Raw genomic sequence first — 72,089 nt, forward strand, 5'->3', positions numbered from 1 at the left:
TCGTATGTAACGTTGTATATTTCTTTTGCACGTTTATTATTACAGTTTTTCTCAGTCGCTTTGGTGCTATTCTCACATCACTATTAACATTTGCACAGCAGTTAGTGCATTTCTCAAAACAATTAGTGCAAACTGTAAAACCTAGTGGATGGCCTGCAAAAGCACGTCACTTGCTCAAAATGGATAGTCCATTCCTCAAAAGCAGGTATTCATGTCAATGAAACTGTCAGTGTCATCAAAATGAGAAGTCTTGACACCATCGTTTATGAACAAGATAGTCAAATGGCTTTGTCATGTTTTCATTATGACAGTTCTCTCAGTGTTTTCAAATGCAAAAAAAAAGGTCAGAACTCGGTGACACTACCTGAACATGCTCAAGACAGCACTATACAGTACTTGTACAGCCATTTGAAAACTACAGTAAAGTTACACATTGCTGTAGTTAGGGGAGTAAGTGAGTACAAGACACTGAATACGTACATTTTTACTGTATGCTCTTTGCAATTCCACAGCATTGTGACAGAATTTGATAACTAGTTCAACAATTTTGTATGTAATGACTCAAGCAATGAAATGAAGACTATTAGTTTTATTGGGAACGACTATTCAGCATTCATAGGTATAGTTCATTTTGACTGACATGACATAAGCAAATGATAATGTTAAAAAACAGCAGAGAATTGTATGAAAGCAACTGATACATGTCCAAAAGCATTTGCAATTTGTTCAGACGAAGGAGAAATTGCTACTATGATGTGCACAAATGACTAAATGTTGTGGAGGTTGAACTAATAGTTATGAGAATTTTCATTCTGATCTGAAAAAAGCACCAAAGCGACTGAGAAAAACTGTATTTATAGTAATATATTATTATCTATTGCAAGTATTTCATCCATCAGGAGTCATAGATAATAACTGAGCATTTCAGTTTACTACCAGATGCACCTGAATAACTTTCCAATAAATAAAAATTAGGTCATGAAGTACAGTCTTGTCTACAGAAGAACACAGGTGTGCTCTAGCCACTGGCATCAAAACCTGGCTGTGCGGAATAAACAATAAATTATAAGACCTTTGCTTGTGCGTACTTCTACCATAAATAATGGCTTGACGAATCACCTGGCAGATATCCTAAAACAAATTTGGGTCACCAATTACAGGTTGTGGTTGTCGTCACAGTGCTGTGACAGTCTGGAGAACGCCCTGATCGAGGTGCTTTGGGTCACCACTCCTGGACCCGATCTGGACCAGGTCCAACGTGAGTCCGATCACCAGATCGTTTCCAGATGCTACCCCTGCTGCTACCTGGTCTGGTAAGACGCTAGGCAATTTAATAGAGTGAGCGTCATGACTGACTGACATACGATGACAGTCTCAGAATGTTTACAAGGACTAGGAGCTCCAGAGCTGTTAATCTCCGGCAGCGGTTGCCAGGTTCACGGGAGGGGGGGGGCTGCTACAGAACTCGCTCGAAGCACCGTTACAGTTTCTGCCAGAGATGCTCCCACTGTTGTTTATAATTCGCCTCTATTTGTTGATTCTCTCGGCAAATGATTGGCACAAAGTGTGCTGATTGCTTTGTTGACAGAAGCTGTTGGCTTTGTGAAATCTAGTCAGACGCGCCAATGTCAATATCCATGTACCACTAAGGGATAAGTCATGCAGTTCATGCTCATATGTCCATATTTGAGTATCTGTGTGTGTATGACTGTTTACCCCTCTTACACTGTCAACACTAAACTCACAACAATTAACAAATCAAATGCAACAAACTGCGACTGCAAAAAAAGCAACACTCCATCAAGCTTAATTGATTCCTCTTCAAAGCCATGTTGGAATCAATAAAAGGCAGGCGGGACACAAATCCATTAGGCCAGTAACATGCATGGTCCAGGGGAGGTAGGTGTGTGTGTGTGTGTGTGTGTGTGTGTGTGTGTGTGTGTGTGTGTGTGTGTGTGTGTGTGTTGAGAGGGGAGTCAATAAACTAGGAGGGACAGTTTTACAGTCATGTGGCCGTGAAGAAGACACTTGCAGAATTCCTTATGCTATGCATTCAGGGAAGGAAGAAAATATGACACAGACGTAAACAGGGGTCAGTCGGTCGGACGTAAACAGGGGTCAGTCGGTTAAAAGAATGGGAAGGGAGGGAAAAGTAGGTTACCGCCCGCTGTCATTTCTCGCATGTGAGCACCCGGTGGCTGGTTTGCTTACTTGCACATGCTCGTCCGAGCCACGCATTTAGACACCCCCTAGCCCCGTGTTTCGATACACTATCCTCTGATGAGCCAGCAGCCGCTGCTGCTAATCTTTTTCCTAACCACCCCCCACCCGAGGGGCCTTGACCTTCCCCAACACCACCCGCCCCGCCCCGCCCCACTCACCCCACTCCTGTCAGCCCCTCACCATACTAACCCAGTTTCTCACCACTGAGCTAATGATTCCAGCATATACGGGCACATAATGTCCTCAGGCCCTGGTTTAGGTGTGTATGTGTGTGTGTGTGTGTGTGCACAGTTGTAATTACAGGGGATTTTGGGGGGGTCTGACCCCCCTGATTAGGACCTGGACCCCCCAAAAGAGATAAAACAACAGTCTGGGGGGTGTGCATTTCTGCACCACCGAAACTGTGTTAAAATGGTGTGTTTGTTTAGCAGCCAGAATGTCAAGATTTCAGTGTAACTGCCTACTGTAGGCTATTCATCCTCTGTTGATGTACGTGCATAGCTGACTGTGTGTTGATGTAGCTTACCTTAGTTACTAGAATCATGGGTGTTGGCTACATATATATTTGAGTTGAAAAGAAGAAATTGCCTTTTAATATGCACAGTCTGTGTGTGTGTATGTGTGTGGGGGGGTGACATCCTCTGCACCCGTATAAATGGAGGCCCATTATGACTCAGTCAATCAAAGAATACAGAATTTCATTGAAGGATGTATAAATGAGACGTATTGTAACATACTGATACTGTATTACTGGACTTGGAGAAAATACAGATTAAACATTGATTGGTGTTAAAGGTGTGTAGAGAGAGTGTATCCAGTGTGAGGAAATGAAAAAGGTAAAAGGCACTCACTGAATTGTTGCCTCCCCAAAAATATTTCATGTTCAATGTTCAGACCATTCCGGTGTTCATCTGTTTTCAGGGCATAAACATTGCAAACATAGCATTTTACTTGTATCATAGCATCTTTTCTAGTTTAATGTCCCCCTTATCCATCACCTGGTCCCAAGTGTTAACCTCTCCCATTCACACAGGGATTATCTCAGGGTACTGGGCAAGCGAGAGAGAGGCTGTAGATCTTCCTTCATAAAAAGCCCAATCCCCCAGCCAACGCATGTCTGGCAGTCTGGCGTGATCGTCTGATGACTTACAGCCTCTCAGAGACAGTCAACAGGACTAACGTCTGTGTGTGTGTGTGTGTGTGTGTGTGTGTGTGTGTGTGTGTGTGTGTGTGTGTGTGTGTCTACACGCGCACACTAAATGTCTGCTCATAGAACAGAGGTGAGGAGCACTGATAAATCACATTCAGACCTTTTCCTTGTGCTTGTGTGAGTGTGTGATGACAGTAACCCCATGAAGATGTGTGTTTGGGCTTGTGTGTGGGTGTGTGTGTGTGTGTGTGTATGCATGGGCACGTACGTAGGTTGTATCTGTACGAGTGTCAGTGTTTTAACAAGGACACTGGAGGTTGTTTGGGACATTAGCCCAACTGTCAGGTTCTTTGCTGTGTGTTTCTATGTATGCTCTCACACACACACACACACACACACACACACACACACACACACAAACAAATACACACACACACAGGACTGGTGATCCATCACATGGGGCATGTGTGGAATATTGATGTTATCTCCCGGCCACACAATGGCTGTTGTTTTTCTGCTTCCCATCCTGATGAACAATGGTGATCAGAACATGGAGCACACTGTGGAAATGCCTGCCATTCTGCAGACTGGCACGGCTCATTTCAGTCTCAATGTAACTACACTGGCACGATACCTCTCCCGTCTCACAGTTTCAAAGACTTGAGCATGTTACTTAGTGACCATGTGTATGTATGTGTGTGTGAAAAGAGAGAGAGAGAGAGAGAGAGAGAGAGAGAGAGAGAGAGAGAGAGAGAGAGAGAGAGAGAGAGTGTATAATGATTAACACAAAGGGCATGTGCATATTATGCATATATGTTGCTGAGAATGCAGGAGGAGAGATCATTTCTTGGATTATATGCATGCAAGTCTGTGTATGCAGTGGGTGTCCGTGTGTGTGCATATGTGTGTGTGTGTGTGTGTGTGCTTTAAGTGTTGTCTGTGTGTGTGGTGTGTGTGAGAGTAAGAGTCAGTGAGTGTTAGAGAGAGAGGTAGAGTAAGTCAGTGAGTTGTGTGAGTGTGTTGTGTATGTTAGAGAGAGTTAGAGAGTACATGTTTGTGTGTCGTGAGAGTGAGTGAAATCAACACCTTGTCTCCCTCTCAACTAATCTTGCACTAATCGCTTGGAAATCGAGATGGAAACGCTACCCACCTCTCCTCTCCGAAAGGACAGAGCTATTGGCGGGCTACCAGTAAATACATGCCTGCACGCAGACAATTAGACAACGTACACAAAAGCAGATTTCTCTATTGATGTTGTCAAGAGAGATTGAGAGAGAAAGAGAGAGAGTGTGTGTGTTAGAAAGGGACCACAATACCACTCTAATCTTGAAATCTGGCACAATCACACAAGCACTAGAGCTAAACAGTTCACACAAATCTACACACACACACACTCACACAAACACAACACACACACACACACACACACACACACACACACACACACACACACACACACACACACACACACACTATTTAGGTCTTATTGAAGATGTTACTTATGAAGGTCTGAAAGGCCAATGGTCAGGGACACCATACTCACAAATTTAGAATTATGCTGTGTCAGGAGGTCCTCAACGTTCAGATACACACACACACACACACAACACACACACACGCAGACACACAATCACACACACACACACACACACACACACCCTCCCCCTTCTCCAGACCAAACTAAAGCCACTCTTTCCTCCAGAAGGCCAGGCTTCTATAAATAGAGGCGGTTCCACTCGACTGACTTAGCAGTTCCTGCGAATCGCACCGTCCCCCTAATCTCGCTTTCGCACAGTCCTAATATGGCACACCAGATTGGCCAATCCCGAGGCTCCTCCACCCTTGTGCAGTGTTAATTATCCTGTCAGCACACCAAAGCTCAACGGCTGGATTGATAGCACTGGCATTCACTGGGTCCACAGGAATATTTTTAAATTAATAACTGTCCTTTGAGGTATTAACTCTTGAAATTGATACAGCTAAGATCATTTACATTAAAACTAAAACTGGCACTCATTTACAATAAGCGAAAAGAGCTTGTAAATCACATCCAATTAGTTTTATTATATTATGTCATATTATTATGACCGCCCAAGAGCTTAAGCGGGCGGTCATATAGGTTTAGTCAGATTTTTTTTTTTTTTTTTTTCTTTTCGCGATGCCCAAATTTCCGTCAATGATTCCCCGGGACACTGAAAGACCGGGGTACTAAACTTGGTGGACATGTAACCCACATGGATAGCATGGAACCATCGTTTTTTCGTTTTGATCTGTAGCTCCCCCGCTGAATTGGACCCCCGAAAGGAGGGTAGGGCAGACACAGTTTTCTGTGAATCTTTTATGGTATGTTGGTCTCAAGGGCCCACATCAACCTGGCTCATAATCACTCATTTGTGATTTGCCCCCGGTAAAAAATGAAAATCAGTAGGATTAAAAGAAAGCCAAAATAAATATTCATCATCATCATCATGGCTGCATTTTCAGTATTGGCGAAGTAGTCGTTTGTCCACTAGATGGCGCATCGTTGCAGTGAGGCGTAATTTTGTTTTGAATTTAAAAGTGGGTTGGAAAAAAAAAACAATGGACGCTTCATACAAGGACTGTAATTTACCGCAGCTTAACATCTAATAAGGATAGGACGATGTTCACATGAAGTGTAATTCCCATTTCTTCTTGAAGCGAAATAAATCTGAGGATGTTTATCGGACATGCTTGGTTTTACTGCAGGTACGTTAATCTTGTAATATCAATAAGGACCTAGGTAATGTTACCGTTAGCGTTGGTTGAGTGATGGAGGCATTTGATTTATTGCATTTGTAGAAAACTATAAATGCGGTTATACCAAGCAAATGTATAGCAGCACTGTTTGTATCTTTCGACTGTCATTTATTGCGTGCTACAAAAATCATTCTGTGCAATGGAAGATTTACCAACGTTACACGGTCTGATACAGTTTTGCCTATACATGCGTGAGACTGAGGCGAGCCTGTTTATTTTGTTTTAAGTGCGTGCAGGGTGTGAGAGGGGAATCGATGTGCTTTGATTGCAGCTTGGTAGTTGTAGTCTGTGAAATTAAAAAGCACGTGTGTGTGAAGTATCCAAACAATGACACCTTCATTTCATTATGGCTGCTTTAGCAAAACACCTTAAGTTACTGTGTAGTGGGTCCCATTTAGAAGTGGCTACTTCATTGGCTTTCCTTGACTCATGGAGCTGCGTGAATGTTATTACAACTTTTCGCCACGATATGACAGTTTAAGTCCGCTTGATACTGTAAGGTAAGCCATTGGTTTTCAAAGGAGATTTTATTTTGTGTCGCCAGCATAGCCTATTGACAATTTATGTTGTAAATAGGCCTACCTTATAATCCTACCTGTAGTTTAGGGAAGCTAACAGCTTTCTATTAGGATCTAGTTTGCTAGTTACCGTTTTGTCATAACTCCCTGATGCATTTTTGCATTTAGAATAGCCAGAGCGTGTATATCTCAATCGGAAAATTAAACAATATCGGGTGCCTATGGACTAGGCTGGGTGAACCCAGCCTGATCTGCCCGCTATTTATTTTTGATTTCTTAAAAGATTGAGCTTGGTCTGATGAAAGCCAGACTAGCCATGGACCTCAGTTAAACAATGCAAGGGAACATGAATCAGCCTATATTTGCACTAACAATACCGGACAAAAGCTCTTCAACTTTGGCCCGTTAAAATGTGTATGAACAGTCTAGCGACGCATTTCATCAAGGCCCATTTGGACATGTCAGTTATTTGCACCACTGGTTAGATGTAAAACAGCATTTCGTTTCAGACTAGGCTACTGTTACTTAATTTGTGCATTAACAATAACGTTTCAGACTACTGTTACTTAATTTGTGCATTGACAATAAAGTATTACATGAACTAAAGATTACTAAAATCTTATGTAGAAGAAGAAACATTCACAAAAAAATCCATCCATCCAAAAATGACCTTTGTTTTGATAGCTGTTGAAAATGGCATGGAACTGACAGAGATGTTTTTGTTTAAAAAAATACAAAAAAATAAATAAATAAATAAATAAATAAATAACATTATGCTGATACCTTTTGCTTTTCCCAAATACAATGTAGCCTACAGGTGTAAGTGACCTTTCATCAATCCAGTTGCAATGGATGAACTGTGATGAACTGCCCTACTTGTGATTGTTTAGAGATTTTAAAGGTTTTATAACAATTCTACATCTTCTTTGGCTATTCTACAATCTATTCACCTTTTCAGCACCAGTAGGGTACTTTCTGTGCAGCCGCACACACACACTCAGGCATGCCAAACAAGCATACACAAAAGTTTCAAGAGTGGGGGATGGAGTAAAATATGGAGACAAATTGAAGTGTGATTTATTTTCGCGGAACGGATGTACAGGACTGAGCGGCGGTCATATTTTGTACCGCTATGCGGTACATCTAGTATTATATTATATTAAGGCCTATATTACATTATATTTTTAAAAAAACATTTTAGAACTCCATGTCGCCATTAGCTTCATCATAATGGGGTTGAAATCCAAACAGAGCAAAGTGGTGACATTCTGTGGAACTGAGAGCAGCAGAATGGGAACTCTGGTCCTTAGCAACACTTTGTTGTGCCAAACATGAGAGAGGAAGTAAGTGAACCCATGGGAGTGCCAATGATGCCTTTGGTTCAATATTTGATTGTAAATGATGAGTTGTGCACTGACTGGCATCCAGAACAGTTAGCGTCATCAAGGTTCCATGCAAAATGGTAAATGGTAGTTTCATACACAGTGAATGTGATGTAAAGCAAATGTTTATCCTTTTAAAAGCTACAATGCAGGTCCACTTGCGGCTCCTCCAGTACTGGCCTCAGGTCCTACCACGTGTGCAGACTCTCAGCATCTGCATATCTCCTGCAAATGGATGTTATTCACACAAGCCAGATCGTCGTCAGAGCAGTGCGATTCGTGTGTGTGAGCCGACTGTCCAACAGGCACGTACGATACAACGCAAAACACTCATTGGGAATGACTGTGCGTAATTCTGCACGGCGGCACGCGGTAACACTAACCCATCTGAAAGCCACCCAACTGGTAAATCCAGAGCCAGACAATTTGTGTCGTAAAACTTTAGATGTAGTCGAGGGGCACTCACATTGTATGCCATGTGCACTTTCTCATGCAGTCATTTTACAAAACGTAGATGGTATGGTGTCATGCACTTACGTTTGGAATAAATGAATTTCTTGCCCACTCGGCCTGGCTTGAACTTCACATTTTTGGAGCTTTGGTATGGTTGTTTTGGTTCCTAGTAACTGATTACCACATTTATACCTACAGTGATGTGCCCTGCACCATGATTGATTAGTCATTGATTGATTAGTCATTGATTAGTCACTGATTATTGTTTGTTGCCTTTGTTAAAGGTGCTCTAAGCGATGCCACACATTTTTTAGGCTAAAACATTTTGTGTCACTTACTGCAAACATCACCTAACCAACCGCTAGCTGTCTGTGTCCTGAATACACTGTAAAAAAACGCGATCTCTGTGGACAGCCCAGGCTCCAAAAACGGCAACAAAAACAACCTGGGCAAACCTAGCCCATAAAAACATAAAACATGTTCTGTTCCAGCAAATCACAGAAGAGATGTGCGTTCAGCAGAGTTTCAATTGCACGGGAGCAGCACGGGAGGGAGGGGTAGGAAGTAGCGAGCTAGCTCTCTGTTTTGTTTGAAAGTCAACAGAAGTGACGTTACCCAGGTTTCTGGCGAATAGTTGCTGCAAATTTGCAGCAAGGTCATATTTTCACATGCAAATTATGTTTCTGACAAACAGTTGTGGTTAGCTTTTTGCACTGTTGCAGCAAATTTGCAGCAACGTAATATGTAAATTAGGTTTGTCACCAGAAGTTCACTGGAAGTGTGGTGGCAAATCACTGGGAACACATTTTCCACTAGTGGCAAACTTCTCATTGTTGCTAGAACTTTGCTGGAAGTTTGCCTCTAGTGGCCAACATTGGCAAACTTCTGGCACTATTTTCTAGTGAACTCATTTGTTTCCCACAAATCACCCACAAGTTTGCTGCAAATCTGCCGCAAACATTTCATTTTTGTAAGGGTAATTGATGGTCTTTTAGGCCCCCACCGTTGACTTCAAGGCAGCGCTGCCACCATCGACTTCAAGGCACCTAACCCTAACCTTAACCCTAGTGGCTTCCAGGCAGCGCTGCCTTGAAGTTGATAGTGGGGGCCAGAAAGACCATATCGGGGAATTATCACATACGTGACGATTGTAATAATGTATACTTTTTCACATCTTCAAGCATGATTATTTACATGAAAATGTAATTAAAAACACTCAAGCTCACTTAATTGCCCTTAAAAGTAGAGTGTACTCAGTTGATTAGTTCTACATGACATTGCAATATAAGTGACATTCCAGCTACTCAAGGGTTAGAGGTTTGACTTGTATCAGTATGCTCTCATTTGTTGAATATGTCAAACTACAACCTTTAATTGATTAAGATCTCAGGTACACTGCACCTAGGAATACCTGGTATAATGTGAGAACTTAATGGTCAACCTTTAGGATTCTGCAAAGAAGCTGACCGTAAACTGGTGTTCTGTTGAACTGATACAACACTATTTTGGCACAGGTCAGACCATCCTGTTCAGTCATGATGCACCTTGAACACCTGGTCATATGCCTGGCCAGCCCCCAACCATGTGCCAAGGGAAGGACGGGGCGCCTGTGCCAGCGGCCATGAGCTGTGGGTTTATGGGTATTTACGGCGAAGCGCCCGGGGCCAACACAGCTGCGTCGCTCAGTCTCACAGTCGTTCCACTTCGGCTTACATAATATCTGAGGTGTCAAAAACAAAAACACAATTTCACACTTCAGTTCCCACAGACAAACTCACTTCACAGACAATGTCCCGAAGAGGTTGGTCTAGTTCTGTCACTGAACCTCTATTTTAAGGTACAATGGAACAACAATTTAATTTTTACATACTTTCTGTATGAGTCGGAATGGTAAGCTACCTCCATCAATGCACATTTATAAATTTAGTAGATACTTTCATACAAATAGGATTACGATTAGGGCCTGCGTACAGTGCAGGGCCCCTTGAGAATCAAACCTATGACTCTCGGTGCTGTTGGCTCTCCCAGCAGATCTACAGAGACTTTACAGATGGTTTGTTGAAAGTTTCAGCAAATAGTTTGTTTATAATCTGAGCATCTGTCTGTAATCTACGGGAGTATATTTAAGTAAAGTGTGATTGTACAGGAGTAATTCCACATCTGGTGAAACTGATGTGGGTACATCATTACTGCCCATGCAAATCGCTCCACCACAGACTGGCCCACTCTGAAGATCCACGTTAGCTGTGGGCAGCAGTTGTATGAGATGGAGCAGTATTTGCGTTGGAGGAGGGGACGGACGGCATCATGTTTTAGGGCTCTCCCTTCATGTGGTTCGTGTCCCCCAGACTCCCTGGAAAGCTGTGAAAGTCTGAAATAGGAGAAGGGGAGGGGTGCTGCTTTGGCCTGGCTTCATAGAGGCACAGAGTGTACCCTCACCTGTGGACATAAGGGGGGGCATGCGTTGAGTGAGGCATTTATGAACATGGTAGGCACACAGAAGCCACACATTAACGTGGAGCTGTCACATGGCCACTGATGAGCTTGGTCACCAGGCAGAAAACGGGTCAGATGGTTTCAGGTTTTGAGGCCCTTTCCACTAAGTGTACTGGTGAGTGCAAACCTCGAGTTGAGTTTTTCCATCAGCATGGTTTACTCAGTCAACAACAACTACTCAGTCTACAGGGGGCGGAGACAACCAAAAATGACCTTCTGGAAAATCTAGTTCCATATGGTAACTGACATTGCTGATTGATGCTGGTGAGAGTGAGCAGTGAGCACGGTCACACAACAGGGATGTCTTGTTTTAAAATTATAGAGAACACTGAGGAAAGCTTCTTAACTATTAATTCAATGCCAAACCATTCTGGGGTGTGTGTGTGTGTGTGTGTGTGTATGTGCGTGTGCACTAAGACCTACAAGTCCGCCAACTTGTATCTCTCTTTCTCAAGCTTCAGCATGCCCACAGACACATGTACACACCTTAGAGCCCATGCTGAGATGTTGATGATATGGCCTTGGCACAGACAGTCCGTCCATTGATTATAAATAGCCCCCCGCTGTCCCATAGACTCTATCCCTTCCCCAACGGATAACAAGGCTATCCATTTCTCTCTCTCTCTCTCTCTCTCTCTCTCTATCACTCCAGCATATTCTCCCACATTTGTCACTTGCCTCTTCTCCTGGCCAGGCAGCTCGTCTGATCGATGGAGGTTTCAGCCTTTCAGTTTCTCGTCTAAGTTTCGGTTCTACCGTTTAAGGCCACAAACACGGCTGAGGTCACGTTCCAGGGCTTCCGCTTTGAGTCTGATCCATTTGCACCCAGTCCAAACACATGGTATACAGTACATATATACAGCTCTGAAAAAAATAAGAGGCCACAGCACTTTTTTCTGATGTCATCCTATGGTTGCTGAGTGGCATTCAAATGAGTTGACGGTCAATTCAAAATGAAGAGACCACTGCAAATTTGAATATGACCATCAACTCATTCGAATGTCACTCAGCAACGGTAGGATGACATCAGAAAAATGTGCAGTGGTCTCTTATTTTATTCCACAGCTGTACACAACAAGAAGAGTTACTGTATAACCTGTGGTTTGTAATTGTAAAAGTGTGGTTTCCATACACTGATCAATCCTAGTGACCAATGCTGCCTGTGATCACATGCTATATACCCCAAGTGACAGATGACTGGTCTTTACTGCCCTTGAGGGCAATGAAGCACATGGCAATTCATCATTGCTCCAACTACCCCACCACAACCACAACCACCCCAGACCTAAACAGGATCCCATCTACAAGAGCAAGCAGTCAGCTCATGTTCATACAAACCACAAGTCAACAGCCAAATGAAACTGGACCAAAACAGCCTTGGGCTTTCACTGTCCACCATTTATAAACAATGGCCCACAATAAATAGCCAAATCAACAAAGAAATGAACAGTTTGAGTGTTATTTAAAGAGTTTGAGTGTTTTTTAAAGAGTTTAAAGCAATGAGTAATAAATCATGTGAGGTATCACAGCAATTGTTTCAAGGCTAGTCATATTTGGGAAAAACAAATAAAACATTTAAATATGTAGTTAAATATTCCAATTTAAAAAGCTGTTCCCGTAATGATTCCTTTTAACAGAAAATGGCTTGGTTCAGCACTTATAAGCTTCTTATATGCTTCAAGTAAAAATAGAGAGAAATTCTTGAATTTCCCCTTGGGGATCAATAAAGTATCTATCTATCTATCTATCTATCTAGAGACCGACTGGAGCATCTTCCGTCTGGCACCCAAGCAGTGGAAAACTGAGCAATGGCATATTAGCTTTATAGACTCACGTGACTAAAATGCTGTGACAACTGGAAAATACAGAGAGAAAGAAAGGGAGGGGGAGAGAAAGGGAGGGGGAGAGAGAGAAAGATAGCATGGCGCGCATAAGAGAAAGAACAATGACTCACGCGTGTAAGTGGAGATTAACCCAAATGGGCCGGGAGGGACAGGCGCATCCCTATAACGACAGCAATTCAATGTCCCAATCACCCAAGCACTCTCTCAGGACTCTGTCAGCACTCTCTCACAAGGAACAGGCCATCAGCTGCATGGGCTCATCGCCTCGTCGTTCCCTCCACCATCATCAGCGCAGCTCCGTCTTCATGGATTACAGTTGCAGGTCGGGGGTCACCCTTGATTACAGTGGCAGGTCGGGGGGCAGCCGTGGCCTACTGGTTAGCGCTTCGGACTTGTAACCGGAGGGTTGTCGGTTCGAACCCTGACCAGTAGGCACGGCTGAAGTGCCCTTGAGCAAGGCACCTAACCCCTCACTCCTCCCTGAGCGCCGCTGTAGCAGGCAGCTCATTGCGTCTGGATTAGTGTGAGTTTCTCTAATTCACGGATTGGGATAAATGCAGAGACTAAATTTCCTTCACAGGATCAAAAAATTATATATACTTATACTTACCTACCTCCATACCTGATTTATTACATCAGCTCATTAATAATGCAGTGTGTCAATAGGACAATGTGTCACTGGTGTCACAGTTGATGGGTGATATCAACATGGCTATAGGGGCAACAGATTATGCTGCCTTAGACAATCAGGGAATAAATGGGACTGTGAAGATGAAATCAGCCTAGTTGTGAAAGAGCTCAAGTTACAATTCAACAAATCTAGTAGTGTTTTACCTCGGTAGTTTGTTATAGTTAGTTATAGTTTTGTAATACATTGAGCGTCAGCGTCAGTTCTGGCAGGCCAAGTAGTCAAGGCGCTGCTAACCGCTATGGGCGTCAGCTGATCAGCTGTCAACTCCTTCGCTCCCCTTCTAAATGGCTACATCCAAACAGGGCTTTATTTAAAGCTGCTTTAGTTATTCCTAACTGCTTGCTGCTCTGATTTATGCAACCCACCTCCTCCCCTGCTCCACCCTGTCGTGTATAACATGGCATAGGCTTTATGTCATAGTTGCCTGCTCTGTTCATATGGGGGAATAGTTTAGCTCGCTCAGTGTTAAACTGTGTGAGTCCCCCCTAATGCTGCTGCTGTCCCCAGACTCACTGCTCTTTCATGGTGCTCATGAAAGGTCTGGGGACCCCTCTGAACAGAGCCATACCGCCAAATTTAATTTGTAATATATTCAATAAAATTTCCTAAAGAATGTATTGCCTGTGTTGTTCTTGACTTAATGGACCTGACAGAAATATAGTTATAGTTTTGTAATACATATAGTTTTTTTTGTAGCGGTATGTTTATTTAACACAAATGTGTGTTGACAGAGAAAACAGGATCAGAAGCAGGACATCATCATCAGCCATGCGTGTGCGGCCGGAGCACCATCCTCCATCTTTCTGACAGAGCCACGGTCGGGGATCCTGCTCCTCCTCCGCTCCATTTGTAAGTATGTAATTAGCCCTGGCTCTTGGAGATCCAGTGTGTGATTCCATCACGGAACCCTCTGAAGTGTGACTCCATCGGGAACCCAGAGGAGCTGTCTGACTGGCACGCAGATTGGGTGAATGAAACACCATGGGCGTGCAGTTTGGGCGAATGAGACACCATGGGCACGCAGATTGGGTGAATGAGACGCCATGGGCACGCAGATTGGGTGAATGAGACGCCATGGGCACGCAGATTGGGTGAATGAGACGACATGGGCACGCAGAGTTGGGTGAATGAGACGCCATGGGCACGCAGATTGGGTGAATGAGACGCCATGGGCACGCAGATTGGGTGAATGAGACGCCATGGGCACGCAGATTGGGTGAATGAGACGCCATGGGCACGCAGATTGGGTGAATGAGACGCCATGGGCACGCAGATTGGGTGAATGAGACGCCATGGGCACGCAGATTGGGTGAATGAGACGCCATGGGCACGCAGATTGGGTGAATGAGACGCCATGGGCACGCAGATTGGGTGAATGAGACGCCATGGGCACGCAGATTGGGTGAATGAGACGCCATGGGCACGCAGATTGGGTGAATGAGACGCCATGGGCACGCAGATTGGGTGAATGAGACGCCATGGGCACGCAGATTGGGTGAATGAGACGCCATGGGCACGCAGATTGGGTGAATGAGACGCCATGGGCACGCAGATTGGGTGAATGAGACGCCATGGGCACGCAGATTGGGTGAATGAGACGCCATGGGCACGCAGATTGGGTGAATGAGACGCCATGGGCACGCAGATTGGGTGAATGAGACGCCATGGGCACGCAGATTGGGTGAATGAGACGCCATGGGCACGCAGATTGGGTGAATGAGACGCCATGGGCACGCAGATTGGGTGAATGAGACGCCATGGGCACGCAGATTGGGTGAATGAGACGCCATGGGCACGCAGATTGGGTGAATGAGACGCCATGGGCACGCAGATTGGGTGAATGAGACGCCATGGGCACGCAGATTGGGTGAATGAGACGCCATGGGCACGCAGATTGGGTGAATGAGACGCCATGGGCACGCAGATTGGGTGAATGAGACGCCATGGGCACGCAGATTGGGTGAATGAGACGCCATGGGCACGCAGATTGGGTGAATGAGACGCCATGGGCACGCAGATTGGGTGAATGAGACGCCATGGGCACGCAGATTGGGTGAATGAGACGCCATGGGCACGCAGATTGGGTGAATGAGACGCCATGGGCACGCAGATTGGGTGAATGAGACGCCATGGGCACGCAGATTGGGTGAATGAGACGCCATGGGCACGCAGATTGGGTGAATGAGACGCCATGGGCACGCAGATTGGGTGAATGAGACGCCATGGGCACGCAGATTGGGTGAATGAGACGCCATGGGCACGCAGATTGGGTGAATGAGACGCCATGGGCACGCAGATTGGGTGAATGAGACGCCATGGGCACGCAGATTGGGTGAATGAGACGCCATGGGCACGCAGATTGGGTGAATGAGACGCCATGGGCACGCAGATTGGGTGAATGAGACGCCATGGGCACGCAGATTGGGTGAATGAGACGCCATGGGCACGCAGATTGGGTGAATGAGACGCCATGGGCACGCAGATTGGGTGAATGAGACGCCATGGGCACGCAGATTGGGTGAATGAGACGCCATGGGCACGCAGATTGGGTGAATGAGACGCCATGGGCACGCAGATTGGGTGAATGAGACGCCATGGGCACGCAGATTGGGTGAATGACCTCTGTAAATCATTTTTTTTTTTCTTCACTGTTCTCATGCGACTGAACAAATGCTACTCTAGACATGTTCCACATTTAGACATATTCTAGTGGTTGGAGTAGTGATTAAAGTGTCTGATTCTTATCCCTTTTCCACTGAGATATTATATGGGAAGAGTTTGTATTTATGTGAGACTGTTTTAAAAAAGTGACACCTCAGTTAAATCTCACAAAATGATTTCTAAAGTCATGAATTTAAACAAAGTATTTCCTTGATAGCTAGCGCTCTCTGGCTGAAGCTTGTGTGCTAATAAGCTATATATGTAAAGGGGCTATATATGTAAAGGAGCTAACTATGGATCTGGAACAGTAGTTAGTGCACTGTTGCTATGAAAAGTTTGTACATTCTGTTGAAAGGTTTTTGGACACACTGCTCTGCACAGACACCTCCAGTGACTAGCGCTCCTGTGCTAGCATCCTCCATGACGAGAGTTTGTCAGTGAAGCCCATAGTTCAGTACATAAATTTAACTGAAGTTAAAGGTGAAGCTTTTGTCCAAGGTGTACATTAACACCAACTGCCCTAATAGCAAAAATATCATTTTATTTGCCCACGCTGAACACTTCTGATTATGTTAGTAGGCTACTTCAACATTCTATGAAGTTTATGAATTTATTTTGGTCGTCCATGTTAGGTGGTCAATAACTAGGCTACTTCAACAGTCCTCTGTTCCTATAAGTACTTTGTCCTTAAACAAATTGACCTAAACCTTCGCTTACGTAAAACTGTGTCTTTAAATAGACTAAAGTGAAGAGTCTGAAAATCTGTGCTTCCTATTCATTTTGATACTGTTTGAAAGTGTTCATATATTTTTTCTCAGTAGCCTACAAAAATGCAATGGGTCTGAAGCAGGATTTAGAGTTGTAGGTTTAGAATGTCAAATACAATACTTTTTTAGAATGTAGAAACTATTACTTGTAAGAAGACTTCTGACTTCTGGAATTTGTTTAATACCCTTGTATTATGTGAGCATTACTTTTAAAGCAGCCGTTTGCATCTAATGACTGCTTCTTCATTGGGAAAGGACTTTAAGCCACATCTAACTATAAGCCAAGAACATCACAAATGGCAGCAGATACTCTACCTTCACATCAGTTAATCCCTTGGAACTTTCCCCAAGATTTTACATTCAAGGACATTTTTGCCTTCATGTCAGTGTCTTCTGCCTGTCAAGAACATCAATAAACATTGTATTGGAGCTACCAGTCTGCCTCAAGGCAAGGGGAGGTTGACTTCAAGGAGAGGCAAGGAGAGTTCGCCCACGACCTGGAATTCTTTAAAGGTGGCCTGAGTCATTTGTGTCGTGAGAAACTTTTCAGACCTGCCAGATTGATGTCATTCTGGTGGAAATGTTTTCACATTCAGGCAACATACATCTTGATTCTTTGTTTAGGCGTCATAGTGTGCTTTTGTTTGCATTTAGTCAGGACAGAGCACATACAATGCACATGATTATTATATTGTATTTCTATGAAGCCTTCAGAGTGTAATACTAAACAATAGCTACATGCAGTTTCTCTAAAAAAAATCCTTGTTTGACAGGCTATATCAGTTTTGTAGGTCATTGGCTGAATGAAGAAGTCAAATCCATTCTGATCCAATGGGACCCTGGGGAGTTCTAATCACACCTGATAGCTGATGCCCTCAGAAAGAAAAAAGGCCGCACTTTGCATATATATGTGTTTTAATGCACAGACGCGTTTTATTGCACTTAGCGCCTTCCTCAGTGTGCTCGTCTGTGCAATAAAACACGTATATGCAAAGTGCAGCCTTTTTTCTTTCTGAGTTAACATTTAAGTTTGGCCAAGCACTCTAAAAAGTAACATAAGAGACTGAGTGAAGCCTGCTCCTACCATATACTTTAGCTGATGCCCTCAAACAGTTGGTACAGTCTCATTTCTCTCTCCCACATCCTCCTATCGGTTAGGACCCAGCAACTATCAGCTCTGCCAAATAAACTGGCATTGTATGACATAGATATTCATGGGTTTCATCAGGTCCCTTTCCACAGGTGTATTAATCAAGCGCCATGCAGTCTGCATTGATAATCAATATGCTTGATTGATTTTATACACCTGTGGAAAGGGACCTGATGAAACCCATGAATAGCATTGTGAGTGAGCATGCAGACATGTTGACATTTATTACAGTGCATGAAAATGCACTGTTCTGTTATCCGAAGTCTTCTTCTTCTTCTTCCCACCAAATTTCTGCGTCTAATTCAGCTTTAACCGTTTAACGTAGAAACTTCGTTCAAACTGTAACATAGGTCTTGAAAAGGACACCTGGGGAATGTATTTTTCACTTTTGTAAACTTTATACTTTTTGAGATATTAATAAAAAACAAGCTAATTTTTTCCCATAGACTTAACATTGGGCTGATGACATCACAATAGGCTAATTAACTTGATTTGCACCTGTATCAACTTCCAGCTGCTCAACTAGGACCCATCAAAGGGCCAGTTAAACTGATTGCACATGTATTTTGCTCAACTAACTCTCCAACTGCCAACTTTCTCTGTGTCTCTCCATTCTGCAAGGATATAAGGCACATTCCATCCAACTTTCTATCCATTCATCCTCTTCAAACCATTCACTCATCCACCCATTAAACTATCCACCAACATCCATTAAACAATCTGCCTATCAACATCCATTCAACTTTTATGTCTATCAACATCCATTACACTATCTACATTCAACTTTTAAACTATATACTCTGTCTCAGGCTTTAAGCATACAATCTGGCTCTCTTAAGACTACAGATTCTGTTCAACTATTTCCTCTGCTCACAACTGTTTCAAAATAAATGTCCTCACTACAATAATTCACTATTAAATAATTTAACTATTTAAACTACTCAACTATTTAACTGATCAGACATTTCAACTGTCAGTTGTCAACCATGTCAGTCAACTATGACTCCTGCCAACTGTTTCCAAATAAAAGTTTGTTTAGCATTTTATGTTAATATACAGTATGTTTATAATTTCATGCACTGGTAATTTCATCGAAATTACATTTTCTAGTTTTACATTTGCTTTTGTCAATGGATGTCACCGTTTGGGGTATGTCTTGTTTTGTGTTTTGGCTCCTGTCCTGCATTTGGGTCCAATCTTACCTGCAACTGAGACAATGGATTTTCCTTTTGTCTCTGTGCCTCACATTTTATGTATATCCTATATTCACTACAGGCAGAAATGCATGATGGGATGCCAGGTACATTGGCTGAGTTTGCTTGATGTGTTCTTATCGGGCAGAACTCTCAGTAACATGCCAGCAGGGTTTCCCCTGAAAGCACTTCTGAGTGAAAGGGTTCACTTGCGGATCCCCTGGACCTCTGTTCAGTGTAGTTGCTACATAGTGACCCAAGTTGAAGCTACAGCAAGTTGACACCAAAAAAACAGGAATCACTGACTTTCTCATATAAGCCTCTAGAACAGTGTGCCCAAGAGTTGGCAACACTTGGTCGTGATCACGTGATCACGGTTTGATGTGCCTGCAGGGAGATAAGAGCCCATCCCTTACCCCAAGGAGTCACTTAAGGTCTCTTATCAGTCTGCGCTCTGCCCACTGCAGTCAAAGAAACGATTTCATAATGAAATACTGAGCACAGGCACTGTTGTCTTTTTTTGATGGACTCGTACATTATTTGAACATGTTAATGTTAGTCTTTGAAGCCAGATCACTGTACTGACAAATGTGTGTAAAAGGAAACACTAAGTACTTGTAACTACATGGATATGCAATAATACGTTTTCACAGGATGGAAGTGAAAATCGACATGAAAGAGAATATCATCATGAAACCTAGTGTGTTACAGTATATTATCATCATAAGAAAAGAGATGAGTTTCCTCCGTTGAAAAACCCGCCCCAATTCTTCAGTGTCACTCCTGGCATTGCTGGCCAACAGTGTTGTCACAGCAATGCACAAACACCTCGTCTGATCATGACCACCTTCCCTCCTCTCATACTCTGTAGCGCTGCATATTTTATCAGTCTGGAGGAAGACGAACGCAGTTCCTCTGACATCGGTAGCAGATGTCTCGATCAGGGCCGTATAAATATCCCCTTGGCACGCTAAAAAAGCTTGATGGCTCTGGGAATCAGAGGTACGAGTCACAACACCACGTTGCGTAACAGTCTGGAGCGAGAGTGGGTCCGCCGCAGGGACGGACGACCCTGCAAAGACCTTCTCGGGTCGTTGTAAACTGGCCCTTCTCACGCGCTTTGGCTGTGGAGACTGGTGGGAGATTGGGTTCTATTTGTACCCCGCAAGTTGTTTCTCCGTAAAGTCATGAGCCAGCAGGACGACGGTGGGGTGGCCGAGGGGGGTGGGGTGGGTGGCACGCCAACACGCACAAGCGCCCACTCAACTGCCCTCCTGCCCCAAGAAGAGAATAAGCCGTCTGATTTTTGGCTATCTGAGAGCTGAACTTGCATCATACACTACATACTATGGATTACTATGGCATTCCCCTGTAGAAAATAGCATAAAAAGGCCCAACCAAGGGGATCTCCAAGTGTCAGGATAGGCATAGGCTGCTAAAGGGATAGTTTACTAGACTCACATACTCGACTATACTTCAATAATATGGGGGTATCCTGTAGTTATATTGTTCTTGTGCCGGGCTAGACTGCAGGCCTATCATTGTGGAATGATTACGAGGTCTGGGTCTGCTTTCTGTCAGCCAACAACAACAATTAAATCTATTACCACAAGCACAAGGCTTTGGTGCTTTTTTCCATTACTGTAACAGGCTGGTCAGCAGCAGCAGCAGCAGTAACTTTGATGTAATAGGGAGAGACATTATCGTATGCAAGCCATAGTTTATCCCGGCGGGAACATGCCGAGCTCCTGAGCCTCCAGCGAGAAGCACGACCCTCCTCTGCCCGGACCCACCCCTCATCCACACACACACACACACAGACACAGGCACATAAGCTGGCACGCACGCATGCACGACTTCTCAGGGTTGAGGGGCTAACTAGATGTGACTATGCTGACCCGACAAGTGAGCAAATATGTAGCAGACCATAAAGGCCACACAAGATGTGGACGATGTGTGCTAGAAGTCCTTTCCTTAGGTAAGAGCTTAGAGCTGAACATAAACATGCCAAGGATTTTATTGTGGTATTCATCGGATTTCACTTTCACACGAGGAAACCGTTCCCTCGTCCACTGATAAGGGATGCAGACACACAGGAGCAGAGACTTCTTGGATCACAGCGTGTGTGTGTGTGTGCTGGGAAGTGGACAGTTAAATGGCTGGCATTGCTCCACACACAAATGGATCCCAGGCCTTGCTCTGCAACTAACTTGTGAAAACATAATGGGAGCAGACACGACAGGAGCCGGCCACACACACGCACAAACAATACACAGATGGAAGACTAAGATTCTAAACGACCACGCACCAGAAACCTACTGGTCCTTCGCTTGCCGCTCACTGCCTCCCAAGTGAGAGGAATTACAGTAGCCCTACGTCAGAAGCAGCCCGGTCAGGTGGCTAGACGTGGCGTTGATCCGGACAGACAGGGGGATTGGCGGCTCTTAGCCGTTCGAGAACACCGCTGTGTGCTCGCGTCAGAGTCCAGATGCCTGACAGGCTCGACGCGCTGGGTCAGTCACAGTGTGTTCGCACGCATTGTGTGGTGTTTTAACTTAAACCTCCACCCCCAACACCCAACCCCAAGCAGACGGGAACAATTTACAGTATGTGCTGGCAGGGATCTCTGCCCACATGGACGGCACGTTGGGTCACTCTTTATTCTTGGCAGGAGTCAACTGAGGCAAAGCTTGCAAGCTAAAAGGTCAAAGTTCTGTACGATTGTAACTGACAACTTAAAATATAAATAAATAACTCAAACTTCTCGGATGAATAATTGAAAACGTGTACTTTCAGAACAAGCCGAAGACCAATTGTAAGTGTTAAGTGCACCCTTAAGTTTGAATGATTTATGCCTTGAATTTGTCCCTCAAATCTCTTAAATGTCCATTTATTTATTTATTTTTATATATATTTATTTTTTTTGGTTAAATCTAAGCACAGGGTCAGGGACATCCTTTTCAGTGAGTGTCCTCTGGCTAAGAATAACCATTAACATACACAGTCTGTAAAGATGAACATTAAAACTTTTTTTTATTAATATTTTCCCGGCCACAACAATAAAATTTAACAAATGATCACTAGAAAAAAAAAGTTAAACTTCCAATAGCTGTACAATACATACAGGATCATAAAACTGGCCGCCTTGATCAAAACTCACTACAATGAATGTAGTGTTCTTCAGCAGCATGTCACAAAAACAAAACAAAAAAAACATTATACATATGTACACATCCACATTGAATCCATATCAAATTTCACATATGTACAAGTACTGCTATAGAGTACAAACAAAATGTCAACTTCGTTGCTCAGTTTAAAATCTTTTTTTTTTTTCTATAAATGTCACCTTAGAAGTTGACTGTGTGTAGCTCAATTCAAGAGAGAGGACTACCGCTCTGAGACGTAGCAAAAAAGTTTTGCGTTTGCACCTTCAAACACAAAAAGCTTGTTGCTTTAAATAGTCCCCCTTCCCCATTCAGCTACAGTGGCTTTGCACATAGGGCTGGATATTGACTCATGGATTTTCCTTCCTTCTTTTTTGGAGGTTGGGGCAGTTTTGGAGATGGGGGCAGTGGAGGGGGCAGTTTTCACTGCACTGATACATCCATCCATGCCAAGCTTAAGGTTTGGAGTTATGCTACATCATTCACCTCACAACAACAGGTGGTGTAACTAGCTTCCCCTCCCCCGCCCTCTCTATGTTTTTCCTTCATGACTGAAGAGAAGTATTCTCCTGCTATGGCCCTTAAAGAGAGAAAAAAAGTGGCTCAAGTGCCTTTTGCTCTGATTACAGATAGAAAAATCCACCAGTTTCTATGTTCTCCTTGCCTCTTAGCCACACACATAAAAAGGAATGCACTTTGGTATATACCAAATGCCCTGGGTTGATAAAGTCACAAGAATTATCACAACAGTCTGAGGTAAAATATTAATAATGTATTTTTTTTTTCCTAGAGTTGCTAAACTGAAGCAAAATGTAACCCCTTGGATACCTAGATGTTAAGACAAGATAGATGCAGCAAAAGCTGTCGCTCTAGCAGTGCTGCAAACGTGATGGCTATCTGTTTACTTACATTTCCCCGTTGGCAAAGGGTCCTTGAGAAAGTTCTTATTCTCAGTTCTGTGAGGATTTAAATCCGCTTGTGTAAACAACTTGTAAAAACATCTCAAATCGAGTGGCCTCTCTCTCTCCCAGGTACCATTTCATGGTTTTTAAGGGAGTGTCTTTGGGTGTTGCTCTAAAAATCACCATGGTTTTTCTGGATCTCAATATGCCTACGTGTGCAGGACAAGGGGCTTTACTGTTGGATAAGAAATTGAATGGCATTGATAACCAAAGGCACATTGTATTAAAAACTAAGGGCACAAAGAACTCCCCACTACGGTCAATCCACAAAACAACAATTAAAAAGTAATTAGTCCGAGGACAAAACCGTCCTCCCCCATAGTCGCAGCTCCATGTGCATCAGAAGAACAAGGGCCATTGTACTTGTTGGCGCATTGGACGGTGTGCAGATATGGGCTTGGCAGGTAGGGTGCCAACCAGCGGCGAGGGTGCAAGTGTGCCCATGTGAGTGGGTGGGCGGGTGCCAAACTTCACTCCCTGACAACCCGAAAATGTCCAATGCCAGTGGCCCTTCCTCCAGAAAACAAACAAGAGAGTAGGCCCATGATTGCCTTATTCCTTTTTGTTGTGTCGAGACTCCGAGTAGTGGCAGATCAAGTTCTTGTGCATTACATCATAAGTCACTCCATGGTTACCAAGCCAACAGCACACATTCTATTCCTGTTTTATATTAGCTCTTCTTTGAGAAACATTATGAAATAAATAAATAGCCTAAAACATCTTTTTTTTTTTTTTCAAAGCTTTAAAACCCAAGTCAGTTACACCAATATCACTATGATGAATTTAAAAAAAAAAGAAAAGAAAACCTACGAATGAAAATGGCCAATGTGTGATGTCTTTCAAGGTTGAGGAAGTGTCCATGTACATGTAAGACTGTACATATACAGCTCTGGGTTATTTGTGGGTAGTATTTATAGTTGTTACATTTTATTATTCCTCACAAATGTTTAGTCTTTGGCTGTGAAAGGGAACGAACATTTAAGAATTTTAACTCTTGCAAGCCCGCATAGACAGAACAGCAGCTCATCGACAGTCAACAAGAAGACAGACAGAGAGAGAAAGAGAGCTACATTAAATCAAAAGAGAGAGCTACATCTGGCCAATCAGATGACAGAAGTCAAGTTATTACCCAAAGTGCCACTCCATCAACTCGTAAGTCTTCAAGCGTCCTCTTATTATAGAGAGGTGCAGGGAGCACGGCTATGCAGCCGAAAGCTCATCAAATTCAAGTAAATACTGTCTCTTGCCTTCTCCAAGAGTATAAGCACGGCACAAGCAGGCTGCTACTACTGCCACACGCAATACTCAATATCCTTCCTTAAGCCACTGCATTCAAAACTGAAAAGCCTAAACTGGGTCATCCTTGTAGCATCCTCAGATAAGCTGCACGTCATTCACTAGGAGACAGAACTGGTAAAAGAACCAAGAAGTTTTGCCTGGAAAAAACAATAACAAGTATCGAACATGTTACAAAAAGGTAAGAGCACCAACATGTTTCCTTTAGACTTCGATTTGTATTCACAGCACCCATCTTGAAAACACCTGCTGCTGAAATGCCATTCCTTTCATTGTTGTTAAAAATGTCATTCCTCTCCTGAAAAAGAACTCCCCTGTCATTTATCTGACAGCTCAGAGAGAAGCGGCAGTCGAACCAGAACTCTACCGTCCTTGTTTCAGCCACATAAGGAATGTCAATAGAATTGTAGGCACATACCAAGTCTCATGTAAACATTTTCCCCCGTCTCCTGAACATAATTTCTTAACAGTCAAAACCTTCCATTTCCATTACATCTGTATTACTTCTCCAATCTCCTAACAAATCGCATCCTCACAACAGACTTGCATCATCACCTGCACAGCCAACACACAAAAGACCTCGACACATATGTATTCACTAAAAACACATACAGCTAAAAATTAGCCACACATTGAGTCCACTTAAACCACCCATTTCGTAACCCTTAGCCTAATTCAAATTGGTAAAAAGTCCACAGCTAAGTTCTTCTTGACTGAAATAAAAATCAATTCGTTGATACGTTTGAATAACCTAATTTCAATCAGTCGTCTCTTTTTCTTTCAATACTAGAAAAACATTGTAACATCTGCTGAGGGCTTTTAGAGTAGCAGAGCAGTCCTGAGATGGCAAACTTAAAATGTTGTTCCCTTTCACATGGCCTTTCCAATCTAATTGAAACAAATATATTTTTTTTTAGTCGTGAAAAGGTGCTACTAATAATAAAAAAAACTGTAGTGAATATGCAACAGTTCATCTACACTTCAGATGTACCAACTCACACATTGGTATGCAATGCTCAGCTTTCCAACTGACTTGGAAGATAATATCTCCTTTGTTAGACAGAAGAAAAACTAAAACAAAATAAAAACAATAAAACAATAAATTAGTGTGTTCAGCTGACTAATTTTGGCAAAACTGTCCTTTGTTGAATATTCCCATTCGCATCGGTCATTTGCGTCAGGTTAGTCCTTAGCTTGGAGGCGGAGCCAGATGTGGGAGGTAATTTGGAGATGGTCGTGATAGCACCGGTGCCCTCGGTGATGCGCTTGACCGTCGTCTTGTCCCCCGTGGGGGGTTTGGGCAAGCGTCTCCTGAGCCAGGGGTGGCGCAGCGCCTGGCTGGGGGTCATGCGCAGGGCGGGGTCCCACTCCAGGCACTGCTTGAGGAAGTCCAAGAAGAGGGGGTCGTCGCAGCCCTTGAGCGCCGTCACCCAGTCCTTGCTGGCCGGCGGACCGCGCAGCTTGCCCCGGCGTGAGCGTCCGCCGTTCAGCACCACCGTGTTGTCGGGCAGTGTGGTGACCGTGCAGTAGCGCGGGTAGCCCTTGGAGCTGACAAAGTTCTTGGCCCGCTTGGACGAGTCCAGGAGCTTCTGCGAGGGCATGCCCAGAAGCTCGATGACGCACGCCAGTTGGTCCCCTTCGTCCTCCCCCGGGAGGAGTGGGTAGCCGGTCAGCAGCTCGGCCAGGATGCAGCCCAGGCTCCACATGTCGATGGGCATGCCGTACCGGGCGCCCAGGATGACCTCCGGGGCCCGATAGAAGCGCGACTGGATGTATGTGTAGACCCTCTGGTGCTCGTAACAGCTGGAGCCGAAGTCGATGACCTTGATCCCGCTGCGGCCCTGCTGCTTGAGCAGAATGTTCTCGGGCTTCAGGTCGCAGTGGATGATCCGGTTCTTGTGCAGCGAGTCCAGGCACTGCAGGATGGAGTGGGCGAACTTGCGCACCAGCGGCAGGCTGAAGCCCTGGAACTTGTTCTTCTTGATGAGCTCATACAGGTTCATGCTGAGGAGTTCAAAGGTCATGCAGATGTGGTTGCGGAAGGTGAAGTGCTCCAGCATGTGGATGACGTTCATGGTGGAGTCCTTGTCCTGCTTGCGAAGGTGCTCCAGGATGCGAATCTCCTCGGCCGCCTGCCGGTGGAAACGCTTCTCGTTGCGCACCATTTTCAGCGCCACGTGCGTGTGCGTCTTGTGGTCGTAGGCCTTCACCACCTGGCCGAAGCTGCCCTTGCCGATGACCTTGAGCACCTCGTAGCGGTAGGCGATGTGGTCGTGCGGCACGTGGATATAGGAGCCCTGGTCGTCGTCGTAGCCGCCGTTGTTGGAGCCGCCGACCACGCCCGGCCGCTTCTTGGCGTTGGGGCCCACGAAGTAGACCTCCGGGTAGTTGAAGACCTCCTGGTGCTCGAACGCGGACAGCTTGGCCATGTACTGCTTCATGGCCTGGTCAGGGGCCATCGGCGTGGCCTTGGGCTTGCTCTCGGTGGACTTGATGGACGTGGAGCTGCCTTGCCGGCTGCTCTCCTGAGGCCGATCTGGCACCGGGAGCCCGGTCCGGTTTGACGGCGTCAACCCATTGGGTTGAGTGGTCAGCACTGTCCGTTTGTTGCTGTTCTCCTCGAACAGCTGCTGAACGTGGATCTGCTGGTGGTTCCCGATGTGCAGGTGATCATTCATGGTGTGCTTATTGCCTCCTACCTGCTGACAAACAGACAAAACAGAGAAAATTAATTAATTGGTTGCACCACAAAATAATCATAAAAATTGATTAACTGGTGCAGAGAGAACTGGAAAGAACACTTTAAAGCTGAGAAGAGGATTTTCTACTTGCATATTATGTATTGTGTTTGTTTTATTTCTAGCCTGTTATTAAGCCTGATTACAATTATCTTGACTTATGTAAATAAATGCATATAACAGAATTTTGGTGTCAGAATAAATGAAGAATACAGAAGCAGGCTTTCGTGACTTTTTATCATTACATTATCATATGCCATCTACACACATTTATTTGTGTAAGTTGTTATAACAGAGGAGTTGACAGACTCACTGAGAGCAATACACTTTGCACCTGCACAGGGGCGAAGGCTTTTCTAACAAACTGAGATGGTGGATATATTAGCTAGCAGCTAGTGAGGCGGTGTGCCCTTCACGTCTGTTACAGCACCCTCAGTTTCTATTAGCACGAAAGGGCCAACAGCGGTCAGCTCTGACGTGCGGCGGTAAAATCCTTACCTTACACGGCCAGAGGAGGGTCACCCCGGGGCACCAAGATTAACTGTAACGAGATGCCCTCACCCTGCCTGCTGTCATTCACAACGCCTGATTCCCAGAACCGCCATCACTCTCGCTATTGTCTTACAGGGAAAAGCTCAGACCACTGTGGAATGACAGCGCTACAGACGTACCAAGCAAACAGAGCTGCTGTTTCTTAAAGGCAGGCCTCTAGCAGGCCAAGAGGAGCTGCCGTTTCTTAAAGGCAGGCCTCTAGCAGGCCAAGAGGAGCTGCCGTTTCTTAAAGGCAGGCCTCTAGCAGGCCAAGAGGAAGGAACCCACTAACACAAACACTGCAAGTCTGCCCTGAATAGGACGGGAAGGAAGGAGGGATTGAGGCTCTCACTCTAATACATCCAGGATACAACACATGGAGGCCCACTGAGAGGCCCGAGGAATGTACGAGGCAATGGCCGACAAATGTGGATCGGTGAGGGACAAAGAAAACCTTCTGATTCTCTCAAAGACAGACACCCACCCTTACACGCCATGACATACTGAAAAAAATGCATGGACAGATATGGTTGGCCTGGTGCACACACACGCACACGTTTATTGGACTTATTTTAGAGATTGCTAACCTTACATGACAGGTTTGGTCCACAAGATATGATCTCAGAGACATAAATACACTTCAGAAAATGGCAGTGCGATCCATGACACCCCACACTCCATGTTCACATAATTTCATTTTGAATGTTACATAACCTTGCCCCATGGATTTGGTGTCACCTTTTTTTTTATAGGGAGTGTACTCTCTCTCTTGAACTCTTACCAAACATTAGAGTTAAAATACACTTTTGGGGGGTTCCTGGCCTGTGGAGTTGAGTGAAAAGACTGCTTTATTGTCCACTCATTCTTTACATATGAACTTCAAAACAATCTCTCTTGTCTGAGTGTTGGCCCATCTTGCTTTCAACATGCCAACAGTTTCAAACTGCACATCACTGGTCTCTCTCCTGACCACACCATCTCGCTGACCATGCTTCATACAAGTAGACAATGCACAGGGCTTGTACCAAAGACCAAAGCTCGTACCAAAGTTAGTACACCAAATGCGAATCAATCTATAGAACGATAGGTAGATAGACAGAATGATGGGACAATAGAAGGACAGATATAGACACAAGTTTCCTTCTCTGTTGATTTTTCCTCTACAGCCGACTCCTGACATTCTTGTTTCCCAAAACCCCCACAGTTTTCATGTTTACACAACAAAACATATCTCCACACAAACATCCCTGGATGCGCATTTCCTGCCTTCCGTGATCCCCCCCACCTCCCCATGCCGCTCCAAGATGCACGCTTCCTTGATAATGTGATTATCTCAGCAGCTTGTTTTCGCTGCAGCATCCTGTTGCACCAGTCAGACGTCTATACTTCCCATCCATGTGTAAACAACTGCCCAGTCGCTTCCCTACCCTGCCCCCAGCATGTTTATATCCCCATCTGTTTAAATACCAGCTAATTGCCTGATTTCCAGTCAGATCCCTTTAAATGTAGCTTTGTGTGCTAACGGATTAGCATCAAGTGTTTTCTGTTGCTGTTTAGCTGTTATTATGATTTCGTACAACTTTGCAAATTCCCTTTCGGGAACCGTTTTGGTTTATAATCCACTTAATTGTACTCCTCCCTCCCTCCCTCCACTAATCTGGAGTGGTTTCATACACGCAACTTCAAACAGAGGGGGTGATAATCCAGACGCGGGGCTAGAAATATAAGGGCAATACAAGAGGCCTTGCCTCGCCTAGCACTCTCCGATCCACTCCGGCGGTTCAGGCACACTCTAATCCTCCAGATGGCAAGCTCTGATGTTTCCACACTCGTGCCTACAGATTTGAATGCAAGTGTCAAGCTAACGCTTCTCCTAAAACCTTGACCTGATACCACAGCAAACGCTGTTGAGAGTCACTTACCACATACTAAACTGACTCCCCGTCTGACGTTTAGGGGAACCTAGCCGAGACAAAGCCTGCATGTTTGGTGTTGCAGAGCTACTGAAGGCCTACTGATGAGCTCTCTCTCTCTCATATATATCACACACACATACGCTATTCTGGTGAACTTCTGAACTCTAGCAGACATGTACACCATGTCCACTGCAGCTACCATGAAAGACGCTCGGCTCATAAACAACTCCACTGTGCAATTTCAGGCATGTCACCCAGTGCACAGATTCTTTGATCCTTTGCACTTTGGGAAGGGCTGGGGTGGGTCTAAAAATGACATCCCCATTTGACCCTTGATGAGCATGTAATTTTCTTAATTACAAGTAAAACATTGTCTAAAGATTTAAATGAAGGGTGTAAATATATAAAGCAAAACACAAACACACACAAGGATTCACTTCTAACCAGGACATATCCACTAACTTGACTTCACTTGCAGCAATATTGGCTTGAAGACTGATTATTAACAAACAGGCTTGCTAGGACACAATATTATTGATAGTTAACAACTTAATGGATTTACAACTCTTTTTCCTTACATATTCATAAGACAGTGTACCCAATAGCATGTTTAGCATTGCCAATCACTGTTAAACTCCACCTTCTGCTCCATCTAGCTAACAGGGTGACCTACAAATGCCTGCCATATGCAAACACAAACAACATGCACTTATTCCTAATCTGACTAGAGGCTATTCTCTAAAGCTAGTTAGTTTCCCATATATAGCCGTTCACCACTGAATGTGTTTCACCTGGTCAACCCAATGCTTGTGGCTGTTAAAACTGGCATGCAAAGGTATGGTTCTCTTATTGGATTGGTACGTCCCGTTTTCATACCAAAGGTCATTCAATATCTATGTGAATCTACTGAAATTGACAACTGTACCTTGGACTTTGATTAGGAGATAAGATAGTCCATATTTTAAACAGGCTCCCAGGCAAGTTCTTGATAGAAATAAAAATACAAGATGCACAAAGATTAAAGGATCTTTGAAAGGGTCTTGGGCAGCACAGCTTTTCTGTCGGCCAGTTCAGATGAGACACAGACAGGTGGGTTAGTGGGGGTTAGGGTCACCGAGAGGGCATCGCCTGTGGTGACAACTGCCCAAAACACAACTGGAAACATACAAGACACACACACAAACAAACACACACACAGGCCCAGGGCTCTCCAGAGATGCTGCCGGTGTGACAATCATTTAGTCCACCTCTCCCTCCCTTCGTCTCACCAGCTGAGTTACGATTGGACAGGATAAGGGGTGATTATCTGAGATGGAAGGTAGGGGTAGAGGGTCTACCATTCTCCCCAATATGTGTTGAGTGAAACCTACTCCCAAAACACATTCTCCTCGGGCTGCTGAACAGCACAGCGCAGAGGGCTGAAGAAGATGAGGTTAATTAGGGACAGCCGCACACATCCCACATCCCTGTGCCAATGGATGAACGCAGTGCCCAGCTGCAGAGTTGAGGAGGGTTATTATAATAATAACCTCCCACGTGGCCAGTACTGTTCCTGGCCACCAGCATGTCTATTGCATCAAGCGTCCAGAGGCTGCAAGCCTGGAGTCCAAGCCAGACACCAAAAGGCAGGGCCCAACGCAGTTAGCTTACAGAGGCATGGAAACATGCCACTCTACAGCTGTTAACTGTTGCCAAAGGGAGCCTGCTCGCCAAAGGAAGAACTAACCGTGTCATTATTATGACTACTCCAGTAGCTCTACTTAAAAGTAAAAACTGAAAAAAGTTATAGATCGATATTTCTAGTTTGCCGCCATAAAATCAGAAACATAGTTCAATGGAACGAGGCGCTATTATGGGTCAAATCTGACCTGAGTGCCAGATTGGCCTCCTCATGTTGTGTGTGTGTGTGTGTGTAGATCAGCACGCTGGATGGCTCTGACATAATGTTTTGGTTTCCATTGCTAATCTCTGAACAAGTCTACTGTTTGTCAGAGGACAACTCGCAGCCAAAAATGAAACGTTGATCATGGATTAACAAAACCCTTAGAGCTGCATTAAGGCAACAGATTTTATCTTATTTTATCTTAAAATAACAGCTTTAAACCCATTTTTGCTTATTTTATCTTAAAATAACAGTTTTAAACACACGTTGATGCCACACTGACTTAAGATAGGGAGAATAGAATCTTTGCCATAACCAATTCTTGTCTGGAATGCCTAGTATAGCACTGCAACACTGTCGCAGGGAGAAGCATAACCCTTTTCATTAGTTTTAGACTATATTGCATACCCACTACATTGAAAATGGATTAAAAAAAAAGAGGAATTTCAACATTGTGTTACTTTAACAACACTGTGTCAAGTCACATTGCTCTCTCTCAACAACACAACCACTATACCAACACAAGAAACACAAAATGAAAACACTGACCATCAAAGCAATGGATCAATCCAAACATCCGATGGAAAGGCCATTCATAATATCCAAGCCACATTCCTCAAATAACTTTTTTTCCCATCCAACCAGTGAGTCAGGTTGTCCTCTCCTTGTGAATCAGATGTGTAATGGATGATTGATTTTCTTCTTGTAGCTTCCTTATTCTACAAAACGTCATTAAGTAACCACACCTTAAGACTGCTCCTAAAACTGCCCTGTTCGACCACAGCAGTGTCTGTAGGAGGAGGTAGATCTGAGTCTGGATATCTGTTAACTGTAGCCTATGCTTGAAATGTGAATGCGACCCGCACATGACTATTGATGGGGGGAGGGGGCATGTTTATTTTTGTCCTGGTGGCCCCATTTGGAGACCACAGCCAAAAACAGACTGCCCCCTTGCTCCGCCACATTGACATCAATGGCCTGCACTGGAGAACGAAGAGTTCTAAACGGACTATACATGCATGTGCCTCCATGCATATGATAACACACTCAGCCTGCTTGGACTTTCTCAAAGCCTAAATATACCAGCATTAGGCTGAGGGGGTAGATCGCATGCAGGCAGGTTGAATTGACATGGCTTCTTTCCAAATACAGTGCTGCAAGAGGGCCGTGCTCTAAAATGTGTAGTAATAGTGGTTAGAAACCAAATCGATGAATCCATGACATCACACATAGGTTTATTTTCAGAGTGCTATTCTACCGAGACGAATGACACCATCCGTTTCTGACTCTGCACGCACGCACGACATACCCTACTCCCCCATAAGAAGCATACAACGTTGGAAACACTGGCATCTACGTGTTAATGCGTAATGTGTTGTTCATCGAAAGCACGGGCCAGCAGCTTGCAGATATATTACAAGCCACGCATAAGAGATATCTCTTGGGCAACAGTCCTTAAGCACAAGCCGTGTATCACGGTTTTACTTCGACTGCTTGGACTTCTACCCATCCCCCACACATCGACACCGTACAGTAGGCTAGCCTACAATGCGTTAGCCATAGCAAGAAACCCAAACGGAGTGACTACAGGCTAGAGTTTTATTATTTCAAAAATAAATTGCGTAGTTATCATGCAGACTTGCAAAGTTGGTTTTGGACTAAATGTCCAATATACATATGTGTATTATAAGGGGGTATTCCGATAGTAGCCTAGTTTGTCAACGTTTTGGTATCGACTGTGACTTAAGCTTATTCCCAACAAAATGATGAAAAACGCTTCTGACTACACCAACAGAACATCCCCGCCACAAACCAAGTCAGAACAGCTCTGACAGGTAGTCTAGGCTACATAAAAAGTTACAAGTGGAGATTGAGTAAGTTTCAAGAATAGTCTGGCTGTCTGCGTGTAGCTGAAAGCTTTAAGACCAAAATGTACTCCCACGTGATCAGAAACGTGCCAACTTGTTACACAGCACTCTTACGATATGAAACAAAGAAACTCGTCTGACCTGCACTAAACGACTACAAAACTATAACAATGTGGCCATTTCACTAACCTACAGTCCAAGGTCCCACTACTAAACAAGCTACTTCTGGCTGTTGCTTTAATTTACGGTCTCGGCAGTCCATAAGCCTACCAACAGCCTACTAGGAGTCCAGTAAACAGACCGTCTCACTGTAAGAATTGTGAAACTAAAGTGTCCTTACTGTTAGCGAGTTGGTATTCCTGAGGGGTGGTAATGCGACTGGAGATGTCGGGTCCGTCCCTACAGCGGGCCGGAGACCCCCGACGCCGATTCCGGGGGAAGACTCTAGCTGGCAGATCTCACCCCCTTTGCCTGCAAATCGGGAGAATAGAACGAAGCGTTAATGACACTAAATGGCTTGTCAGGAAATGCAGTCAACTACCCGTCCTTAAAGCTAGTCCTGTATAACCATGACATTAGTAGCATAGCACATTACGCCCTTTTAAGAACCTATAGGTTGTTTCAGCTGTACATTGAAGCAGGCTACATTAGTTTATTTATTAACGCTATTAGCTTAAACTGTATATCAAATATGCAGCTGTCGTCTACAGAAGCCTAGGTCGGTTTGAAATGTGAAAATCTCTTTCCTGTGGTGTGGTTTCTTTAGAAATTCACAGTAATGTTATGCTACTGGAACTCACGGGAGCTGTTAACTAACGAGATCACAACGAAACGCTATCGATACTGATTCGGTTATGCAAAATCCTCTCCATTGAACAGATGATTAAATTTGCGCTTGTTCGAAACCGAGCATTCTTTGCTAGTGACATGGGGAAAACAATTGCCTAAAAGGCGACTAAAACGAAAGGGTTCGATAAACGGCCCCAGGAACCATGTCCAATTCACATATAGCCTCGGCTGCACCAAAATCAAACGCGAAACGGGCATAGAAACAAAGTACAAATGTGTTTAGACATATGCTACATACAAAAGAAACACAATGACAATATCTAACAAGACGTACGATCAGTAATGCCATAGGCTAACATTTATTTGATCATTTTATTTGCCCTTTAGCTCTGGGCTTTCGCTTCCTTACCAGATGAGTAGACGGCAGCGCACGGCTTCTTGGTTAACATGGCCGCTGAAGAGTCACACACAGAAAAAACCCCTTCAGAATCTCCCCTCCTCCCCCTCCGCACACTGATCACCAACTCTGGTACTCCAATCAGCTACATCCAGACTTGCATTCTCAACCTGCTCCGCAAACACTGGGACAGCTTCCTCAAACACCTCCCGAAATGTTGCCACCATCGCTTGGAAACGCAAGAAACAAACAGCAAAACAGACGACCCTTTAAACGAGAGAAACCAATCTAAAATGAAGAGAATCCAAACTGCTACGACTCATAGGCACTGGTGTTTAAACAGCCGCCGAATTCCCGTGCCAGCCGTTGCATTTTCTCTCTACAGATGAACTCGGACGACCAGTTTGGGTGTTGTCCTACGGCTTATCTATCTATGCCTGCTCGCTTCCACCTCTCTTTCTTTAGCCCTGAATAGAGCGTGAAATGTGGTTGGTTCGGTTGTTAAGCTGGCGACGCACGGCGACTTCACTGGGGGATCCGAAAGTCCCATTTGTCCCATGCACGAGATTAACCCTCCCATTATTCATTGGGCCATGTGATGCCTTCTGTTTCCCAAGACACGACCAAACAGCACGTGTAAACATTAAAACACAGGACAGGGATGTGATTGCATTTTGTTCAAACGAGAGAATGCAGGCTCTGGGCACTTTGTTGAGCAAATGCAGTTTATTCCAGCCTGCATCTCCAGGTTCGCTGTTTTAACCCAACTGAGATAAACTTTCAGTGGCCTATTTTATATGCATTCCAGTTCATGCAAGATTAAACTTTTGCCCGGAATAAGTAATTGTAGTGCTCGTGCTTAGATCAACAAAGCTACCTGAACAAGGTGTTCTGTTCGGTGTTTCATCTGATCTGAGAAAGCCGCGCCGCCAGGGGGCAGAGTTTCGCCTTGTAGTCGGCCTTGTACAACCACGTACTTCTGCTGCTGCTACTACTACCTAGCCTGAACTACTACAGTACCACCATTACTATTAAAAGTAAGATTAATACTACTGCTGAGTAAAACCTCTTCCTGAACTACTGTATGGTATGCTATAACTTAACTGTGTCACCTTTAAATTAAATGGAAACAACATAACAGGCATACTCAGCCAGCCCAATGTTGTCTGCATATGTATTTTCCTGTTTGTACACAACATATTGTTTGTGAACTTCACTACCTTCCAGCGGCATATTTATTCAGGAAACAAACATGACTTGCATCACTTGTCCAGGCAACCCAAGCCATGCTTTAAGACAGATTTTTGTAAGCCCATGTTGCAACAGTTCCAGCCAAACAAATAATAGGTTAACACAAAACACTGATACTGATGAGGATCCCATCACATATTAACCAGATTCTCCTCAGTAATGCCCCTGATAGCATCAATCGTTCTGGGACATTGATTAGAGAGAGAGAGAGAGAGAGAAAGGGAGGGAGGGAGGGGGGGTCACTGGTGGACATCTAATAGACTGCTGATTCTGCTTGGTAGCCACTGCCCCTCTGGTGAAGGGTGATACAAGAATGTCGACACATCCTCTGACATAGATAGCATGAGTATGAATGTTAGGGTTGTTTATGTTGTTGATTGTGTTGTTGTCAGCTGACAGACTGCCGTTTGGGCCTATGTATTGAGCTGATGCGCATTGATTTTGTGAAGCAGGATGATCCTATCTATCTGTGATCAGCTTTGCCAAGGCTTCCCTCATTGCCTGCCAATCAGCATCTCCACTGCTGCTGAACTCTCCTCCTGTATAACACTAGACATCTTGCGAAACACTGTCAGCTGAAACAACTGACAATGCAATGAATCTGCATAGTACCTGGGATCCTTTCATCTAAATTTACCATCCTTGCTTGAACACGCATAAAAGTAGAACAAATGCATATTTTCTTTTGTTGGCTTAAAGTGTAATATCCAGAAATAAACTACAAAAGAGTGTCAGGGAAGTATTTGATGACCCAGTGGAAGCTGGGGACCATCCAAGTGAACCTCTATTTTTTCCCCAGCCAGACTACTTAAAGGCGCAGCCCACAGTTCTAATTCAATATCGTTTAATTTTTGAATTTAGAGTCCTGAAACTTTACACAGTAAATGGAAAGCCTAGTTGCTTGGACTGAGCCGTAAACAATTCCAGCCAATCAGCATGTTGCTTCAGGAGCACGGAGGGAAAGGATGTCATTTAATTGGCAGTTGAGATGAAACATCAACAGCCTTTTACCAGATATGACTACACTGCCTTCTAAGGACTGACTACTTGAGGACATTATCGTCATGTTTATGCACCCTCTTCGTTGAATTTCCCCTGGGGATCAATAAAGTATCTGGGTCATTCCACGTCAGTTCAACCAGGGCCCACGCACTTAGGTCTCAAAAAATTCTGAAAAAATTACCAGGTGTACTTATGTTACCCAGGAGACACATTGTAAAATTACTCTTATGTAAGATCAATACTTTCCTAGATACAGCCAGTTTTACAGGGGGAGGGGGGTGTCGATTTTGTCCAGCCTCTTTTTTTTGTCAAAGTTAACAAGCCCACAGCGCAAGAACTAAACCATGTAGGAGGCTCAAATTTTGCATGCTGGTACATAAATAGGAATAGTATGTAGCAAAATTGTCACGTTTGGTCTGGATAATCCTGCATGGTCATGGCTGTCCCTCAAAGTTGATACAAATTTTATTGGAGTTTTTGGCTGGCCTCTGTTTAAGCCTTCAGAAGACATATTTGTACTCAACATAGGCTCTTATTTTCCTTACTGAGATAAGTAGAAACACTCTCACAAAAAACAATGAACAGAAAATAAATTCCTTCAGGGTCTGAACAGCAGACCTTAGAAGTCTAAAAAATCATTTTGGTTCTCATTTTCAGAGCACCTAAACACCCTGTGGGAATATACAAAGATTTTTTAAATATTTTTTTCTTTATTCTCCATGATCTTTTCTTTTTAAAACCATTGACATCAATATGTTTTGTATAGAGCTACCACAGGTTACTCTATACAACCACAGGTGGCAGTGTGGTGACTATATAAAACATATTGATGTCAATGGGGCATTTTGCCCATGTTCAGGGTGGAAAATAAAAAAGAAAGATTTGCATAAGACAAGTCAAATTGGTGTTTTCAAAAAGAAGGGATCATGGAGAATAAGGAAAAACATATTTAAAAAATCTTTGTATATTCCCACAAAGATTGGGTACTCTGAAAATGATAACCAAAATGATTTTTCAGACTTGTGAGGTCTGCTGTTCAGACCCTGAAGGGATTTATTTTCTGTTCATTGCTTTTTGTGAGAGTGTTTCTACTTATCTCAGTAAGGAAAATAAATCAAGAGCCTATGTTGAGTACAAATATGTCTTCTGAAGGCTTAAACAGAGCCCAGCCAAAAACTCCAATAAAATTTGTATCAACTTTGTGGGACAGCTATGACCATGCAGGATTATCCAGACCAAATGTGATGATTTTGCTACATACTATTCCTATTTATGTACCAGCAGCAAATTTGAGCCTCCTACATGGTTTAGTTCTTGCGCTGTGGGCTTGTGAACTTTGACAAAAAAAAGAGGCTGGACAAAATCGACACCCCCCTCCCCCTGTAAAACTGGCTGTATCTTGCAAAGTATTGATCTTACATAAGAGTAATTTTACAGTGTGTCTCCTGGGTAACATAGGTACACCTGGTAATTTTTTCAGAATTTTTTGAGACCTAAGTGTGTGGGCCCTGGTTGAATTGACGTGGAATGACCCATCTATCTATCTATCTATCTATCTATCTATCTATTGTCTAGTTGTCCAGAAGTTTCTGGTTCCCATTGCTCTACGGTGACAGAATGGAATGGGGTGCAAGTGTCCTCAGGTTCTATGCACTTTGATTGATAGGTACAATGTTCTTGTCATAGACATCCAGAAAGTACACAGAGTACTTGAGGCTATGTTTAAGAATAGATAGAATGGGTTAGGATTCAGTAAGGTGAGGTATATCAGAAGGAGTAACCGATAATAGTAATTATTTTAGTACATTGTAATAAGGATGCTTGACTGAAAATGCAATCCAGGGGCACCATTGCTAAAAGCAACCTTCTGCTGGCTTTATGAACATCATGTAATACCAATGGTTTGATATTCAAGTCTATTTTCTTCTATTAAAACATTTTAATATGATCACACCAAGTTTTGCCGGTGCACTTTCATCATCATCATCACTATAAATAAATAGACACATGAATAAGTAAAATTACCCACACTGGTGTCAGGTTTACCGTCTGTAACAGAAGAAATGTACCCCCCACACACACACCTCTCCCTGAAGAGGCAGATGGTGAAGACGACACATGTCAGACGGGAGAAGCGACCATGGTTGTCCCTGGCATTTGTTTCCCTGGTTGCCATGGGAACCTGAGCAGGCCAGGTGTTAGGAAGCACACTGTAAACAACGGTGCAGGTTTCTGAGTCTATAGAGTGGTGAATGCTTAATGCCTTTGCCTTAATAAATGCATAGTGCCTGTATCAAATATTTCCACTGAGACTCGCCACCTTCAGGAGTTGTTTAAACTAAATACATTTCAAAACCCATTAATCCTAAATCATTTTCTGGGACTTTTGCGACTATGTCTCTATGGTTGTCTTCAAATGTATATGTTAATGTATGTTCATCCTCACATGTTAATACAGATCTAGCTATGCTAGGCTAGTTGTTGTCTGGGTATTCCCACATGTTAATACAGATCTAGCTATGCTAGGCTAGTTGATTTCTGGGCATCCCCACATGTTAATACAGATCTATCTATGCTAGACTAGTTGCCGTCTGGGCATTAGCCCCTGAGGGTGTGAAGGGGGATGGGGACAGTAATCAATCAACACTCCCAAAGCAGTCGTATGGTTCAAGGAGTAAATAGATCTGACAGGGTTGATCTTTATCAGTCTTGATCATTTCAGTCATCAAGACAGTGAATGTTCTGTTTGGTTTGTCAATTTGGAAATGTACTGTATAGGTTTCATCATCTGTCAATCCCTCCCTCTCTGTACTCATTCGTCCTGTATCTCTCTCTCACGTTCTCCCTCTCACTGTCTTTAATGTGATCTATCACTTGCTCAACCCTTCCTTCCTTTCTGATCTCACACTCTGTCCATCTCTCTCCCTCTCCTCTTCTCTGTTCTGTATCCCTCTATCTCCTCTTGTCTATCTGTCCCTCTCTCTTTTTTCCTAGTTCTCTTTATGTCTCTCTCTCTCTGCCTCACCTATATCCCTCATGTTCTCTCTGTCTGTATAAGTAGAAGTATCATAAGATCCTGTGAGTGAAATTCTCTGCATTTAACCCAATCGGTGAATTAGTGAAACACAAACAGCACACAGTGAACACACAGTGAGGTGAAGCACACACTAATCCCGGCGCAGTGAGCTGCCTGCTTCTTTTGGGCTTCGGGGAGCAGTGAGGGGTTACTGTAGGTGCCTTGCTCAAGGGCACTTCAGCCGCGGGTCACTGGTCGGGGCTCGAACCGGCAACCCTCCGGTTACAAGTCCAGAGTGCTAACCAGTGGGCCACGGCTGCCCTGTGCTTCTCCCTCTCTCCCCTGCTCTACATCACATTCCCTATTCCTCTTTACCTCTCTCTCTCTCTCTCTCTCTCTCTCTCTCTCTCTCTCTCTCTCTCTATCTCTATATCTCTATATATATATATATATATCTCTCTATATATATCTCTCTCTCTCTCTCTCTCTCTGCCTCACCTATATCCCTCATGTTCTCTCGGTCTGTGCTTCTCCCTCTCTCCCCTGCTCTACATCACATTCCCTGTTCCTCTTCACCTCTCTCTTTACCTCTCCTCCCCACGGAAGCCTTGTGGGGCCAACTATGATGCTGATAATGGAACTCTCTTGAAAGGGTCCATTTATTTATCCTCCCCCCTCCCCCCATTGCCTACATCTTTCTGCTTCTCTTTCTCTCCACCAGCTCTCCTACACCCACCCCCACCTGTTTCTTTCCCTCTCTAGGGGTTGGAGTTTGTCTCCCCCCTCTCTCTGTAGGGGTGACTCACTCCTGAGGTGTTGTTCTCAGCCTCCTGCGCACTCTTCCTTCCGCTCCTCACACACACACATACACACACACACACACACACACACACACGCGCGCGCGCCTCGCACCGATACTAATAACGCCACAGGGTGTCTCTGGCATATGCCAACCTAAAAAGCATGCCATGCCCCCCCCCCTCTCACACACACACACACACAAACACACACACACACACACACACACACACACACACACACACACACACCTGGCAGAGCAGGACCAGGTCAGGCTGGTGACACACACAGACTGGTGGGGGCATCTAGGAAACAAGCGTGCTGTCTGAGGAAGTTAGTATGTGAAATATTTAAGAATGACCTAGAATAGAAATAACATGAATGTTAAGAAAGAACTGTTCTAACTGTTAACATGAATGTGAAGAAAGAACTGTTTTGACACAATGTCAACAATATATGCTCTGTGTTACCCAGATAGCATCTAAACCAGCTAGCATCGGCTGGCGCGCCTGCTGGTGTGCGTCCGTACGCACTGTGCATACCATCAGGCTACTCAACAGCGAGAGAAAATTTCCCTTGTGTGTGTGTGTGTGTACTCACACCAAATTGGCCTACCATACCTTCCCAACTATGCACAGTATCCCATTAGCTGCATTCTATCAGGCTATTTACAATTTTCTATTACGTAAAGTTAGTGAACACGTTATCAAAATTAACGTGCACACATTTTGTTTGAGCAGGAGAGAGAATATGCATGTAGGCACGCAACTAGGCTACTTGTTGTTTTCTTTTACTCAGCCATCTATATATTGTTATCAGCACACAATGTTGAGCTAATTCACTAACTCAATACTCATCATGGATATCACAAGTTTAAACAACAAAAACAGAACGGATGGAGGCAGCAGGTAACTTTAGCCTGTATAGGGCTGTATCAAGTTGTCCAAATGAATAGGTCATTGTAGACGTTGTTGTTGTATTATTGCATGTGGATGTTGTTATGCGATGTAGGCTACTTTTTTGCTGACAAATGCACGGACCTAAATCCGGGAAACGGACAAATATTGTCCATGCGTGAAATGTTATTTGCGGGATGGGGGGGGGGGGATGCGTACCATATCATTAATTCCTGCAGGCGCCCCTGAGCATCGGCTCTCTCGTAATATCATTTTGTACAACACGTGGCACTGCTTTAAATACAATGCAAGTTAATTGGAAGAGTGCCGTGTGGCTGCTTTCAAGGCAACTCGAAGCCTACATATTTCCACATGACAAGCACTGTTTCCCACACTTATAGAATGTGTGAAAGACAATGGTTCTTGAACACTTTACACTTTGGCTAAAAGCATGCTAAATGCATATATTTCTCTTTGCTTAAATAGTGATATAAAGCTCTCCATTATTCCTGTTATGATGCTGCTGGACCCGGGTATATGGACACTGCTCTAAGCCCATAAAAGATGCATTGGCTACCCAGAAGAATTCCCTTTAATCAATCCTGGCTGCAAAAGCCCAGCGCACCCCTCAGCGCCCCCGCAACAAAGCACTCAGCCTGGGGCCCCGTCGCTGTGGATGGAGGCGAGGAGCTATATTTAGTTACAGCGGTTGAGAGCTTTTCTACGATGCTCTAGCACGGCTTCAGGGTGGCACTGGGGATGAGCTTCAGTTCCAGATGAAGTCTACATCAACCTCTTGTCCTCCATCTCCACCCCACTCCTCCACCACTGCCTCCGCTGCATGGCAACACGCTCATCCGGGCAGAAGGGATTGAATGAGAAACGAGAGGAGAGAAGGAATGGAATGAGAGTGAGCATACGGTGGAGAGAGATGAGTGTGTGCGAGTGGTCCCATGCCGACCTTGTTTTGAGTGCTCAAAAATGGAAGTTTTCTCTCCATCTTGCTTTCTCTGTTTCTTTCTTTCTCCCTCCCTCTCTCTCTCTTTCTATCTCTCTCTCTCAGTCACTCTCTTTCTGACTCTCAGGGCTTATCAGGATTTCATATGTGCTTTTCATCTTCTACAGTGTCTGGGACAAAATTATACCAAGGGTTTTTTTGTGTGTGTGTGTGTGTGTGTGTGTGTGTGTGTGTGTGTGTGTGTGTGTGTGTGTCTATGTTTTCTTTTTTTCCTCACGGAATAAAACAATCTTGAGTGGTGAGGTTGGGTGAGCTATAAATAGTGTCAGTGTTCACAGCAAGAGGCGTGAAGTGTCGGCTCACTGAGGCTCCGTCATCTTACTGTCAGGAATGTGCAATGCCTGGACACAGTTCTCAATACCAAACCCGATCTTATGGACTCCAGGGTGACCCAAACACATAGTCCACCCCCACCCCCACATCACACACACACACACACACACACACACACACTCTCTCATTATGTCCTTCTCGGTACAGACATGTTTCGTTAGAGTAACACAATCTAGGAATTCCCCTTTTCACCCATTTTCAACATTGGATACATTAAGCAGGAATCCTGCAGTGTTGTATACTAGTGTACTACAGTAGTGTACTACTGTACTAGAAAGCAATGCTTGAGTAAAAGTACAAGTATCGCACTAGAAAAAGACTTTGGTAGAAGTGAAAGTTACCTTTTAGAATATTACTTAAGTAAAAGTCTTAAAGTATCTGATATAAACTGTACTTAAATATCAAAAGTAATTTTCTGATATTTAATGTTACTTTTTAAAAAGTAAAAAGCATGCGGTTTTATTTTGAACTTTTATTGTGATCTTTATTTTGGCTTTCTTATAGTAAAGCATAAAGCATATTCAGGGTTCCCATATCTTCTTAATCTAACTCATCAAATCAAAATCACATTCTTTTCTAGGACTTTTCAGGCACAAATTTTCTTAAGTTCAAAGAACAAACAGCATATTTTTAGAGCTCACATCAAAGAAAAAAACAGAAACAGAAATGTCATTTAGATGAACTTCAGGTAAAAATAAATAACTTATTTCTTTAAAAAAAATGACCTGCTTTTACACGCACACACACAGGCCACCTATGTCCAGCGACTAATATGCCAGTCATTAGTTGAAACTGAAAAGGTGTCTGTTCATCTTCAAAAGAAGCTGGTTTTCAAAGTTGCCAGAATTCAGTGCCTGGGTGTTTCAGGCCCAAGACCGGCCCACGTTTTCCATAGTGGTGGAAATTGGATAAAGGAAACAACATTTCAGCTCTTACTATCCTGTAGTTTTTATTAGTACCATGGTTCAACAAATGTGTAAAGGTTATATAATAATTCACTTCAACTGAGAAGTTGACAAAAAATATTCCACTATTCCACAAGTTAACAAAAACAGAAAGAAAGAAAGCCTTTGAAATGTGCATATCCCACGCTTCCGCAAAGAGGCATATTGAACTAATGTTTAGGCTACATGTTTTTTGCATGGGTAGGCTATATTGTTGTTTGGTGATTTAGCCTACTCCTTTACTACACCCTCTTCTGAGCAAACAAGGCATATAGGTTTATCATGTAGGGTAATTGCTCTTTATTACATTAAATAACTTATCCTCTCTTTATCCTCTCTACTTGTCCCTGTAGTCATGGCCTCCTCATCACTAATTTCGGGCTCATCATTTTCAATGGTCGACTGGTTGATCTGCTGCTCAGTCTCTCCTGGCCTCTTTCTACCATCCATCCTTACTGGCGCTTGTGTCTACTGTAAGGCCAGCTCGGCTATCCATATCTGAGAAAACTTTTTAGAAAAGACGGGCTATATGGACCCAACCAACTCTTTTTGGGAGGGGAGAACTCCCTCACGTAGGCTACAACCCATGCAGAGGCAATGCATTAGTTTCATGCACAGAATGCGGAACGTGTCCTACTTTAAGAAAAGATAGACTAACGTGACAAATATCAATATTTTTTCCCTCGACCGGCCCAAAAGTGAAGCGGCCCACCGGTAATTCTCCCGATTCCCCACCCCGGGCCTGATTCAGTCTTACTCTTCTTGGACTGAAGACAAGTCCTGCGATGCTAAATAGCCTTTCACAGGCCGCTGAGGAAGGTAGCGGAGTGTTCAGCTTCACAGAAAGCTGCCAATGTACAGAAACATTCCTTGCAAATACAGCCACGGGTGTATGACGTTATCTTCACCACTACCCTGTTCACCGAGTTCACCACTATCGTCGGGGTGGTCGTCTATGATAACGGGAGGTCCTCCAGTAGGTGCTCGAGCTTCCATGGCGGTTTCAGTGGTGCGTCCTCCTCCTTTAGCAACAAACAAGCGCTGAAATAGAGCGCGCAGAGTGCGTAATGTAATCTAGGAGCAGTGATTCGCCAAACCTCCCTTATTGCAGTCGCACACATTTCTTCTAATTTTATGTTTTAGTAACAAGTAACGAAGATGCTTAGTGGAAATATAACGGAGTAAAAGTATACATTTTATCTAGGAAATGTAGTGGAGTAAAAGTGAAAGTTGACATAAATTTAAATAGCGAAGTAAAGTACAGATACGTGAAATTTCTACTTAAGTACAGTAACGAAGTATTTGTACTCCATTACATTACAACACTGAGCAGGAAATGGGTACCCAATGCAAATAAAACTGATGAAAAGGTTTGTGCATGTTGAATCCACAGTCCTCCCACTACAGCGGTACATCGTGCCATACCAGGCACTTCGGGTGCATGTCTGCAGTGTCAGGGACACAGGGAACCTTCATTCAAATGATGAAGCCATCGTTTGAAGCCATCGTTGCTTTAAAAGGAAGACTCCAGCATCAATGACTTTGGGGAGTTCTTCAGTGCTCAGTAAATAAGATGTTATGGGTGAGAATTCCAGATACATCTTTCTCATCAAAGGTGCAATACATAACATTGCTTCGTAAGTAGAAGATGCAGTAAGCAGGACGATGACACTGGCATGGAACCGGACACAGTACAAAAGAGAATGTTCTGGACACCAGGCATAGTAGATTGAGACTTACTGTATATTCTGAGAGTGTCTTACTGCCAGCATGCTTCCATTCTAATGCACATGCTTCCATTCTAATGCAATGAGGCCAAATGCAATAATGTGGTATATCTACAGCATCGACTTGTGGAAATTGCAGAGCTCACGATGGGGTGGAAGCTGCCTATTGTATCTTCTCATTTAATGTGATTATGTTTCCATCCCTCGTTGCTGTGACCACATACAGTAAGTGCCTAGTGGAGTGTTTTGTCTGCCAAGCTGCCAAGCTCCGTCGACAGAAGACAGAGCTCCAGGCCCGTCGCTAGAAGGCAAGCAAACCAAGCAGTTGCTTGGGGCCCCGAGCTGGCCAGGGGCCCCAAGACAATGACTGGTTAAAAATAAAATGCAACGACAAACTGTGAGCGCCCCTTTGATAGTCAATGCAGTAAAGTGCAACGACACTGTTACCGGCAATACCGGGATCCCCCTCAAGGGGGCCCCTCTCAGTAGTCACTGACAGCAGCCAGCCAGCCAGGTTTGTGGTCTCTGCTGCTGCCACGAAAATATAAAACCTCGGCAGTCATAATGAAGCAGAGTTATGCGTCCGGAAGCCAGAAGAGAAAGGAAGAAGATGACAAGAAAAAACAAGATAGTGGTAAGTGATAAATTACACTGGATAAAATAGCTCTACTTGTCTTGTACAAATGGTGTAATGTTGCAGCAGGAAGGCTAGCCTAGCAATAAATGTTTATGTTAACTAGGCTACCTGCCTGATGGCCCATGCTACTTGTAACAAACTAGAACAGTTAGAGCAACTTTTTTTTTCGAACGGACAGAATATGGTTACATACTGTAATACCCTATGTTTATTAACGGGATAAGGAAGATGCATATCTGTTCCAGAATCACTGTTTATCGTATTTAATGACATAACATTGCTATAGCTTTGTAATAGGTTTTGATGAAAGTGGCATAGCTTCTCTGCTATACTTACTATTCGACTGTGATAATCTATTTACCAAATGGGGGTTAGGAAAACCACAAGATAAATTCCGGGCATCAAAGCAGACTGGAACATTCATGTCTAGTAGTATTCATGCATGCCAGCTGTTTACTGTCTTTAAAGCATCAGGTGCGTCTGTCTAATTCACCTGCCACAGGCCAATCGTGGCTTAGCAACCCATCACTAGGCATGGGAGGTCTGAGCTTTCGAGTTTTGCCATGTTAACCTGTGTAGACTGAAAGCCTGTGGGTCATGAAGGGCATCATAGCTGTCAACATTGAGCTTTGAAAATAAGGGAGATTTCCCGGGTTTCTCACGCAGAATACGGGAAAATGTCAACATTCGTCCCCCAAACTTGGAAGGGTTGCAGTATTAGTCCGTTTCGCAATTGCAAGCTCGTGCATTGGCCAGCTAAACAATACAACAAAGTAGCCTACTTTATTTACAGCCTATATTAATTTGGTCATCTTTATACAGTCCTAACAAGGCTAAAGTTCTGTAATCGGTGCCCCTGTGCACTGTCATTCTCACTCCTGCGCAAACAAAATGTGTGCGTTCCAAGCCACGCTGTCATCTTAAATAGTCTCACTGTTGCCTTTAAGCAAGCAAAATGATGCTTTTGAAAATCTGTTTTGCTGAAAGGGCAAGGGGGTAGCAACAGGACAACAGTAGGCCTACAGAGACCGGCAAGTCCGATGGTAGAGCTAATGTTATGAGATTGTTAAAATACGGGATATTTACGGGAAAATATTGAAACTGGAAGACAGCGGGAAAAAAGTTAAAATACGTGAGAAACCCGGAAAAACGGGAGGGTTGACAGCTATGAAGGGCACTTATTTGGATGTGTGGTGCCCTAACCCACTAGCCTGGCTAGCGCCACCACTTCTCAATGAGACGTGGTCTGGGAACCAAACGTTCATTTTCTCGTATTTGAAAAAAATGCCCAGATCCGTTTATTGGGTGCCACGGATGTCTATCAAATGCGTCATCGTCTTGCTTTCCCCCCTGTTCTGTGATTGGTTCCCTATCTCAGGCGAAAATTTGCTCCATGGTCTCCAGGCTGCCTTAGCAGCGTGAATCAAATCGCGCGCAAGGCAGCATGGGAACACCCAGGCTACTAACCCACGTAAAGACACAGTGAAATAACATGTTACACTATAGAAACATGATATAATTGTGAAAACATATTGTTCTAACCATAAAAAATGGCATATTGCATGATATTTCCATAACCGCGAGATACACGCTTCACGATGACGGCAAGAAGTTGTTAACAGACGTTCACCAAGATGTATAGCCCATCAGCAATCTATTTAAAATAACACCTATTTGAAGTACCATTCATGATATGTTGTCAAATATTGAAGTTGTGGGAATTATATAGCTTAAATGGTATGTTTCTTTCGTCCCCCATGCCTGTTCCATTCATTCTGGCCAGGAGAGTCGAATGAAACAAAACGCACATTCAACTTCTGCTTAAATAACTCATGAACGGTTTTGTTCAGAGCTGAAATTCCAACTGTATTTGACAGAGGACAGATGTAGGTTGCTAGTGATGAAATATTAGCTTTCAGTGTGGTACGATGTCTTTGTAAATGACATTTCATTGAAAAGTCCCTGTTCTCCCCCTATGTAATAGACGTGCAGGGTGCTAAAGCTTGTCAGGCATAGCAACAGTAACTAAGGAGGGCGGGACTTAGCGAAGGGTGAATTCTCAAACAGCAGAATGCTTAAATGTAGGCCTAGGTCAATGTATAACATTAGCTTGGGATGTTTTTACAGTAAGCATTGGTAGTTGGGAAAGCAGCTGCATCCCTTCTAAATATCAAAATATGGAAATGCTAACATATCTTTTCTTTCTCCCTCAAGGTGCTTTGCTTAAATTTCTCAGCCCTCAGGCTCTTCCTAAGGATACCTCCACTGATGAAGATGGCCTGAAAGGTTAATCTTATATGTGTGTGTGTGTGTGTGTACTTGTATTTATGTTGGATTTTTAAATTGCTATACAACCTGCACTCTTTATAGTTTGAACAATGCATCCTTTTTCTGCATAAGATGGCAGTGTTTTATTTTCTCACTTTGTGAGAACTGAAAAATGTTAATGTGAGTGTGTGTGTGTGTGTTTAAGTATGTTGGATTTAGTTATTGTTTTTAGTTATTCTTTTTTACATTTAAATTGGATTTTATGGTACGGTGGTGTTTTTGCAAATGTTCAAATGTTCAAAACTAATCCACAGTATATATATGCAACTGCAGTATTGCACTGTCAAAATGTTGTATTTATATAAACTGTGGGTGAACTTAAACTGTATGGCTATGCGGTGGTTCCTGTAGGCTTTGCGTGCGGGGGGGGGCCCTCCATGTCCATTTTGCTTGGGGCCCTGCGGAGCTCTTCCGTGTGAAGTGCACTGTCAGGGAGAGAATGGGGAAGTGGAGCTGGGTGCAGTGTGTGACTCGAGTTCCAGATCGAGATGCCCCTGTGGAGGCTGCTAAATGTCTGCCTCTCCCCTGGGCGAGTCTCACGCTGGAGGTGGTGGTTTCTATGGTGTGTGCTAAACTGTTGGGGATGGGGGCGCATGTGTGTTTTGTTTGTCGTGTGTGCTTGTCGTGTGTGTGTGTGTGTGTGTGTGTGTGTGTGTCATGTGTGTGTGCAGGAGTTGAACTGTTGCCCATGGTACTGTATGCTGTATGAGGGTGTAACCTCTGATGATTAATTAGAGGGTCTGTAACTCTACCTGCTCTGCTGCAATAATAATGAAGGCTGGAGAAACGTCAGCTTATTAGAGATGAGACGCTGGAGACAGCAACCAAACTGTCCTCTTGGGACATCATCTCGGTTCCACACAACTATCTCTCACACACACACACACACACACGCACAATTTGCCTCACACGCAAACAAGCACACACCACATACCACAAATCTCTCTCTCACACACACACACCACAGACACACAAGAGTAAATATATAAAGGCAAATCAGTTCTTCTGGCTTTGTGCAGGTGTGCAGATGTGCACTGGCAAGAGAAGGTTTGCAGGTTTGCATGTTTGTGCTTATGAACATACAGCATACATGCATGCATGCATGAACACACAGACACACACACACACACACACACACACACACACACACACACGATACGCACACACACACACACACACACGCATATTACACGGCAAGAGTGAAATCCACCTAACAAAAATAATTAACTTGTGCTGAAAAGGCAGTATCAAGTGTAGAAGAAGAAACAATCTTTTTGGGAACACTTCTGTTATTTTTCTGTTCTTATTTTATTGCTTTGCTAAAATGTTCACCCCTGGACATAATGGCGTAATGACATTCAATTGACCCGGGTTCTATTCCCAAAACTGCCATTGTGAATCTGTCATTTTGGTGAAAAGCGTTAAAACTGTTAACACCAGTCACTTACTGTAACTTGACTACTTCAGGCAAACCTAAAGTTAGTTTATAGTGGCCGGCATTGAGTTAGCCCTCCTGTTATCCTTGGGGTCAATTTAACCCCAATTTGACCCCAAGCAACGTTTAACATCATAAAATATATGGTTCACTTTTGCTTCATGTTTCATGTCTTTGTATTTGTACAACAATATGTTTTCAATGTCCTTCATTGATGTTCCTTGGGGTCAGTTTGACCCCAGCTGTATGAAACATAAGATACATGAATATTTGACACATTATGGATATTATTATTTGAATAGTATGAGAACATATTGTTATTATCATTACATACACAAGTACATATTACATATAAGTGATTTTGGCAAGAGGTCAAGTCAAAAGGTGAAGCAACAGCAAGTCTTTGGGCTGCTGACACTGGATGGGCAATATTGCCAGCCAGGGTTCCAAGGTTCATAAAGCGGTGTGGGAGGGTGGGATTGTTTTGTAGGGCGTTTGATGGTGGTTCTTACACTCTTGTGAAGTACCTGTCACAAAAAAAACTGGGTAAAAATATGAATTATAGTCATTTTCTGAGGGTTTATTTGGCTGGGGTCAAATTGACCCCAAGGATAAAGTATGTCGGTAAGTTTTGAGGGTAACACAAGGGATAATGAGCAACACTCAATAGCATGCTGCCGGTGTGAGTTCTAGAAAATAACGCAGGTCTCTCCCAGTTCAACTAACGGTCTGCTGGGAACGACACTCCTTCAAAGCAAGACGTCACAGACGCAGGTTTATGCGAACACACTGTGTGTGTATGCGTGTGAATGTGTGTGTGTGTATGTGTGTGTGTGTGACACCTTGTCATCCGAGCCTCTGAATGGCGCCGCCCCGTCAGTGGCAGGCAGCTCTGGGTGTGCAGTGGAGCCGCTAAGCTGCGGAGACGGACTGAAGAAGCAACCCAGCGGTTGCGTAACCACTGATTCATGCTAGTGTATTCACATCCACCCACACACTGAGACTGTGCGCAGACACTCACTCACACACACACACACACACACACACACACACACACACACACACACACACACACACACACACAGAGAGAGAGAGAGAGAAAGACTGATCACACAGACAGGCAGGGAAAGAACACACACACACAAACACACCACCACCAGTGTTATAAATAGGGATCGCACAAAGGAGAGGTGTGTGTCTCTGCATGTGATAAAGAGAGGGGGCGGATGTATCTGAGAGCGCACACACGCGCACACACACACACACACACATTGATTCAGACGCAACTGTATCAAAGAGGCAAGCCAGCCATAGATGTTTCCGTCTCATCCTGTCTCTGGTGATTCTATAGCACACACACCTGATTGGCCACCACCTGCCACCAGTCACACCAGGACTGGGACTCCACCTGATCCTGGGCTGCATGCCCTGTTGAAGCCCTGGTGATGCAGAGGAGGATCATCTTCATTCTCCCTTCCACTGTAACATGAGTATGATTAATCTGGCAGGTTCACACAGCAGAGAAGAGCAGTTTACCATACTGGATATCACTTTAAGATGTCAGAAAGACAAACATCAAAGATTAACGTTGTTCTGTTGATGAGCAGGTTGCTATTTTGGTTCTAAGGTCTTTGGATTCTCATTTAAGGATTCACCAGAAATATGAGTCTCAGTGTACATAGGCACTCAAGAGCTTCCTGACCATTATATTGTTCAAATAGTATAATACAATTATATTGTTCATAATAAGCACTGACCAATATATTGTTCAAATATCAAATATGCCCAGTTGGTTTGAGAATAATAACCTCAGCTGGATCATGCTGAATCTTTTCTGGTTGATTGGTTGATTGATTCATTGATTGATTGATTGATTTAGCTGATGCTTTTGTCCAAAGCGATTTATGTAGTGTAGCAAACTGCTTGGCTTCTCGGTTCCTTAGGCAGGATGAGAATGAAGATGGTCCTCCGTCGTGCTTTTAATTGCTTACCTGTTTGGTTTTGTTTGTTTGGTTTTGTTTAGTCCGATGACAATTGTTTGATTTGCTCTCAACCCTCCCCCGGAGGCCACGACAGCTGTTAGCGATTCACTCGCACACTGGTTTCCTAGGCGATGCCAGAGGCGGCTCGCGGGCATATTTCTGTCTGTGGCGCTGCGTCTTGTGCCAGGCTGCGTGTTCTCGTTCGGAGATCAAGTTTATTTTGGAAGCCATCTGGTGGGCGCCACTGGAAATGCTGGAAAATTCACCAAAGCTGTGCCCACACTGTCAGCAAGTGGGTTATTTATGGCAGAGGTGGCCTGTGAGTCATGCGCTGTCTTTCTTTCTTTCTCTTTCTCTCTCTCTCTCTCTCTCACACACACACAAAACACACACAAGTAAACTGTCTGTTTCCCACGCCTAACTTATCCCTTCTCCACCTCCACTGAAAGCCCATACCTCTCTTACACACACACACACACACACACACAAAGCCCATAACTCTCTCAAACCACCCCTGCCTTTCTCTCTCTCTCTACTTGTCCTCCTCCTGTCTTCTTACTGGTTTTCTCTCTCCATTTCTCTCTCTCATTCCTTTTCTCCCTCTTTCTCCAATACTTTGCCTCCTCCTCTCGCTCTCTTTGTTTTCTACTGGTCTCTGGTGTGTGTGTACGTGTGTGTGGCTGTGTGTGTGTGTGTGGACAGCAGACCTTGTGTTCATCATCATACGCTGATTCAGGTCCAGTCCGTCTCACCCACAAACCCAACACTGCAGTCTGAGCACCAGTGATGGGAATAACGGCGTTATAAATAACGACATTACTCTCCAAGAAAGTAAAGGAATGAATGTAGGCCTAATTGTGAAATGTACATTATGCCCTGGGTAGAAGTGCCTATCCACGTCGGTGTCAAGTAATTCAAGCTTACTCAAACGTATTTCAACGTTGCATGCTTACACGAAAAAAGTGGCCAAGGCCACAGAAGGAGGAGACAGTGCCACAAAACCTAAGCAACTGAAGCTTAATATTAAGGCCCCATCACACGTTTTGTCTCAGACCGAACTGAATAAACTGGTAGCCAGGTATGTAGTGTGTAGTCCGCGTTGCGAACGGAACGCTTCAGTTACGTGCCCGGTGTAGCTTCCCTGTCAGAGGGAGAGGGTCAGAGGAGGGGTAGCCCTACAGTGTCTGCTTGAGGGGCAAATAAATATCAAAAGTTCCAAAACATCTACTGTGTTATTTGTATCGATCCACTATATAAACATAATATCTACAGTACCCTCCAGAATTATTGGCACCTCTGCTAAAGTTGACTAAAAAGAGGAATCATCTTTTGGAAATTGATCTTAATGCCTTAGGAGGAAATATCCAACCTTTAAAGACACCAGTTTTCTTTGTGAATGAATAACATATCTGTGGTGTATTGACACATTAGTTTAATCTGATAGGTTTACCGTAGTTTTGAGTTAATGTGTACTGCGCAAGCTCAAGATCACACGTTGTATGGAACATACATGTATGTGCTGTGACCGTCATTTATTAGTAAAGCCTTTTGAACGTGTGCAGCCGTCTCATTAATGGAAGTAAACCACAATATCATAAATAAATAAATGTTCTTCCTTAAAATACAGGGTCATAAGTATTAGCACCCAAATGTTAAATTCCAATAGAGGCAGGCAGATTTTTTTTTTTTTTTTATTTTTTTTTTTTAAAGGCCAGTTATTTCATGGATCCAGGATACTATGCATCCTGATAATGTTCCCTTGGCCTTTGGAATTAAAATACCCCCACATCATCACATACCCTTCACCATACCTAGAGATTGGCATGGTTTTATTTCAGTTAGCCTATTAACTGGTTTGATTTGCATTGAGCTTCAAACCAGCTAATAGGCTAATTGAAATAAAACCATGCCAATCTCTAAGATCAATTGGTAACACTTTATTTTACGTAACACACAAAAATCAAACAGGAAGTAACTTTCATTTTTCATTTTTCAAACACAACCCATCAAAATGCCACACTTATTAACCAGTGCTTCACTCTCTCTCCTCACATGTGTAAACACTCATTACTTTACTGAACACCATCCAATCATTGCCTTAGTATAGGCCTATGAGTAGACATACTGTACTCTCTAGGTATGGACCCTCTCAATCTGCTCCTAGAGGATTTACGGTTGAAATATTCAGAACCAATGCAGATACTTTGAAAGGAAAGTTCTACAAAAAGTCAACTTTATGTACAGTAAAACTTGTCTTTTTTACTATATTTTTGTGTCTCCCCAAGTTATCATTAGCTCAATAAAATTTTCTATAGACCTATGAATACAGTACATACACCCCCCCCCCACACACACACACAAAGACACACATAATATATGTTTTTTTGACATTTGGAATGTTGTGTGTCATTTTGCTGGAGATTTGAGGCATTTTGCGTTTTGTGTGAGCAATTGTGGGTTTTGTGTGTGGAGTTTTGAAAAATAGACACAGAGTTTTGAAAACGTGCATGTAAACAATTGTAAAAAACTGTAATGTGTCGCTGTTACAGTGTACCTACCTAATTAGTTACAGTGGTACAACCTGTGTAACAACATGTACTATCAGGTACTATCATTGTACTTGCATTATGTATTTGTGGGTACCTACATATAGTTGTTACATTGTAATACTGAACATCGATCATCAGACACCGATCAATTTTCAAAAGATGATTTTATATTTCTCTTTTTAGTCAACTTTAGCAGAGGTGCCAATAATTCTGGAGGGTACTGTACATACAAGGCATTTCATTGGAGGCTAGTCTCACTTTGTCCCACAGCAACATTAAAATAGTTTAGATTTGTGTACATTGTTTCTGTTAATAATGTATTGTATTAAGTGTCCATTACATTATAATATTCAGATTTATATTGAACATGCACATTTTAAGTTCTGTTAAAGAGGGGTGGAGGTGGGGTCACATTTAAAAATATACTTGAAAGTAACACATTAGTTACTTTCTGAAGTAACTAGTTACTTTTGCTAAGCACTTTGCACCCACCCCAGCACAGCACACAACCACTCATAATGCGCTCACGAGACACACACACATGCACGCACGCACACACACACACACACACAAGAGGTCAAAGTCTGTATCTGTGTGTGTGTGTGTGTACTGCATGTGTGTGAGTGTGTGTGTGTGTGTCTGTGTGTGTTTCTCTGTGTGTGTGTGTGTGTGTATTACATTACATTACATTTGGCTGACGCATTCTTAGCCATTTTTAGCCAAAGCGGCTAACAACATGGTAAACAGTTGAAGCTTTTTAAAGCAATTCTCTCAACAATTCTAAGACAATTTAAAAAAGGTAGAGTAGAGTAAGAATAAGTGCATCAGTGAGTGCTGTTTTTAAACAGTCAAGTGTCAGTTCTAGTCAGGTGGTAAGTGTAAGTGCAGGCTAGGATCAGCAAGACTAGTTGTAAGTAGTGCTACGAAAGGAGATGTTCTCTGAAGAGCTGGGTCTTCAGGAGTTTTTTAAAGATGGAGAGGGATGTCCCTGCTCTAGTAGGAACTGGTAGTGCGTTCCACCAACGAGGAACAACAGATGAAAAAAGTCCTGAGCTGAGCGTACTGGTGGCAGAGCTAGACATCATTCGTCTGAGGAGCGCAACGTTCAGGAGGTAGCATATGCCTGTATGAGGGCATTCAAGTAGGTGGGAGCAGAACCAGAGACTACTTTGTAGACAAGCGTTAGAGACTTGAATTTGATGCGGGCGGCCATATGTAGCCAGTTTAGCTGGATGAGCAGCGGGGTAACATGCCCTTATGGGTTGGTTGAAGGCACGCCGCCGCGTTCTTGATCATCTGAAGGGGTTTCACTGTGCAGGCTGGGAGACCTGTCAGGAGGGTGTTACAGTAGTCGAGTCGTGAGTTGGGTAGTGTCTTGAGTCAAGTAAGTCCTGATTTTACGTATGTTGTAGAGTATGAAACGGCACGACCAGGCAACAGAGGCAACATGATCGGAGAAGGTTAGTTGGTTGACGAGAACGACTCCTAAATTCCCTGCAGCCCTGGTAGGTGCAACAGACAGGGGTCAATTTTGATGTAGATGTCATGATATATGGTAGGTTTAGCTGGGAAGACCAGCAGTTCAGTTTTTGAGAGGTTTAGCTGGAGGTGGTGTGCCTTCATCCATGAAGATATGTCTGAGAGGCAATCCGACCAAGGGGTCATCAGGTGGAAAGGACAGATAGAGCTGTGTGTTGTCTGCATAGCAGTGGTATGAGAAGCCATGCGAACGGATAATGTGTCCCAAAGAGGTGGTGTAGATAGCAAAGAGAAGGGGGCCCAGCACTGAGTCCTGGGGGAGCCCTGTGGTGAGATAGTGAGGTGCGGATAGCTGTCCAAGCCACGATACGTTAAACGAGCGTCCTGTGAGGAAGGAGATACCCATGTTTGAGAGTATAGAGAGAAGGATGCGGTGATTAACCATATTACAGTTTTTTTCAACTGCTTACACACTAAATCTTTGCTTGTCCCACAATTTTCTAAACATGTCTTCCAAACATCATAACCCCACACCAAATCTGCAAAACCATACACTAATTCTCAATGTTTGACTCAGTTTTCAATTTACTAAAACACATTTTGCAAAACACCACACACAATTTTCTACTTAACACACAAAAATCTAACAGGAAGTAACTTGATTTCGTGGTAACACTCTACTTGACGGGTGAGTCAAAATAAAAGTCCAACGGACAAAGGAATGTTCGACTTTAAAGTCGACTTTATGTACAGTAAAAAGTATTTTACTATATTTTGTGTCTCCCCAAGTTACCATTACCTCAATACATTTTCTATAGACCTATGAATACATATACACCCCCCACACACACACACACATACAGATACACACACACACACACATAAACACACACACTTTTCTTTGGAAAAAGCGAAGTAATTTGATAGTAGTGAGTCATTTCCATCTTAAGCAAAATCAGCTTTTTCAGAACTCCATGTACATCTGGTGGTCATTGTATTTTGCTTTGCTTTGTTCTTGTTGGCTGTAAAATACTGTATTCGCAACAGCAAATTATTTGGGAAAAATCACTATTTTTTGGTTTCAATATTGCTTGCATTTTTACTGTGTTTCAACTTCTCTCTGTAGATACCGTAACTTTCACTCTTGTATGGAAATACATAAAGCCTATGAAAGACAAAAGAGCATTATGTTTTGAGCAACAGTGTGTACATGATGTATCCAAAATGTCATATTATGACAAAAGTGTTTGTAATGTGAGGCGAATGTTTGATTTAAAGATGTGTTTATGACATTTTGCTGGAGGTGTGTGTGTGAGTGTGTGTGTGTGTGTGTGTGTGTGTGTCTCTGTGTGTGTATGTGTGTGAAGAGAATGATGTATCTTCATTTCTGGGGATGGCCAGCAGATGTCTTACAACAGCACAGAGCTCTACTGACACTCAGCTTGCAGTGGGATGGAGAGGGAGAGAGAGAGAGGGAGAGGGAGAAAAGAAAGAGAGAGATGGCTGTTCTTTCTCATTCTGTGTTTATGTTTCCTGTCCTTTCATTCTCTCTCTCTCTTTCTCTCTCTCTCTCTTCATCATCTTGCCTTCTCTCCATCACAATTAGTTTTCTTTTAAACATTGTGCTCCGTGCTTTATGTTCTCACCTCCATTTTATTCACACTTCCCTGTCCTCTCTCCTACTCTCCCTCCCTCGCTCCCTCTCTCTCTCCTGCTCTCCCTTAGAATGTCGCTCTCCCTCCCTCCCCTCTCTCTCCTACTCTCCCTTAGAATGTCCCTCTCTCTCCCTCCCTCCCTCTCTCCATCCTACTCTCCCTCCCCCTCTCTCTCCTACTCTCCCTTACAATGTCCCTCTCCCTCCCTCCCTCTCTCTCTCTCATATCTCTTTCTCCAGAACACCCTGTCCCTACAAATGTCCACCTCACTCTATGCACTTTATGTAAGGCTATCCCCCCAGTTCCAGTGTCCAGTATTACAGTTTTTGCCCATTGCTTGAACACTATAGACACATGCTTAGACCAAAGTGACAAAACTTGAAGCTTTTGTTACTATACCTTAAACACAGAGTAACCATACCTTAAACAAAAGCGCTGCTTTGCACTTTAGTTTTACCAATTCTGCAAACACACTTGTTCCTACACACTACACTCTATTTCATACATAAGACACTAAAAGACATAAATGAAATCTCATGGGTACCATTGGGACAACACATCTATTCAAAATACAAAACATATTGGGTGATTGAAAAAACTTAGACACACACTTGAAAATACTTACTTACGAAACTGAACACCAATCAGCTAGCCACAAATAGGCCTGTGTTGAGCAATTTTGAGAACTTTGCGAGCATGGAGGCATGGAGAGCAAGAGATGGAGGAAGAGGAAGACAAAGAGAGAGGAGTAGGATGTGGTCGAAGAGGCTAAGCACGGAACAATACATTTGACCATGTGGTACAATAAATCATGGCCTGAAAATAAGGGAAGCTGGGCAGAGTCCACCACATTTACTGTAAGCCTGTTTTTACAGAAGTGTATTTTTGGTTTTACAGTATTTTTGTTTTATTTTTTTTGCGTTACTGCATTTACTGTACTGTACTGTAAAGTATAGTACTGTGATGTACAGTATGGAGTTGATGTCATTTGTAACCTTTCAGTACTTTAATTTGTTGTTGTTGTGAAAACCTTTGATGGAAATACAACATAACAAAAACTTGAGTTTTGGAAACACATCTGGCCTGAATAAAGCGTCTGGGTGGATTAACAATAACAGCTGAGCTCAGGACCAGGACATGCGGTATCAGTGTCCCCCTCCAGCTCTAGACCAGCGTCCAGCTCTAGACCCCCCCCACCCCGCTGGCCTGCAGCATATCCACACCACAGGCCCTTTTTCAACAGTTTAAAGGTGCAGCCTCTGATTATCATTCATTGCTCTTTTGGTTAAAGTCAGTGAAATTGTGTTACTCTGTTGTTTCTGCCGTTGCTGTCCATCGGATCTCTGTGCTAAAAAGCACACCTGCACATTCCTGGTCCGGTGACAGTAGCCTGTGTGCTAAGCCACTCACGGCTCCAGCTAACAAATAACGTTGCTTCAGGAACACTGTATTTGATTGGCTATTGTATTACAGTAACAAGTGTTACATAACAACTCTTCCCCAAAATCGAGGACTTTGTCTTTAGCAGTAACTGTAACACACATTCAAGCACACATGAGAAAGGACATAATCCAAATAAACCAAGTAACGAAATCAGTTGAGGGAAAATAGACTGATATTAGACAAAATTCAGCAGGCATACACTGAAAATGTTAATTTGAACTGACAGAACAAATGTGACATAAGTCTGTATCACTCAGTTAATTTGATTAATACAAGAGGCTTTGGACTCAATCAAAATCAATCATTGGATTGGGCTTCTAATATGGCACATTGCAGCTTAACCAGCAGGGGGTTCAAAGTAGGAGGGTGTAAAGGAGAGGAACCAATTACTACACCACACATGGTTGCTTGGCAACACAAGACTACCTCAATTTATCCAAGAGAGCTCTGCATGAACCAAGGGGGCAGGCGAATTCCTGGAAGTAGAAGAATCAATGTAAGCTGGAGGGACCACTTTTCTGCTAACCCCCATAGAAGCCCATTCATTTTAGGATTTTTTTTCGAAATACCATAACTTCATATAACATATATCCTGTGCTGATATTGTAGCTTCTGTGTAATCTACATAAACAATAAAAGGCAAAACAAGACTCGACTACCTCGTACGTAACGTTAGGTTCCCGTAAGAAGAATGTTTAGCATGTCCGGTTGAAGTGAAGCTAACAAAGCTATGTAGCCTATAGCATTGTATGTTATGGTAAAGCATTGCATAGAGGCAAGTAAACCTAATGAAAAACGGCACTAACGATAATAATTTCAGAGGTTTTCGATGGATTGACCGTAGGTCGGAAAAGTGGAAAGAAGATTAGCTTCGAGGCTATAACTTTTTTGTTTTGTTTTAGCAAGATTGTTTTTGAAGATGATCATGTGTGGTAGCTTCAACATTAACACAACTTGGCATCACTTGTGAGGATGATATTAATAATAATACATAAATAAATATTTAACTTTGATGACTTTGAAGGCGAAGGAAGTGTGAGAAGAATTTCTGTGTAGCCTATCTATCATATGAGTTACAAGATTCAGTTCGATGGCTAACGTCACAAAGTTAAGTGTGAGTCTGCGCAGTACTGGGGGGACCAACTGAAAAATCATTCTATTTGACTCGGTGCCCTCCCATTGAAAACGACGGAGTCTGTTCGTCCATTTCTTTTACTGTCTATGGCATGAACCCGGAGACCATATTGGATTCAAGAGAGGTGGTGTTTTATTTTATTGGAGTCAGTAGCCTATTGACAGGTTTTAATCATATCAGGTACTCGATTGCTGGTCAGTCTGCAGATTTCTCCACAGATATTTAGTTCAGTATGATTGCTCTCCAGTCAAAAGCTAACATGACTGATAGCCAATCTAAGATCTGTACAAGGATACAAGGATACAAGGAAGTTTATTGTCACATGCATATAGTTACTGGAAGTAAGAAATGCAGTGAAATTATGTCTGGTGTCAGCCTATTTGTGCATTAATGGGGTAAAAAGTGCAGTAGAAGAGGGGTTTAGTAGATTAAGTGGCAAGGGCTGCATAAAAAAGGTGGGGGAGGATTGGGATTGGGTGGAGGGCACCAACAAGGAGCACCCAAGAGCAACAGGGGCAAGGAAAAACTCCCTTACCAAGGAAGAAACCTTGGGCAGATCCACGGCTCAAGGGGCTAACCCAACTACCAGGGTCTTGGTGTGTGTGTTGGGGGATGACAGGGGAGATGGGATAGTGTGCTGTGTATGTGGGGAGAGGGCAGTGTGCAATATGTGTGTTGGAGAAGCTTCCTCATGAGACAATGTGCTGTGTATTGGGGGCAGTGTGCTGTAAGTATGTTGGGGATGTGTGTTGGAGAAGCTTCCTGATGAAAAATAATGTGCTGTGTATGTAGGGGGTCAGGGACTTACTATTGCAAAGCAGAGTACTGTATGTAATGTATGTGAGTGATGACAGTGAAGATGTGTGTGTGTGGGGAGGGGAGTGGAGCAGTGACTGTGTGTGTGTGTGTGTGTAGTGTGTGTGTGTGTGTGGGTAGGTGGGGGCAGTGTGCTGTAAGTATGTAGAGGATGTGTGTTGGAGAAGATCCTGAAGACAATGTGCTGTGCATGTGTGGGGGTGCAGCAGCAAGTATGTAGAGGAGGCTTACTGTAGCAAGCAGTGTGCTGTATGTATGTGAAGTGATGACAGTGATGATGTAAGTGTGTGTGTTGGGGATGGGGGGGGGGGGGGGGGGGGGGGGCAGAAAGGCTAGGCAATCAAGGACATGGGTAGATGGAGGAGAAATAAAAAATAATAAATAAAAAGTGTGCAAAAGTTGGAGAAAGTCAGATATGTGTGTGTGTGTGTGTGTGTGTGTGTGTGTGTGTGTGTGTGTGTGTGTGTGTGTGTTTGACGTGTGATGAAATAAGAAAATAAATAAAAGGTCTGTAGCATAGGGAGAGGGATGTAAAAGTGCTAAAAGTCTTGTAGGTGTGTGTGGGGTGTGTGTGTGTGGGGGTCATGAGTGCTGAGGAGTGAATGAGTGCAAAGTCAGTATAGTGTGAGTTCAGAGTTGGGAAATGTTTGAGAGTGCTGAGGAGTGAATGTGTGCAAAGTCAGTATAGTGTGAGTTCAGAGTTCGGATGGCCTGGGGATAAAAAACTTCTCCTGAGTCTCTCAGTTCTGGCTTTGTGACTACATACGCGTCTTCTTGATTTCAGCGGTAGGAATAATCCATTGTTAGGATGAGAAGAGTCCTTCAGAATCTTTTGGGCTCTTAGGAGTACTCTTCTGGAATAGATATCATGTAGAGCAGGGAGTTGAGTTCTTATAGTACGTTCAGCTGAGCGCACTACTCTCTGCAGAGTACTACAATCTCTAACTGTGGAGTTCCCATACCAGGTGATGATGCTACCAGTTAGAACACTCTCAACCGCTGAAGTGTAGAAGGCCTTCATGATGGATGTAGAAACTTTGAATTTCCTTAGCTGACGAAGGAAGTAGAGTCGTTGTCTGGACTTCTTCAGAACATATTGAGTGTTAACAGTCCATGTTAAGTCTTCAGTAATGTGGACACCAAGGTATTTAAAACTTGTGACTCTCTCTACAGGTTGCCCGCTGATCATTAGTGGGGTGTAACTGTAGTATGTATGTAGTATGTAACTGTATGTTCAGTCCCCAATAGTATAATACTGCTCAAAAAAGGGAACACTTAACAGTTTTCCACAATTGTTAAAACACATTTTTTGAAAACGTCCACCCTTTTCTCCATTCTCAACCTACATTCACAGAATGTCTGACAGTTCTTGCAAAATAAAACACTCACCTCAAAAGTTGTGCTCAGAGCCAAACAGTGTCAGAGTACAGATCCAGTGTATGATTGAAGTGTCCCCTAATTTTTTTGAGCAGTATATTATACGATATAATTAAGATATTTAATTAACTCCATAATCTATATATTTTACTATAAGATATTTAATTAACTCCATAATCTATCTTACTAATTAAAAAATATATCAGAGACTAACCTCCAATCAGATGAACCTGACGAAACTTTGTGTAAAAGTGAAACATGCTTTGTCTAATAATCTTGCAGTGCAACAAACAATTCTCATTAGTATTTGTGACCCTGCAAGGCGAAACCAGTCGTTTTGGTCAAATTGACAAAATTAAGTTAATGTGCTCACATGAACGGCCATTGACTAAGCTTTCCAATGATATGTATATCGAGGGTATTGCAAAAAGTATCGCTAAGATAACCGCATCCAAAGTTGGCATGGTTCTCCTGTCACGATACGCCAGAAGAGGAGAAAATCACCTTTTAAGCAAATTGTCACATGCGATAGTGTGAGGACACAGCTATTACTAGCCTTACGGTAGCGTGACTTTGAAGCGGATGATTGACTATGTCCAGTTTTATGAGTGAGTGTCTTTTTCTGCCCCCTAGTTAATACCTGGGATGGTCATAAGGTGTCACTATAGAATATAATTAATATATTTCGGGGGAAGTAATGGGAAAAGAAGTTCTATGTACACTTTTAAAATGTGCTACTGCTATGTCAATGGAAAACTTCTCCTGGTCCGTAAAATGACGCCAGGATATTTCTAAAAGTTTGTGCTTTTGACCGTTCGTGCCCTGAAAGGCAAGTCTTTCACATTCATATTTGCTTACATCTGCCAAGAACGATAGAGAGCTTACACATTGAGTAACGAGTAGCCTAATGAGTAGGCTACATTTTAGCTCTACCGTAAAACCTTATAGCGGCGTGGACAAATGGAATGACTGCTAATGTGTTTAATCTTCACCTAAATAAAGTCAGGGTTTAACAGTCAAAACGTATGTTTATCCTTGAAATTTGTTCACAATATGAAAGTGTAGACTGTATACTGTCGAATTATGCAAAAACGTGACATTTGACATTTTAATCCGTACGTTTGTTTATCGTGGACTTTTTCAAAATAGCACTGTGCTCAAGACGACTGGTTTCGCCTTGCAGGGTCACATTTATCTTTGTATTTACCTGTGCCCACAAGAGGTAAACATTTCTTGAGTTACAGTTGAGCGCTTGGAACAATCTCCCGGACTGTTAGCCTGACAAAGTGAAGACTCAAGGCAATCAGCCTGAGTGGTTTGTTGCTGAACAAGATGAACAGCAGGATAGCATTCTAGTCTGCACTGTAGGAGTAATGTATAGCTCTGAGAAGGAAATACTATCACCATCAGTCTCTGTTTCTGGCACAGTATATGTGTGTTTCTCTCTCTTTCTGTGTGTGTGTGTGTGTGTGTGTGTGTGTGCATGCGCGTGCATGTGTGTGCGTGCAAGCCTAAAAGGATATTCCCCCCACATGTAATACATTCTGACTGCAAAAGAAATTACATTTTGTGTACAGTACATGCTTGATGCATGACTATGATGGTTCCCTTTTCAATCAATAGCAGTAACCATCTATAATAGATGATACATAAACAGTAATCACTATTATCAAAGAAATGGTGTCATGGACATCATAAAGATGTTTACAAAGTTACATCAACAAAATGATTATTTTAGGTGGAACAGTGCTAGTGTTGGTAGCCAACCCTCATTAGTGAACTTCTGAATATACTCTGTCTCAGGGAATCAATCACATTTATGACCAGAGGGACAGAAGGCAGCGGTGGACACGACCGAGCTCAGTGTGAACTCAGCTCTGACCAACTTCTCCTCCGCCTCATTACCCAGCAGCATTTGAGGTCCGAGATGATGACAGCTTTCAAGCTGGCCACTGGGCAGCATCCACGGCGGATTAAAGGGTTTCTGTACTATGACCAGGCGAAGGCCCAAAAGAGGCCCTGGCCAAAGCCGAAGACTCCAGCTGGATTTGATGTGGATCTAGGCGAAACCATTGGTCACGTTCAAGTAGGGAGGAAGCAAAGCCTTGGTGGAGAGGGATACTCCCATTTCCTACACACACCCGCACGCACGCACGAGCACACACGCACACACACACACACATGCACTTCTCTGTTACATTAGCACACATGACATCTATCATTCATCTCTCGCTTCTTGCCTCCCTCCCAAAACACACACACACACACACACATTCACAGACACCCTAAAACAGTCTTTCACAGTTCCACAAATTTACACACTGTCTCTCTCTCTGTCACTCTCACACACACACACTTTCTGTCTCTTTCTTTCTCTCTCTATCACACACACACACACACACTCACACAGAGAGATATGTGTTTATCAGGCCTCCCACCGCGGAGGCTTGAGATCTGTGGATGTGTGTGTTGAGGATGATTAAGGGTAAGGCACGCATGTGCGTGTGTGTGTATGTGTGTGGGTGATCAATCACGTCAGTGAGCAGAAGCAGAGGTGAGGGGGACGTGGCTCTGGTTCACACTGCACACTACGACCTACACACACACACACAGAGAGAAAGAGACAGACAGACACACACACACACACACTGAGAGAAATGGAGAAGAGATGAGAAGAAAGGAGAGGATGAGAAAAGGAGGAGAAGAGATGAGACAAAAGGAGGAAAGGAGGAGGAAAGGAGGAGAAGAGATGAGACAAAAGGAGAAGAGACGAGACAAAAGGAGAGGAGGAGGGAACGGTGATGATGGTGTTGCTTTACATCTATTTCTGATCTCACTGCCACACACACACACACACACACACACACTCAGACACACAGATGATACACACGCAGACACACACAAACACACACACACTCAGACACAGATGATGCACACACAGACACACACAAACACACACACTCAGACACACAGATGATACACACACAGACACACACAAACACACAGATGATACACACACAGAGACACAAACAAACAGAACACACACACTCATGAACACACAAAGTCTTTTGATTCAAAGTATTTTGTCAAGGTCTGACAGTACAAGGCTAAATAAGAGAGAGAGAGGGAGACCTGTGTCAGAAAAACAAGCCCAGCTTATGCAACGCAATCACAAGCCTCCAACATCCATCATCCAGGGCGACAAAAACAAAATGCCCTGCTCCTGATTCACCAGGGCCTTGATGGCTGATATTGATCAGACCAACTGGTAGAACTGAATGGCATTTAGAAATCCAGTATGGTGATCATTACCATGATCTATAGCTCCTGAGCTAACAGCTGGTGGAGTGTTGTGATAAATAATAATAATATTTTTTTATTTATATAGCGCCTTTCTCATACTCAAGGTCATTTTACAAAGATAACACAAACAGAGCAAAAAGAAACAAAAAACATTTAAACATGCATTTGTGATGGTAGGGTGGCCTGGTGAGGGGAGGAACAGAACACTCTCATAAACAGAGACATTGTGCCGGGGAGTAGGCTACGCTACTGTACACATTGTGCCGGGGAGTAGGCTACACTACGCTACTGTACACATTGTACAAGGATACAAGGATACAAGGAAGTTTATTGTCACATGCATATAGTTACTGGAAGTAAGAAATGCAGTGAAATTATGTCTAGTGTCAGCCTATTTGTGCATTAATGGGGGTAAAAAGTGCAGTAGAAGAGGGGTTTAGTAGATTAAGTGGCAAGGGCTGCATAAAAAGGTGGGGAGGATTGGGATTGGGTGGGGGGCACCAACAAGGAGCACCTAAGAGCAACAGGGCAAGGAAAACTCCCTTACCAAGGAAGAAACCTTGGGCAGATCCACGGCTCAAGGGGCTAACCCAACTGCCAGGGGTCTTGGTGTGTGTGTTGGGGGATGACATGGGGAGATGGGATAGTGTGCTGTGTATGTGGGGAGAGGGCAGTGTGCAATATGTGTGTTGGAGAAGCTTCCTCATGAGACAAAGTCCTGTGTATTGGGGGCAGGGGACTATTGCAAGCAGAGTACTGTATGTAATGTATGTGAGTGATGACAGTGAAGATGTGTGTGTGGGCGGGAGGGGAGTGGAGCAGTGTGTAGTGTGTGTGTGGTTAGGTGGGGGCAGTGTGCTGTAAGTATGTAGAGGATGTGTGTTGGAGAAGATCCTGAAGACAATGTACTGTGTGTATGTGGGGAGCAGTGTGCAGCAAGTATGTAGAGGAGGCTTACTGTAGCAAGCAGTGTGCTGTATGTATGTGAAGTGATGACAGTGATGATGTAAGTGTGTGTGTTGGGGGCAGGGACTTACTATTGCAAGCAGAGTACTGTATGTAATGTATGTGAGTGATTACAGTGAAGATGTGTGTGTGGGTGGGAGGGGGAGTGGAGCAGTGACTGTGTGTGTGTGTGTGTAGTGTGTAGGTGGGGGCAGTGTGCTGTAAGTATGTAGAGGATGTGTTGGAGAAGATCCTGAAGACAATGTGGTGTGCTGTAAGTATGTAGAGGATGTGTGTTGGAGAAGATCCTGAAGACAATGTGCTGTGTATGTGGGGGGGGGCAGTGTGCAGCAAGTATGTAGAGGAGGCTTACTGTAGCAAGCAGTGTGCTGTATGTATGTGAAGTGATGACAGTGATGATGTAAGTGTGTGTGTTGGGGGTGGGGGGCAGAAAGGCTAGGCAATCAAGGACATGGGTAGATGGAGGAGAAATCAAAAATAATAAATAAAAAGTGTGCAAAAGTTGGAGAAAGTCAGATATGTGTGTGTGTGTGTGTGTGTGTGTGTGTGTTTTGACGTGTGATGAAATAAGAAAATAAATAAAAGGTCTGTAGCATAGGGAGAGGGATGTAAAAGTGCTAAAAGTCTTGTAGGTGTGTGTGGGTGTGTGTGTGTGTGTGTGTGGGGGGGGGGGGGGTCATGAGTGCTGAGGAGTGAATGAGTGCAAAGTCAGTATAGTGTGAGTTCAGAGTTGGGAAATGTTTGAGAGTGCTGAGGAGTGAATGTGTGCAAAGTCAGTATAGTGTGAGTTCAGAGTTCGGATGGCCTGGGGATAAAAACTTCTCCTGAGTCTCTCAGTTCTGGCTTTGTGACTACATAGGTGTCTTCTTGATTTCAGCGGTAGGAATAATCCATTGTTAGGATGAGAAGAGTCCTTCAGAATCTTTTGGGCTTGTGCCGGGCAGTAGGCTACGCTACTGTACACATTGTGCCGGGCAGTAGGCTACTGTACACATTGTGTCGGGCAGTATGCTACTGTACACATTGTGCCGGGGAGTAGGCTACACTACTGTACACATTGTGCCGGGGAGTAGGCTACGCTACTGTACACATTGTGCCGGGCAGTAGGCTACTGTACACATTGTGTCGGGCAGTACGCTACTGTACACATTGTGCCGGGGAGTAGGCTCCACATGGTGCTGGGAAGTAGGCTCCACATGGTGCTTGCATGCAGTCTGTTTCATGACTGTTAATGGTGAACTAGCAACTAGTGGTGAAATAGTATACTAACAGCACCAGGGTTATGGGTCTGAATCCCATGATGAAATGGAATGTAGTGTACACAGCAAGTTGCTGTTAGGATGGTGCTCTAAATGAATAAATCAATGTAAACAGGACTAGGCTAAAGGATATCATACATTTAATATCGCTTTAACAAGGCATTGCTCCATGATGCATCCAGACGGATAAGACCTACCATGCGGTGCCCATTCTGTACACAGGGGTGTTCAGGAGCATGGTCATAAACACTTACTGTTGATTTAGATATGATTGAAATGCATGTAATACACACACACACACACACACACACACACACACACACACATCCACTGTCTTCTCTGCAACAGAGTAAACTATTACCCTAGCTGTGACTTTCTCTTAGTTCCACTGCGGGTCTGGGTCTTCTCTCTTGGGGTTCTCGATGAGTTCCTGCTGCTCATGGTTCTCTCTCAGCACTAGTCCTGTTCGCCTTCTGTGTTCCTCAAGCACTGATTACACGCTATTGAGCAATTACAGGGCTCTCTAGTCTGCACAGACTGGGGTATTTTTCAGGGCACACTGGACGAGAGGGTATCCACCATCACTGACTACATCAAGTTCTGTATCCACACCACCATCCCCACTAGAACTGTCAAAAGATACCCCAACTCTAAACCCTGGATTACCCCCCACATAAAACATGCACTTAAAGAAAAACGGACAGCATTCAGGAATAAGGACTGGGCCACTCTCAAAATACTCAACAGACAAATAAAGAATGACATCATCAGAGCCAAAATGAACACAAAACAAGCATTCCAGAGAATCAAGAAACTTACAGGTCAAGAACATAACCACCATCACCAACCAAGCTCGGACCCTCTTCATCTTGCAAACACTCTGAACAGTTTCTTCAACCGGTTCGACACCCATGACCACACCCCCACCTGTGAGGAACTTCTCAGAACCCTCCCCTCCCATGAACCTCACCACCCGCCCTTCACAGAGGAGGATGTGCAGCAGCAGCTGGCCAGGTGCAAAGTTGGCAAGGCAGCAGGGCCGGACGGCATCCCGGCAAAGGTGCTGAAGTGCTGCGCAATGGAGCTCTTCCCATCTTCCACTCCATCTTCTGGGAATCCTACAGGACAGCAATAATACCCACCCTCTGGAAAACATCAACCATTACACCTGTACCCAAGAAACCACGCCCCTCAGAGCCCAACCACTTCCGTCCGGTCGCACTCACCCCAATAATCATGAAATGCATGGAGAAAATCATACTACAACTCATCTTACCTACTGTCAGCACACAACTGGACCCATACCAATTTGCATACCGGCCGAAAAGGGGGACAGAGGACGCAGTGGCATGCCTTCTCCACTCCCTCCTTCACCACCTCCAGACTCCCCATAACTTTGCCTCAGTTCTGTTTGTTGACTTCAGCTCCGCATTCAATACAATCCAGCGCCATCAACTCATCAAGAAACTACAGCACCTGAATGTCACCCCTCTCCTCATCCACTGGATAAACAACTTTCTCAGCAACGGGCCACAGACAGTGAACATAGGGACAACAACATCATCAACCATCATCACCAACACTGGAACCCCCCAAGGTTGCGTACTCAGTCCCTTCCTGTACACACTTTACACAAATGACTGCCAGAGTTCACTACCCAACACCACTTACTACAAATATGCAGATGACACAGCCATAGTAGGACTATCACAGCCTACCACCAGTCCATCACAGATTTTGCACTGTGGTGCTCTGATAACTACCTCCAACTCAACATTGACAAGACAAAAGAACTGGTCATTCATGCATCAAAATCACCCCCTGGACTCACTCACATCACCATCCATGGCCAACCAGTTGCACAGGTCAGCACTTTCAAATATCTTGGTCTCACCATTGACAATAAGCTTAACTTCAATGAACATGTCACCATTACACAGAAACGTGCACAACAGAGACTGTATGCAATACGCAAACTAAGATCACTGTATGTTGCCCCCCATCTCCTTCAGCTACTCTACAAAAGCATCATCCAACCCCTTCTACTCTACTGCTCCCCCTGTTTCTTCACCATACTAAATGTCACCAGCAAGAACAAACTCATTAAAATCTCACACTTAGCATCCAAGATAATACAGCTTCCCACCCCAGCCTCACTGATGCAAATGACACAGCCACCCACGCCTTTGCACGCACCATAGTAAGCAGCCCTGACCATCCCCTGAACCGGTTCTTCACCCTACTCCCATCTGGCCGCAGATACAGAGCCCTGGACTGGAAAAAAGCGCACTTTAAGAAAAGTTTTATACCCTCAGCAATCACTGCACTAAACAAACTCCTGTGACAATTACCCATTCCCCCTATTCTTTTGTGTTTTATGTTGTCTGCACTGTCCACCTTTTTGCTTGTATGGTGTTGAGGAGGGAGGGAATGGGGGGTTATATGTTATATGTATGAGGCTGTGGATATCCTGCATGGAATATAATAATGATATGTGTGAAAAAGAATATCCTTATAGGACAATAAAGACTCTATACTATTACAACTCTTGTCCTCACTGAGGAAGAAGCCTCATCATGTTCTGGAATCCAGGTGCATTCTGGGTTATTCTTGTTTCTCTCCAACAGCTATGAGGCTTAAACATGACTGGGTCAGGAAGGTGGTCCCCTGGGTCCTGATTGGCTGCCATGGCAGAAAGGCTAGAGGCTACACTTTAGAGTTGGGTTAGAGTCAGACTCAACCCAACTCAAATGGATCTTATTGGCTGCCATTGCCCTGTTGAGTCCATGGAGGTATTATATATAACTGGAGAGAGTGACTAAGTCCCGCCCTCCATACAAATGAATGGTGGAGGCTAGGCTAGTAAATCCGGCCAATTCATAGTCAACGCCATCTTGAACACTGGGGTTGGATCCAGCCAGTCGGCTCTGACCATGCGCCAAGTTACAAAGCTGGAAATGACGCATGGACCAATGTCGATTTTTATTGGATATTCTGTAAAAAGAGAGTCGTCCTCCAGTAAGAGGGTGGGCTGATAATGCACATAAAGTCCTTGCCTCATAACAAGAAGAAGAAAAAGTTGCTCGGAACGCGATGGAGTCCGAGTGAAGTAAGCCCCTGAAGCGAACTTAATTTCATTGGATAACAGCGGCTCTAACTAAGAGCGATCTGCCTGCTGTCCTGCTGCAAATATGCATTCGAACATGGCGGAAATATCCGTGATTCGGTTTTAGTGCCAAGTGTAGCGCATTTTACAGTCTATGATTGGTTTGTTTTTTTTTTTATTGTTTGCCATCTCATAGCGGGTGCTCTAAACGTATTCTAGCGTTGGCCCATGACCAAATCAAGCCAATAATAGCCAGTAGCCACAATAATGACTGGAGCCAGAGCCCTCAATAGCCACCCTGTTTTGAAAATAATATTGAAGATATTCAATATTATTGAAGATAGTATTGAAGATAACGCACAGAGCGGTCAGCCTGAGCGGACAATTACGCCCCTCAACTCATCTAAAATGTGGTGTCTTTACTTTGAGTTGTACACCGCAGATGGTGAAGTAACCGTTAAAGAGAATGTTGTCTGCGGACTCAGCAAAAAAAAACAGTTTACTTTAGCGCATCCACAACATCAATCTTCAAGGCCACCTGTGGAGTTACCATCCAAATGAGGCAGCGGTGTCAGAGGCACAGTAGACGGCCAGAGCATCGCCAGGCGTCCAACATCGTATGATGGCATACTTTCCGTAATTTCCTAAATTATGTCCGGCGTCTGCTATTTACTTAGGCTGCGCAAAGCACAGGTATTTATTTGAGGTAGGCTTATTCGAGGCAGACCTTTTCTACGTTATTGTGAGACATGCGTTTTGTTTGGAGCGGCATACCAGGCTAT

At 43.7% G+C, this 72,089-nt stretch overlaps 1 protein-coding gene and 2 long non-coding RNA genes across 6 annotated transcripts in view; 1 reads left to right on the top strand and 2 right to left on the bottom strand.

The window, feature by feature from the left end:
- LOC125288548 overlaps positions 1-4,993 on the bottom strand; it is a 28,074-nt gene extending 23,081 nt beyond the window's left edge. Inside the window, exons 1-2 of the long non-coding RNA XR_007192500.1 lie at positions 4,917-4,993; positions 3,075-3,134 (exon numbers count right to left, since the gene is read on the bottom strand). This is a non-coding gene — a long non-coding RNA (uncharacterized LOC125288548). The remainder of the gene's footprint in view (positions 1-3,074; positions 3,135-4,916) is intronic.
- Positions 1-14,632, top strand: part of LOC125288546 — a 16,797-nt gene extending 2,165 nt beyond the window's left edge. Inside the window, exons 2-3 of the long non-coding RNA XR_007192499.1 lie at positions 1,161-1,313; positions 14,267-14,632. This is a non-coding gene — a long non-coding RNA (uncharacterized LOC125288546). The remainder of the gene's footprint in view (positions 1-1,160; positions 1,314-14,266) is intronic.
- Positions 14,633-22,322: 7,690 nt separating this feature from the next.
- dyrk2 (dual-specificity tyrosine-(Y)-phosphorylation regulated kinase 2) lies at positions 22,323-35,391 on the bottom strand. 4 transcript variants are annotated; one of them, XM_048234841.1, is made up of 3 exons: positions 34,865-35,391; positions 34,007-34,137; positions 22,323-27,430 (listed from the first exon to the last, which is right to left on the bottom strand). In XM_048234841.1, exons 1-3 carry the CDS (start codon positions 34,902-34,904, stop codon positions 25,844-25,846), a joined length of 1,758 nt encoding a protein of 585 aa, XP_048090798.1. In that variant the 5' UTR covers positions 34,905-35,391; the 3' UTR covers positions 22,323-25,843. The 4 variants fall into 4 exon arrangements, with proteins under 4 accessions (XP_048090798.1, XP_048090797.1, XP_048090800.1 ...); XM_048234840.1 differs by having other exon boundaries at positions 22,323-27,433; positions 34,865-35,390; XM_048234843.1 differs by lacking the exons at positions 34,007-34,137; positions 34,865-35,391 and adding an exon at positions 32,348-33,280.
- Positions 35,392-72,089: the final 36,698 nt, after the last annotated feature.

Source organism: Alosa alosa, chromosome 23 (genome assembly GCF_017589495.1).
Source record: "Alosa alosa isolate M-15738 ecotype Scorff River chromosome 23, AALO_Geno_1.1, whole genome shotgun sequence".
In the NCBI taxonomy this organism is placed as follows: domain Eukaryota; kingdom Metazoa; phylum Chordata; class Actinopteri; order Clupeiformes; family Clupeidae; genus Alosa; species Alosa alosa.

Coding starts and splice junctions, on each gene's coding strand:
- dyrk2 (XM_048234840.1), bottom strand. CDS start 34,904: ATGTTAACCAAGAAGCCGTGCGCTGCCGTCTACTCATCTG. Junction 34,138..34,864: donor CGCTGCCGTCTACTCATCTG/GTAAGGAAGCGA, acceptor CCCGATTTGCAG/GCAAAGGGGGTGAGATCTGC. Junction 27,434..34,006: donor GGAATACCAACTCGCTAACA/GTAAGGACACTT, acceptor TCTGTTTGTCAG/CAGGTAGGAGGCAATAAGCA.